The sequence below is a fragment of the Salmo salar genome, chromosome 15 (assembly GCF_965601325.2).
Source record: "Salmo salar chromosome 15, fSalSal1, whole genome shotgun sequence".
NCBI classification, from domain to species: domain Eukaryota; kingdom Metazoa; phylum Chordata; class Actinopteri; order Salmoniformes; family Salmonidae; genus Salmo; species Salmo salar.
The window spans coordinates 104,164,457-104,236,545 of NC_138305.1; the positions used below are offsets into that span (position 1 = coordinate 104,164,457).

Genomic DNA, 72,089 nt, shown 5'->3' on the forward strand with positions numbered 1-72,089 from the left:
ACACATTTAGAGCCAGCCAAACACAACAAGGCATACATTGAAGAAACACAGAAAATCAACGATCAAATCGATTACATAACGTACATGTTATTTTATTTTAATAACTGTACATGTTAAATTTGCCTACTGCTCAAGTAGGCAAATTTGTCCAAATAAGATTCCCTCATTCTAAGCAATTAGCTAGGTCACGTGCAAAAGGGTGCAATTGCTAATTACCTAGGTCACGTGCAAATGGGTGCTAATTAACACTATGCTAACATCGGTGCGGTAGTTGGTTATATAAAAATATACCACTGCACTGGTATAACATGAATATTACAAAGTACATTATGCATAATGACAGTCTCACTTACTTCCATGGTTTATATTTTTTTCTATGTAGGTTAGGTTCGATTAAGATTCGCTTTCGTTGACGTTGATACCTTCGACGTGAACTTCAACTTGGGTGACCTTGAAGGAGACGAGAAGGGTTTGGGTTAAACGCGTTTGACTCTGCACACATTGAGCCCGGCCCTAAACTGCACACTGCAGTCAGGGGCTTCTCAGAAAATCCAATAAGGCTGCCAACGCAATGCCATATATGGACGCGTGTGTGTGTGTGACCGAAATCAGTAGCTCTCTTTGTTTACATGTTTGGCATTTAGCTTGTGACACAGCTGTCAAGACATGGTTGATGAGATCAATGGATCCTCCGAAATGGGTATAGATAGATAGCTGAATAGATATCTACTTAGTCAGTTTGCAACAAATAATATATATTTTTCAATTAAATAAAAAAGCTCATCAAAATGCAATGCTCACTAGTTCTGTTCACATGATGATAAGCTAGCTAACCTGGCTAGCTTGGTTAGCTAATAGCTAGATATATGGGTAATGACACATATTTACATTGTTAAACAGGGGAAATGGTGTTAGAATTGGTTTTATATATATACCTCCTCCACTGTCCATACATTCACACACACACACCAAAGGATTGGGATAACCTGGTTTGGTTTTTTCTTGTTCTATGTGGGTGTAGTCGCTCACCTGTCTGTCATTGTAAAGCGTGAGTGTGTGTTCAGCAGAGAACAACATTGTCGGAAGTTCAGATAGAAATTAATTGTCTAGATATTATCTTGTGTCTCTCTGCCAAGAAGGTCAAGCAATTAATCATATCTGTATTCATTACATTAGGCTTACCACTATCTTCAATGTGTACATTGTCATCCACCTGAACTCAACCCTCTTGATGCAGTCATCTATTGATGTTCTTTATTGAAGCTGGATTGTGTTCATTAGAGCACACACCATAACAAAATGTGTTACAACGGGAAAAAAAAGCGAAACAAGCAATTTATATTGCACAAGTTCAGATAGTATTCTAACTTCTGTTTCACTGTGTTTTCTTACATGTTGTGCCTTCTGAACATTACCCGGTCCTTTATTGACTTCTTCTCTGTCCGTCTCTGTAGTGGCATGTTATTGTTTTATTGACGACATTGTCTTCTGTTATTTCCCCCAGTGGCCTGGCTGCGTTGGGCCGGGCTGTGAGGTGGTGGTGGTGGACTCTGGGTGCTGGGTGCTGGTCTAGGCGGCAAGGCAGAGGCAGGAGTAGCCTGCAGTGGAGGAGTGGCTGTGGGTTTTGAGTTGCTGCCCGTACCAGGCCATGCCTGGGGGGCCGGAGAGGGCCGAGTAGATGGCAGCTGAGCCGCTCTGTTCTGCCCTCCCTAGAGACACTGGTAGAACTAGGAAGCAGCCTCAGCAATGACAATGGACCCAGAAACAGTTGAGGAATGGATGAGGGGAGATGACACACAGAGACACACACACACACACACACACACACACACACACGTGATACTGTACTACAACAAGCAGGCATGTGTTTTTTCTCGCGTTATTTGTAACTTATTTTGTACATAATGTTTCTGCCACCATATCTTATGGCAAAAAAGAGCTTCTGGATATCAGGACAACGACCACTCACCTCGGATTAGACAAAGATTTTTTATTCAACAAGCAGGACGCACAGGATATACTGCTAACACCCGATAAGGCCAACATCCCTGTTATTGGCAAGAGAAAGAGATGCAGGTACAGAGGACACAGAGCGGGGTGCCTCATAAGGATCCGCAGAAGGCGAGTGGGAAAGCTGCCGTTACCGTCAATATTACTCGCCAACGTACAATCATTGGACAATAAATTAGACACGGCACGATCACGAATATCCTACCAACGAGACATCAAAAACTGTTTATTTACTACCACAGACGGATGCTGGCACTAAGACCACACTCCATCAGCTGTATAAGGAAATAAACAAACAGGAAACCGCTCATCCAGAAGTGGCGCTTCTAGTGGCCGGAGGCTTTAATGCAGGGAAACTTAAATCAGTTTTACCTAATCTCTATCAACATGTTAAATGCGCAACCAGAGGGAGAAAAATTCTAGATCATCTATACTCCACAAACAGAGATGCGTACGAAGCTCTCCCTTGCCCTCCATTTGTTAAATCTACCACAATTCTATCCTCCTGATTCCTGCTTACAAGCAAAAATTAAAGCAGGAAGCACCAGTGACTTGGTCTATAAAAAAGTGGTCAGATGAAGCAGATGCTAAACTACAGGACTGTTTTGCTATCACAGACTGGAACATGTTCCGGGATTCTACCGATTGCATTGAGGAGTACACCACATCAGTCACTGGCTTTATCAATAAGTGAATTGAGGACGTCGTCCCCACAGTGACTGTACGTACATACCCCAACCAGAAGCCATGGATTACAGGCAACATTCACACTGAGCTAAAGGGTAGAGCTGCCACTTTCAAGGTGCGGGACTCTAACCCGGAAGCTTATAAGAAATCCTGCTATGCCCTCCGACGAACCATCAAACAGGCAAAGCGCCAATACAGGGCTAAGATTGAATCGTACTACACCGGCTCCGACGCTCGTCATATGTGGCAGGGCTTGCAAACTATTACAGACCACAAAGGAAGCACAGCCGCGAGCTGCCCAGTGACACGAGCCTACCAGATGAGCTAAATCACTTTTATGCTCACTTCGAGGCAAGCAACACTGAGGCATGCATGAGAGCATCAGCTGTTCCGGACGACAGTGTGATCACGCTCTCCGTAGCCGACGTGAGTAAGACCTTTCAAAAGCTCAACATTCACAAGGCCACGGGGCCAGAAGGATTACCAGGACGTGTGCTCTGGGCATGTGCTGACCAACTGGCAGGTGTCTTCACTGACATTACAAATAAAGTACATTACAAAGATGTATTTTACTTTATGGGGACTGAATGCTGAGTTAAGGCTGCCAGGCTTGCTAGGGCAGAACAGATACAACTTCAATTAGTACTGAGGTGTGAAGTGAACGGTGTCAAGGCCTTTGGGCCCAACAAGTTGCATGAGTCTTTGAAACCCCCTCCTGCTGTTCAAAGACCATCCACTGGCATTTTTTTGCATTGTTCTGTGTGCATACCCATTAACAAGAGTTCTGTCCGTGGTGCTGAATGAACAGTGTACTTTTACCTCTGTGTAGTTCATTGCATGTTTAATAATGAAAATACCTACCAAAAGGAGAACATTACAGTTACATTTTAGTCATTTAGCAGACGCTCTTATCCAGAGCGACTTACAGTAGTGAATGCATACATTTCATACATTTGTTTCCCGTACTGGTCCCATGGATGTGGTTTATTTCTGTGCATGTTAAAAAAGTTAAATAAGTAGCATATCTGGATGTGATTTACAGTAGATATATCTGTCAACACAGTCATACACATGATGTATAATCCTGTAATATGATTCTGGCCTGTGATGGAAAAAATATACTGCTAAAAAAAATAAAGGGAACACTTAAACAACACATCCTAGATCTGAATGAAAGAAATAATCTTATTAAATCGTTTTTTCTTTACATAGTTGAATGTGCTGACAACAAAATCACACAAAAATAATCAATGGAAATCCAATTTATCAACCCATGGAGGTCTGGATTTGGAGTCACACTCAAAAGTAAAGTGGAAAACCATACTACAGGCTGATCCAACTTTGATGTAATGTCCTTAAAACAAGTCAAAATGAGGCTCAGTAGCTCCTGATGAGGTGGCGGATGGTCTCCTGAGGGATCTCCTCCCAGACCTGGACTAAAGCATCCGCCAACTCCAGGACAGTCTGTGGTGCAACGTGGCGTTGGTGGATGGAGCGAGACATGATGTCCCAGATGTGCTCAATTGGATTCAGGTCTGGGGAACGGGCAGGCCAGTCCATAGCATCAATGCCTTCCTCTTGCAGGAACTGCTGACACACTCCAGCCACATGAGGTCTAGCATTGTCTTGCATTAGGAGGAACCCAGGGCCAACCGCACCAGCATATGGTCTCACAAGGGGTCTGAGGATCTCATCTCGGTACCTAATGGCAGTCAGGCTACCTCTGGCAAGCACATGGAGGGCTGTGCGGCCCCCCAAAGAATTGCCACCCCACACCATGACTGACCCACCGCCAAACTGGTCATGCTGGAGGATGTTGCAGGCAGCAGAACGTTCTCCACGGCGTCTCCAGACTCTGTCACGTCTGTCACATGTGCTCAGTGTGAACCTGCTTTCATCTGTGAAGAGCACAGGGCGCCAGTGGCGAATTTGCCAATCTTGGTGTTCTCTGGCAAATGCCAAACGTCCTGCACGGTGTTGGGCTGTAAGCACAACCCCCACCTGTGGATGTCGGGCCCTCATACCACCCTCATGGAGTCTGTTTCTGACCGTTTGAGCAGACACATGCACATTTGTGGCCTGCTGGAGGTCATTTTGCAGGGCTCTGGCAGTGCTTCTCCTGCTCCTCCTTGCACAAAGGCGGAGGTAGCGGTCCTGCTGCTGGGTTGTTGCCCTCCTACGGCCTCCTCCACGTCTCCTGATGTACTGGCCTGTCTCCTGGTAGCGCCTCCATGCTCTGGACACTACGCTGACAGACACAGCAAACCTTCTTGCCACAGCTCGCATTGATGTGCCATCCTGGATGAGCTGCACTACCTGAGCCACTTGTGTGGGTTGTAGACTCCTTCTCATGCTACCACTAGAGTGAAAGCACTGCCAGCATTCAAAAGTGACCAAAACATCAGCCAGGAAGCATAGGAACTGAGAAGTGGTCTGTGGTCCCCACCTGCAGAACCACTCCTTTATTGGTGGTGTCTTGCTAATTGTCTATAATTTTCACCTGTTGTCTATTCCATTTGCACAACAGCATGTGAAATGTATTGTCAATCAGTGTTGCTTCCTAAGTGGACAGTTTGATTTCACAGAAGTGTGATTGACTTGGAGTTACATTGTGTTGTTTAAGTGTTCCCTTTATTTTTTTGAGCAGTGTATATTCTAATGTGGCCCTACATGGAAAATAATTGCCCAGGCTTGGCATATAGGGAGGAGGTCAGAGACCTGACCGTGTGGTGCCAGGACAACAACCTCTCCCTCAGCGTGATCAAGACAAAGGAGATGATTGTGCACTACAGGAAAAGGAGGACCGAGCACGCCCCCATTAAATCGATGGGGCTGTAGTGGAGCAGGTTGAGAGCTTCAAGTTCCTTGGTTCCACATCACCAACAAACTATAACTGTTCAAACACACCAAGACAGTCGTGAAGAGGGCACGACAAAGCCTATTCCCCCACAGGAGACAAAATATTTGGCATGGGTCCTCAGATCCTCTAAAGGTTCTACAGCTGCACCATCGAGAGCATCCTGACTGGTTGCATCACTGCCTGGTATGGCAACTGCTCTGCCTCTGACCGCAAGGCACTACAGAGGGTAGCGCGTATGGCCCAGTACATCACTGGGGCCAAGTTGCCTGCCATCCAGGACCTCTTCACCAGGTGGTGTCAGAGGAAGACAGGGCACTTCCTGTATGGAATCTTCTCAGGTTTTGGCCTGCCATATAAGTTCTGTTATACTCACAGACACCATTCAAACAGTTTTAGAAACTTTAGAGTGTTTTCTATCCAAATCTACTAATTATATGCATATTCTCATTTCTGGGCAGGAGTAGTAACCAGATTAAATCGGGTACGTTTTTTATCCTGCCGTGCAAATACTGCCCCCTAGCCCCAACAGGTTGCAGGACAAAACCTGAGAAGATTCTATATGGGAAGTGCCCTGTCTGACCATTTCTTGGCCTTTTGTAGCCTCTTTATCGAAAATACAGGATCTCTGCTGTAACGTGACATTTTCTAAGGCTTTAATTGGCTCTCAGAAGGCGCCAGAACGTGGAATGATAACTCTGCAGTCTCTGGGCGAAAAACAGTAGGGGTTTTGGAGAGTGGTACCTCTGAGAACAATGACACTGTCGCGCGCGTGCATCTGACGACTCCATTTTTCTTCTTTCAGTGTTTGAACGGATACAACATCTCCCGGTTGGAATATTATCGCTATTTTACGAGAAAAATCGCATAAAAATTGATTTTAAACAGCGTTTGACATGCTTCGAAGTACGGTAATGGAATATTTTGAATTTTTTTGTCACGAAACGTGCCGGTGCGTCACCCTTCGGATAGTGATTTGAACGCACGAACAAAACGCAGCTATTTGGATATAACTATGGATTATTTGTAACCAAAACAACATTGGGTGTTGAAGTAGAAGTCCTGGGAGTGCATTCTGATGAAGAACAGCAAAGGTAATCCAATTTCTCTAATAGTAATTCTGAGTTTGGTGAGTGCCAAACTTGGTGGGTGTCAAAATAGCTAGCCATGCTAGCTAGCTATCTACTCAGAATATTGCAAAATGTGCTTTCACCGAAAAGCTATTTTAAAATCAGACACCGCGATTGCATAAAGGAGTTCTGTATCTATAATTCTTAAAATAATTGTTATGTTTTTTGTCAACGTTTATCGTGAGTTATTTAGTAAATTCACCGGAAGTTTTCGGTGGGTATGCTAGTTCTGAACAAAACATGCTAATGTAAAAAGCTGGTTTTTGATATAAATATGAACTTGATTGAACAAAACATGCATGTATTGTATAACATAATGTCCTAGTGGTGTCATCTGATGAAGATCATCAAAGGTTAGTGCTGCATTTAGCTGTGGTTTTGGTTTTTGTGACATATATGCTAGCTTGAAAAATGGGTGTGTGATTATTTCTGTCTGGGTACTCTCCTGACATAATCTAATGTTTTGCTTTCGTTGTAAAGCCTTTTTGAAATCAGACAATGTGGTTAGATAAAGGAGAGTCTTGTCTTTAAAATGGTGTAAAATAGTCATATGTTTGAAAAATAGAAATTTTTGCATTTTTGAGGTATTTGTAATTCGCGCCACTCTATACCATTGGATATTGGTGAGGCGTTCCACTAGCGGAACATCTGTCCCTAACACCTACATGTACATATTACCTCAATTAGCCCGACTAACCGGTGCCCCCGCACATTGACTCTGTACCGGTACCCCTTGTATATAGCCTCGCTATTGTTATTTTACTGCAGCTGTTTAATTATTTGTTACTTTTATTTTCAATTTTTTACTTAACACTTACTTTTCTTAAAACTGCATTGTTGGTTAAAGGTTTGTAAGTAAGCATTTCACTGTAAGGTCTACACCTGTTGTATTCGGCGCAATTAAAAAAATTAAAAAATAATTAGGCGCATGTGACATAAAATTGTATTTTATTTGAAGCATCAACCACAGCTGTTATTACACCCCATGTACATTGGTGGTGGTAATTTTCGTCTTTATTGTTAAGACGTCCTTTCCCTTCATATAAGGTACATAATCACATTATTTTTTAAACTGTGATTTACAAAGCTAATGTAATGGATTTTAAAAAGTGTTTTTACCCTGGGATAGTGCGCTAATATGACCCATAGTAGGGAAGAGTATTTATTGAGTGCAATTTGATCTGAAAATATTTTAAATTTTGCATTAGCATTCCTTTTGGCTTAAATTTCCCGGGAACCATGGCATGGTGTCATCTCCTGTTTTATTTATTTGGCTGCATCTCCTGTCTCGGTCTTAAATCTCCATATTTTTTCCCGAAATGTGCACTAGTACACTTTCTCGCATGGATTTAAACTCTTTCTAGCCATTGCTTACACCATTCATATAACCAGGAACCAATATCCAAAGTGGGTACTTAGACTCATTTCATATGATATGCCTACATTTTAAAATGCATATGAGAGGGTACTTTGGGGGCACTATGGGCAGAGCAAGATGTGATTGGGTTTACAATGATCAAAGAAGGTTGAGAACCACTGGACTACAAGTATTAGATGGTAAATTAAAAACAATTCCAACAATAATCATCCATTAGCCAAGATGCCCAAAATATTCCTGTCCCGTGCTTGTTAAAGCTCAAAGATGTGTCATCACCTGTCTCTGGAGCCATTTCAGATCACTTAATGTCCATGCGAAGCACAACTTCCTACCAATAACTGTTTTTAGATTCCCTATAAGAAAATAATTTAGTGTAACCAAAGTAACTCCACTAGTCATGCATTTTGATACAGTAGATAATTGTGTCCTATGTATCAGATAATTTAAATGTAATTAATATTATATCTTAATTTAGATAAATCAAACTTAGTTGTCATTGTCTTGTTTTTCATTACAGATGCCATCTTTCAGAAGAAAAAGTGCCACGCTGGTTTACAGAGACCTGACTAGAGGCGTGATAGCGCGTACACCACTGCCATCAACTTGGATTGGTGAGAAAGTTGCTTTGTTCAGTTCTGTTCAACTTCATTTAACCAGGATAGTCCACTCAGCAACAATTTTTAGGGAGTACTGGGAGAACAGAGCTGTTTCCCTCTGCAGTCGAAGATGTGCCCAGCTGCAGTGATGCACCACCTCCACCAGCATTAAAAAAAAGTAAGGCAGCGGATGTTGAGGCCTGGAAGGGGTCGAGGGAGTTACTCCACATGCCTGCAGTGGAGCTGGAATGCCTTCCTTCCAACGCCATCTGCAGTGTGTGTAGAGTTTTGGAGGAGGCTGAGCTATGGCGCTGTGGGGATTGTGGCTCAGATAAATATTTCTGTGCCACCTGTGCTATGAGAACACACAGCACTCCCAACATTATCCACCAGTTGGAGTTATGGAAGGTAATGTATTTTATATTATGTCAACAAACCTGTCAACTTCTGGCTTAAAAAAATTGCTTCTCGCTCAAAAATGTTGATCATGTACATACAGTTCAGTTTCTATAAAAGTTACAGTTCCCTGCAGTGGAAAGGTAAATGTGGCAAAATCTGTCATGCCAAGCACAGAGTTGATTTTGTGTTTTCTAACAACTTGTGCAATGAAATATCTCCCTAATAGTTTAGTTTCAAATCTGCAGCTACAGAAGTCTGTTCTACAACAACTTTGTGTCTATCTTAGTCAGGGCAGTTCATCCCATGTGTCATTGGATGGATGCTTCAGATGTGTAGCTGATGTATTTTAGTTATATATATAACATTGGCTACAATGACTGATGTTGAACTGTCATTTCAGGCTTGCAAATGCTGTGTTCCTGCTGGGGGACCTGAAAGCAATGCAGGGGCAAAACATCACAATGTTTCTTCACTATGACATTGCATGCGGGCTGAAGCCTCATTTACAGGTAAAATTGATAAATCAATCTATGTTAGCTATTATAATGTATCTAATATTTAACCATCACCCTGTAGTAAGAGATTCATGAATCGCTTGATACGTTTTTATGAATGGCTTGAAATGGATTGCTCCATACCTGCTTTGTAACCATGAGTAATATTTTACACAAAAATGCACAAAATAACTGCTCCTACACTCGATTATTTTGACATTTAGAAAAACAGTCCCGATCTGATGGTGGACACCACATTTGCAGTGCCAGCCGTTCATGCCTATGCTCACGATGCTGACTGTAAGGTAATGAATAAAACAATTTATTTCTCATTTATTCTGTTAAACACTAATTCTTTGTAGTTGCAGACAGTTTTCCCTAACAGTATTAATAAACAGCTAGTTGTAATTTGTCCTTGAGGCTACAATCCCGCTAATGGGATTGGTTGAACAACAACCAGTGAGATAGCACGGCGCGATATTCAAAACAAAATAATCTCAAAATTAAAATTCAAGTATTATACGGCATTTTAAAGATACTCAACTCGTTAATCCAATCACATTGTCTTATTTCAAAAAGGCTTTACGGTGAAAGAAAAACATTAGATTATTTTAGCATAGCACCTCAGCAAAGAAAAAAAAAGAAGCCATTTTCCAAGCACGATAGCCATCACAAAACCAGATATACAGCTAAAATGAAGCACTAACCTTTGACAATCTTCATCAGACGACACTCCTAGGACATCATGTTAGACAATACATGCATTTTTTGTTCGATCAAGTTTATATTTATATCCAAAAACCCAATTTTTACATTGGCGCGTGGCGTTCAGAAAATGTTTTCTCCCCATATCTTCCGGTGAATAGGCACATTTAATTTACGGAAGAACTCATAAACGTTGAACATTTTTATAACAATTATTTAAAGAATTAGAGATAATCTACTCCTTTATGCAACCACTTTGTCAGATTTCAAAATAATGTTACGGAAAAAGCACATTGTTCAATATTCTGATTACAGAACTTAGCCTTCAATGCTAAGCTATACAGTTAGCCTTCAATGCTAAGCTATACAGTTAGCCTACAACCACGGCGTCGACAAATCTGTAACAATATGTTCTAAATATTTACTTACCTTTGCTGATCTTCGGCGGAATGCACTCGGATGGGCACCCACTTCCACAAGAAATGTTCATTTGTTCTGCAAAGTTCATCATTTATGTCCAAATACGTCCGTTTTGTTGACCCACCCAGAACACCTTACAATGCCATGTGGCGTGGACGCAAATCCATAGACGAAATGTTCAAAAGTTCCATTACCGTTTGTAGAAACACGTCAAACGATGTTTACAATCAATCCTTTAGGGTATTTTTTTACGTAAAATTGCGATAATTTTACAACCGGGCAATAGCTATTCATCCCAGAGGAAAAATAAAAAGATGATGACGTCACGTGTACGCGCATCATAAGACACCTCTCCTCAGACTGGCCTGTGATTGACTGAGCGAAAATGATCTGCCCGGTAACAGATGACGATTGAAACCTGTTCATAAAGATTGTTGACAGCCAATGGAAGAGTTAGGAGGTGTAACGTAAATCCTATGTCACTGTAGTTTTCCAAGGGATTCTAAACAAAAACTACATTTCTAAATTCTCCCACTTCCTGATTCAATTTTTCTCAGTTTTTTTGCCTGCCATATGAGTTTTGTTATACTCACAGACACCATTCAAACAGTTTTAGAAACTTCAGAGTGTTTTCTATTCAAATCTACTAATAATATGCATATGCCATTTTCTGGGCCAGAGTAGTAACCTGTTTAAATTGGGTACGTTTTTCATCCGGCCGTGCAAATACTGCCCCCTAGCCCCTATAGGTTAATTAATAATTAGCCATTGTAATGCTCATTATGTCACACCCTGATCTATTTCACCTGTCCTTGTGATTGTCTTCACCCCCTCCAGGTGTCGCTGATTTTCCCCAGTGTATTTATCCCTTTGTTTACTTATTTTCAAGAACTGCCATGAGGCTTCCATCCATGGAGTCTGTCAGTTTCTTGATCTGTTCACAATCAATTTTCGGTGAAGCAGCAACCACAGCCTCCCAAATGCTGTTCAAAGAGGTGTGGCTCAGTTGGTAGAGCATGGTGTTTGCAACGCCAGGGTTGTGGGTTCGATTCCCACGGGGGACCAGTACGGGAAAAAAAAATATATATACAAATTATGAAATGTATGTATTCACTACTGTAAGTCGCTCTGGATAAGAGTGTTTGCTAAATGACTAAAATGTAAAATGTAAATGTGTATTGTCTTCCCTCACTGTAAATCTCACGTTTGAGAAGGGCCCACAAGTTCTCAATAGGATTTAAGTCAGGTGAGGAAGGGGGCCAGGTTGTTATTCAGGCATCTTTGAGGCCTTTGCTGGCTAGCCAAGCAGTGGAGTACTTGGATGCATATGATGGAGCATTGTCCTGTGTAAAGATCATGGCCTTCTAGAATGCTGAGGACCTCTTCCTGTACCACTGTTTGACAAAAGAATCTTCCAGAAACTGGCAGTAGGTTTGGGAGTTGAGTTTCAGTCCATCTTCAACCCGAAAAGGTCCAACTACCTCATCCTCAATGATAGCAGCCCATACCAGTACCCCTCATTCACCTTGCTGGCACCTGACTCAAAGTGGTGCCCTGTGTCCATTACTGATCCAGCCACGGGCCCATCCATTTGGTCCATCTAGAGTCACTTTCATTTAATCTGTCCATAAAACCTTTGAGAAATCTGTCTTCAGGTATTTCTTTGCCCAATCTTGACGCTTCAACTTGTGAATCTTAATCAGTGGTGGTCTTGTTTCAGTCTTCTTGACCTTGGCCATGTCACTGAGCACTTGACACCTTGTACTTTTGAACACTCCAGGTAGGTTGCAGTTCTGGAATACGGTGGCACTGAAGGATAATGGGTTCCTAGTAGTTTGACGTTTAATTATTCTCAAGTCTTTTGCAGTTAATTTGCGCCTTTTCTTCCCCATGCGTTTTTTTGCGCCCCAGTTGACTATTCGCAACAAAACGTTTGATTGTCCGGTGGTCACGCCTCAATAGTTTAGCTATTTAAAGAGCGTCGCATCCGTCTGAAAGGCATTTTACATTTTTGGCTTTTCAGTGTCAGTTAAATCTCTTTTTTGGCCCATTTTACCAGAGGTAATGAGGCTGCCTAATAATTATGCACACCTTATAGTAATTCACTTTCGCCACACCCTCCCTCATTACACAAATACATATCACCTGAAAATGATTAAATCCAATAAGCATTCAAGTTTATATGGTTTGGAGTTCGAAAATGTGAATAGAAATAATGATAAGATCAGAATACTCACTTGCCTAATAATTGTGCATGCAGTGTATATTCGAGTTTGCTTTAGCGCGATATGGAAAATCAAGAATCAAGGTTCTGTTATGTTGTAACGTTTTACAAATGCAGCATCTCACTGTCTCTTCTCTGTCAGCCCAATGTCGAATCATGTCCCAGTTGCGTGACAACACGTGCACAGAGGTTATCTACCAATTACAACCCTAGACAGCCTTCAGGTAGTTTACCCCCGGTGATGGGTTTGGCAGATCGCACCACCCTTTGGAGAGACCTGCGGTTGCGGGTGGTGCAGTTGCCGTACCAGGTGGTGATACAGCCCGACAGGATGCTCTCAATGGTGCATCTGTAAAAGTTTGTGAGGGACTTGGGGGCCAAGACAAATTTCTTCAGCCTCCTGAGGTTGAAGAGGCGATATTGTGCCTTCTTCACCACACTGTTTATGAGGGTGGGTCATTTCAGATTGTCAGTGATGTGTACCCCGAGGAACTTCTCCACTGCGATCCCGTCGATGTGGATGGGGGCGTGCTCCCTCTACTGTCTCCTAAAGTCCACGATCAGCCCTTTCGTTTTGTTGACGTTGAGGGAGAGGTTATTTTCCTGGCACAGCTGTATAATTCTCTTGGAATTCAAGAGTCAATGCAATTCACACTGTGCATTAAAATGTTCTACTTGTCTACAAATACATTCAAACTAAAACCTTGTGAGAGTTCTTGCCTATCATGTTGTACCAAAAGCAATTACCACCAACTCTGATTGTGTGGCAATAAAGAGTCTTGCTGCGACCAGTGTAACAGACCAATCTAAAGACACTACACACAGATGAAATGGGAGACTACGACCAGTACATCATTCCTTTTGATCTTTCCTGTGAGCAGTGGCAGTCTTTCTTAATTAATAAAGTAGAATCTGGGTCGGCCAATGCGTGAGACTTCTCTCTACACAAAAACAAAACTGAAACTATTGAAGTGCAAACAAGCCGTCGTGGGGCAGTGTGCCCACAAAAGCCTGGGACTTGTTTGGAGGCAGTGCAGGGTCGTATTCAATAGGCACCAAACAGAATGAATATTACCTATAAGAAACGCATGTTTTTAGTTTTCCATTGAGAAAGGGAAGTCTGTTACGGTCCGCAACAATAAATACGACCTAATACTTACATAGATTACAACAGATCTACCTAAATCTCTTCCTGGAGATCTACCATCCTGTGGGTATTCAGTCGAACCTTAACCGAACATACCTGAGTCAGCTAGTTGAGAGTCATGTTCCAGGCCCTGACCAAATTGCAGATAATGCATTGCATCAACCAATAGTTGCATAGCATGTAATTAGCATGCCACGTCATCGACTGCGTAGTCGGGCATTAGATTGCTATACCGCTCCGCTATATCATGTGGGTGGCATTCCTGCCTGACTACATTGCAGACACCTACCAGATCTCAAATCAGATCAAATCAAATGTTATTGGTCACATACACATGGTTAGCAGATGTTATTGCGAGTGTAGTGAAATGCTTGTGCTTCTATTTCCAACAGTGCAGTAATATCTAACAAGTAATGTAACATTTCCACAACAACTACCTAATACACACAAATCTAAGTAAAGGGAAGGAATAAGAATATGTACATATAAATATACTGCTCAAAAAATAAAGGGAACACTTAAACAACATATCCTAGAGCTGAATGAAAGAAATAATCGTGTTAAATACTTTTTTCTTTACATAGTTGAATGTGCTGACAACAAAATCACACAAAAATAATCAATGGAAATCCAATATATCAACCCATGGAGGTCTGGATTTGGAGTCACACTCAAAATTAAAGTGGAAAACCACACTACAGGCTGATCCAACTTTGATGTAATGTCCATAAAACAAGTCAAAATGACGCTCAGTAGTGTGTGTGGCCTCCACGTGCCTGTATGACCTCCCTACAATGCCTGGGCATGCTCCTGATGGGGTGGCGGATGGTCTCCTGAGGGATCTCCTCCCAGACCTGGACTAAAGCATCCGCCAACTCCTGGACAGTCTGTGGTGCAACGTGGCGTTGGTGGATGGAGCGAGACATGATGTCCCAGATGTGCTCAATTGGATTCAGGTCTGGGGAACGGGCCAGTCCATAGCATCAATGTCTTCCTCTTGCAGGAACTGCTGACTCACTCCAGCCACATGAGGTCTAGCATTGTCTTGCATTAGGAGGAACCCAGGGCCAACCGCACCAGCAATTGGTCTCACAAGGGGTCTGAGGATCTCATCTCGGTACCTAATGGCAGTCAGGCTACCTCTGGCGAGCACATGGCGGGCTGTGCGGCCCCCCAAAGAAATGCCACCCCACACCATGACTGACCCACCGCCAAACCGGTCATGCTGGAGGATGTTGCAGGCAGCAGAACATTCTCCACGGCATCTCCAGACTCTGTCACGTCTGTCACATGCTCAGTGTGAACCTGCTTTCATCTGTGAAGAGCACAGAGTGCCAGTGGCGAATTTGCCAATCTTGGTGTTCTCTGGCAAATGCCAAACGTCCTGCACGGTGTTGGGCTGTAAGCACAACCCCCACCTGTGGACGTCGGGCCCTCATACCACCCTCATGGAGTCTGTTTCTGACCGTTTGAGCAGACACATGCACATTTGTGGCCTGCTGGAGGTCATTTTGCAGGGCTCTGGCAGTGCTTCTCCTGCTCCTCCTTGCACAAAGGCGGAGGTAGCGGTCCTGCTGCTGGGTTGTTGCCCTCCTATGGCCTCCTCCACGTCTCCTGATGTACTGGCCTGTCTCCTGGTAGCGCTTCCATGCTCTGGACACTACGCAGACAGACACAGCAAACCTTCTTGCCACAGCTCGCATTGATGTGCCATCCTGGATGAGCTGCACTACCTCAGCCACTTGTGTGGGCTGTAGACTCCGTCTCATGCTACCACTAGAGTGAAAGCACCGCCAGCATTCAAAAGTGACCAAAACATCAGCCAGGAAGCATAGGAACTGAGAAGTGGTCTGTGGTCCCCACCTGCAGAACCACTCCTTTATTGGGGGTGTCTTGCTAACTGCCTATAATTTCCACCTGTTGTCTATTCCATTTGCACAACAGCATGTGAAATGTATTGTCAATCAGTGTTGCTTCCTAAGTGGACAGTTTGATTTCACAGAAGTGTGATTGACTTAGAGTTACATTGTGTTGTTTAAGTGTTGCCTTTATTTTTTTGATCAGTGTATATGGATGAGCAATGACCAAATTGAAACATGTATGGAAACGTGAATTAACACTCCTCAGCTAGCAGGCTCAAGCAAGCTAAAACCCACATTGCAGCAAAAACTAACCAGCAGAAATTGTTAACAAGTTAAAAATGATTTAAACACACTTTGCTGTAGGCTACTATTTACTAGTTAACAAAAAATAATGTATGTCATATAAAATATATTCACCCCACCCAGTATTGTAATTAAAACTTACCAGAAAGCATGTAGTCCTTGGCTCAGACAGCGTAGTAGTGTGGGCTCAATAGCATCTCATTAGTGTGCAAGATCTTAAGAATCAGCTGTACATGTGATGGAAGAATGCACTGTGCATGCAGAGGGTTGCAATTCCATTGAATTTGGGAAAGTTTAACCAAAATATGACCTAGAATTGCCTTATGAGTATCCCACAAAAAAGGTTCACTGTTATAAGCTAACTTTTTTGATGAATTAAAGCAAAATTCCCCAAATTCCAGGGCTTAATTTCCCATGGACAATTTTCAGGAAAATTCCGGAAATTTACCAGAAAGTTTCCGACCCTTTGCAACCCTAGTGGCCAATGATTTCAAGTTTGTATGTAGGCAGCAGCCTCTCTGTGTTAGTGATGGCTGTTTAACAGTCTGATGGCCTTGAGATAGAAGCTATTTTTAGTCTCTCGGCCCTAGCTTTGATGCACCTGTACTGACCTCACCTTCTGGATGGTAGCGGGGTGAATAGGCAGTGGCTCGGGTGGTTGTTGTCCTTGATGATCTTTTTGGACTTCAAGTGACATCGGCTGCTGTAGGTGTCCTGGAGGGCAAGTAGTTTGCCCCCGGTGATGCGTTGTGCAGACCGCACCACCCTCTGGAGAGCCCTGCGGTTGTGGGTGGTCCAGTTGCCGTACCAGGCGGTGATACAGCCCGACAGGATGCTCTCAATTGTGCATCTGTAAAAGTTTGTGAGAGTTTTAGGTGACAAGTCAAACGTCTTCAGCCTCCTGAGGTTGAAAGCTTGGATAGGTGTTTAACATATCAGCTAACCACCTCATATGATATAGGAATGTAATGACCGACAGTCGATAATGTGACGCACAGCCATTGGTTGATGCAATGCAACGTCTTCAACGTAATCAGGCAGGAACACAACCAGTATGTGGCAAGGTGATATGTTCAACACTTCCCTCGCGGACCATCCTTCCAAATCTCATCTTGGAAGTCTGGAGAAATTCTGGGTTTGAATGGGAGTGGAGGTTTTTGTTCAAACTCTTATCTAGCGCACCTAACTAACTCGTTGATAAGTTGAATCACGTTAGTTACTACTGGGTTTGGAGCGAAAACCTACAGGATGATAGCTCTCCAGGAACAGGAACAGAGTTTGTCAGCCCTGCAATAGTGATTTGGGATTTGTAAAAAATAAAAGTAGAGGCCAATAAATCATCAAATAATCTGAATCAATTATGGTAATCTGTTATGTTAAGTATCCGTTGTAATACACCCAGAAATTATGAAGCAATGAAGACCACCTGGAACACACCTGTGTAGACCTGCGACGCTCCTGGAACGCGACCACGGGGTATCAGTGTCAAATACACTAGATAGCGGTAAATTGCCGTGTGTTGCTTAGTTGTGACTCACTTGTGGGTGTGCTGGCAGCATATATCAGCATGTTTGATTGTGCGTCAAGAATTCAGCATAGCAAGTTTGTATGGTCAGGTTATTAAATGGGTACATAGTTCAATAGTAATATACTCTAAAACGCTCTGGTGACAAACAAACTTTGCTGCCCTGTTTCCAATTGTCCACATGGCTGGGAGAACCTATTCAAGTAAGTAAATACATTTCGAAAATGTAAAAAAAAAGTATTATTAGCTAACTAGATACAGTGCAGGCTAACTCAAATGAGCTTCTAAATGAGCTAGCTAGTTGGCTAGCTAGCTATCAAGCCAACTTCACATACTGTATAGATAGCTAGCTAAGTGAATTGAATATCACCAGCTACCTAACTTCATATTAGCTAGCTATCTGTCAATCTCCAAGATGGCGTAGCAGTCAGACGTCTTTGTCTTGTCGTGTCCCGTGTATATATCTTTTTTTTGTCTTCGTATATAGTTCGTATATATTTTTCATATTTTTAACCTCAATTTCAACATACTCTCCTGCAACCCGCCTCACCCAATTTGGTATGGATCTGCTATTTTCTATACTTTAGAACCGGAACCCCCAACAGAAGCTAGCCAGCTAACTAGCTATTAGCTAGTAGTAAGTTAGCCACTGCTAGCGGTCATCAGCTAACCTCAGCCCGGTCAACTCCTGCCAGTCTGCACAGTGCGATTCAACCCAGAGCATATCGGACTGCTTCCTCTCTACCACATCTCCACATCTCCAGATTCCTACCTCAGATCTGAACCTTTTCACCTGGATCATCGCAGCTAGCTAGCTGCTATCCGAATGGCTACTCCTGGCTAACGTCTCTGTCCCGAAGCAAGCACCAGTTAGCCTTGAGCTAGCCTCGTGCTAGACCCATCCCCCGGCTAGCTGAAGAGGTCCATCAGCCACTCCTTGGGCAACAATACCTATTTAGCCAATTGGCCTGGACCCCTTTTACTGCTGACACGGAGCCCCGCCGATCCATCACGACTGGTCTACCGTCATAATCCGCCCGAGTGGGTTTCAACAGGCTCCTCTGTCGTGACGTCCCCTGAAGGCCCATCTGCTAGCTGCGGCCCGCTACTGGATCATCGCAGCTAGCTAGCTGCTATCTGAGTGGCTACTCCTGGCTAACATCCCTGTCCCGAAGCAAACACCAGTTAGCCTGGAGCTAGCCCAGAGCTCCCGGCTAGCTGAAGAGGTCCATCAGCCAATTTCTTGGGCTACAATACCTATTTTGCCAATTGGCCTGGACCCTTTTACTGCCTACACGGAGCCCTGCCGATCCATCACGACTGGTCTGCCGGCGTAACCGTCCGAGGGGGCTACAACAAACTCTTACGTCGCGACGTCCCCCTAAGGCCCTTCTGCTAGCCTGCTAGCCCCGGCCCGCTAGCTGTCTGAATCACCGTGTCTCCAGCTCGCCTAGCTACTCACTGGACCCTATGATAACTCGGCTACGCATGCCACCCCCTAATGTCAATATGCCTTGTCCATTGCTGTTTTTGTTAGTGATTATTGTCTTATTTCACTGTAGAGCCTTCAGCCCTGCTCAATGTGCCTTAGCTAGCCCTTTTGTTCCATCTCCCACACATGCGGTGACCTCAGCTGGTTTAAATGGTGTCTCTAGAGACAAAGCCTCTCTCATCGTCACTCAATGCCTAGGTTTACCTCCACTGTATTCACATCCTACCATACCCTTGTCTGTACATTATGCCTTGAATTTATTCTTCCGCGCCCAGAAACCTGCTCCTTTTATTCTCTGTTCCGAACGCACTAGACAACCAGTTCTTATAGCCTTTAGCCGTACCCTTATCCTACTCCTCCTCTGTTCCTTTGGTGATGTATAGGTTAATCCAGGCCCTGCAGCGCCTAGCTCCACTCCCATTCCCCACCCCAGGCTCTCTCATTTGTTGACTTCTGTAACCGTAAAATCCTTTGGTTTCATGCATGCTAACATTAGAAGCCTCCTCCCTAAGTTTGTTTTATTCACTGCTTTAGCACACTCTGCCAACCCGAATGTCCTAGCCGTGTCTGAATCCTGGTTTAGGAAGGCCACCAAAAATCCTGAAATTTCCATCCCTAACTATAACATTTTCTGACAAGATAGAACTGCCAAAGGGGGCAGAGTTGCAATCTACTGCAGAGACAGCCTGCAGAGTTCTGTCATACTATCCAGGTCTGTGCCCAAACAATTCGAGCTTCTACTTTTAAAAATCCACCTTTACAAAAACAAGTCTCTCACCGTTGCCGCTTGTTATAGACCACCTTCAGCCCCCAGCTGTGCCCTGGACACCATATGTGTGGACACCATATGTGAATTGATTGCCCCCCCATCTATGTTCAGAGCTCGTACTGTTAGGTGACCTAAACTGGGACATGCTTAACACCCCGGCCGTCCTACAATCTACGCTAGATGCCCTCAATCTCACACAAATTATCAATGAACCTACCAGGTACAACCCCAAATCCGTAAACACGGGCATCCTCATAGATATCATCCTGATCAACCTTCCCTCTAAATACACCTCTGCTGTCTTCAACCAGAATCTCAGCGATCACTGCCTCATTGCCTGTGTCCGTAACGGGTCTGCGGTCAAACGACCACCCCTCATCACTGTTAAATGCTCCCTAAAACACTTCAACGAGCAGGACTTTCTAATCGACCTGGCCCGGGTACCCTGGAAGGATATTGACCTCATTCCATCAGTAGAGGATGCCAGGTTATTCTTTAAAAGTGCTTTCCTCACCATCTTAAATAAGCATGCCCCTTTCAAAAAATGTTGAACCAGGAACAGATATAGCTCTTGGTTCACTTCAGACCTGACTGCCCTTGACCAGCACAAAAACATCCTGTGGTGTACTGCATTAGCATCGAATAGCCCCCGCGATATGCAACTTTTCAGGGAAGTTAGGAACCAATATACACAGGCAGTTAGGAAAGCTAAGGCTAGCTTTTTCAAACAGAAATCTGCATCCTGTAGCACAAACTCCAAAACGTTCTGGGACACTGTAAAGTCCAGGGAGAATAAGAGCAGCTCCTCCCAGCTGCCCACTGCACTGAGGCTAGGAAACACTGTCACCACTGATAAATCAACGATAATTGATCATTTCAATAAGCATTTTTCTACAGCTGGCCATGCTTTCCACCTGGCTACCCCTACCCCGGTCAACAGCTCTGCACACCCCACAGCAACTTGCCCAAGCCTCCCCCATTTCTCCTTCACCCAAATCCAGATAGCTGATGTTCTGAAAGAGCTGCAAAATCTGGACCACTACAAATCAGCTGGGCTAGACAATCTGGACCCTCTCTTTCTAAAATTATCTGCAGCAATTGTTGCAACCCCTATTACTAGCCTGTTCAACCTCTCTTTCGTATCATCTGAGATCCCCAAAGATTGGAAAGCTGCCGCAGTCATCCCCCTCTTCCAAGGGGGAGACACTCTAGACCCAAACTGTTACAGACCTATATCTATCCTACCGTGCCTTTCTAAGGTCTTCGATAGCCAAGTTAACAAACAGATCACCGACCATTTTGAATCCCACCGTACCTTCTCCGCTATGCAATCTGGTTTCCGAGCTGGTTATGGGTGCACCTCAGCCACGCTCAAGGTCCTAAACGATATCATAACCGCCATCGATAAAAGACAATACTGTGCAGCCGTATTCATCGACCTGGCCAAGCCTTTCGACTCTGTCAATCACCACATTCTTATCGGCAGACTCAACAGCCATGGTTTCTCAAATGACTGCCTCGCCTGGTTCACCAACTACTTCTCAGACAGAGTTCAGTGTGTCAAATCGGAGGGCCTTTTGTCTGGACCTCTGGCAGTCTTTATGGGGGTGCCACAGGGTTCAATTCTCGGGCCGACTCTTTTCTCTGTATACATCAATGATGTCGCTCTTGCTGCTGGTGATTCTCTGAGCCACCTCTACGCAGACGACACCATTCTGTATACTTCTGGCCCTTCTTTGGACACTGTGTTAACTAACCTCCAAACGAGCTTCAATGCCATACAACTCTCCTTCCATGGCTTCCCAACTGCTCTTATATGCAAGTACAACTAAATGCATGCTCTTCAACCCGCACCTGCCCACCCGTCTAGCATCACTACTCTGGACGGTTCTGACTTAGAATATGTGGTGTACCTAGGTGTCTGGTTAGACTGTAAACTCTCCTTCCAGACTTACATTAAGCATCTCCAATCCAAAATGACATCTAGAATCGGCTTCCTATTTCGCAACAAAGCATCCTTCACTCATGCTGCCAAACATACTCTCGTAAAACTGACCATCCTACCGATCCTTGACTTTGGCGATGTCATTTACAAAATAGCCTCCAACACTCTACTCAGCAAATTGGATGCAGTCTATCACAGTGCCATCTGTTTTGTCACCAAAGCCCCATATACTACCCACCACTGCGACCTGTATGCTCTTGTTGGCTGGCCCTCTCTTCATATTCTTCGCCAAACCCACTGGCTCCAGGTCATCTATATGTCTTTGCTAGGTAAAGCCCCGCCTAATCTCAGCTCACTGGTCAGCATAGCAGCACCCACCCGTAGCACTCGCTCCAGCAGGTATATTTCACTGGTCACCCCCAAAGCCAATTCCTCCTTTGGCCACCTTTCCTTCCAGTTCTCTGTTGCCAGTGACTGGAACGAATTGCAAAAATCAGTGAAGCTGGTGACTCATATCTCCCTCACTAACTTTAAGCATCAGCTGTCATAGCAGTTTACAGATCATTGCACCTGTACATAGCCCATCTGTAAATAGCCCATCCAACTACCTCATCCCCATATTGTTTTTTTTTTTTTTGCTCCTTTGCACCCCAGTATCTCTCCTTGCACATTCATCTTCTGCACATCTATCACTCCAGTGTTTAATTGCTAAATTGTAATTACTTCGCCACTATGGACTATTTATTGCCTTCCTCCCTAATCTTACCTCATTTGCACACACTGTATATAGACTTTTCTATTGTGTTATTGACTGTATGTTTGTTTATTCCATGTGCAACTCTGTGTTGTTGTTTTTGTCGCCCTGCTTTGCTTTATCTTGGCCAGGTTGCAGTTGTAAATGAGAACTTGTTCTCAACTGGCCTACGTGGTTAAATAAAGGTGAAATAAAATAAAATCTTGATGTATTTATCACTGTAAAAAACAAGCTCCAAATGCATTTGTAGTTAGCTAGCTAACAGCCATGGAGGAGGGTGAAAGGAAAACAGCCCCAACTGTCAAAGTGAGAGAGTAGACTGTTCTGGATAGGGCAGGTACTTTTGTGTAGTTACTGTCTCTAGTAGTGAGGACAGACATAATAGTAACATAATATTCTGTGCGGTGTAATTTGAATATAATGAAGTCTGTTTCTTGTGATGTTTTCTGTCCTCAGATAAAGAGAGCTATGAAAGCCTGTCTACATATGAAGAGCAGTGATTCTCAGTCCTGGGGACTCAAAGGGGTGCACATTTTTGTTTTTGCCTTAGCACTGCACATCTGATTCAAATGATCAACTCATCATCAAGCTTCAAGTGGTATTTATGTATTCATTTGTGTTGCTATCCTTGATATGATACTGTTATTGTCACATGCTACACATGCACATATGTGTGTACATGCATCTATCAATAAAATGTTATCATTATTTCTTATCAGGGATATTATACTTTAGTAATACACAATGACCTGGTGATGTAAAAGTCTAATTACATTGTCTTCCATATTCCTACAGATACCTTCTAACTGGAGATTTCTTCAAAATGATTGCCTACAGATAACGTGTAGGGCACTGCAAGGTTGGGTGATCAGGGCCATCTGGGACTGCCTCCTGGAGGAATTCAGGTGTGTGAAGGCTACCTGTGTCCTGTATAACTTCATGAGGATGGACACGAGGACCAGGAGGGGATCTGCAGCTCGCCGCAGTCTGCCAAAGGAGAAGCCTGCTACTCTGCAGGATGTTTCAAGGATGGGGTCCAACAACGCAGCAAGAGAGGCAATCCGTGTGCGGGAGATCTTCACCTCCTACTTCTTCGAAGAGGGTGCTGTTCCCTGGCAACACCATAGACTACACTATGCACAACCAAAGGCTCTTTTAAGAGCCATCCACATTGCAATAAAAGTAGTCTTCCATTTACTTAGCTATGTCAACTGCAGTTATTCAATTCCCAGTTTGTCTCCCTTTGATTTCTAGCTAGATAGCTAGCTGCACATCCATAGGCATACAGGTATTGTTATCCTTCACTGCACAATAAGCAAGAACATAGCTAGCTACGTTATTTCATCTATCTGCATTGCATGGCAAATATCTGCAAGGCAAGCATACAAAATTGTACATTCAATTTGCAGTAAATGATTTAGCCAGCTAGATTCTTTACATCCACTGTTTCACAAGATGACTGCCTGGTTTGCTGGTTGTTTCAGGAGTCACTAAAACATTAAACAACCAGAATTACAATGTAATACTCATGTCACAACACCCATCAAGCTAGCCAGCTATCTTGCAAAATCCCGATTTTGTAAATTAACTTTATGATAAAAAAATATGCATAACCATTTGTCTCTACATAAACTAACATATTCCTGTCAACTGTACATTTGCATGAGTAGTTATGACATTATATTCACTTTTGCTTCCATCCTAGTATTTTTGTTAGCCATCTTTGCTGAAGAACGTCTCCAGCCTTAGGTGGCATAGTATAATTTCGTTATGGGAACCACTCGATATGATTGGTCATCGCCCAGCGATCGCCTGGTCATTTGCATAAAGTTTGGAAAAGTTGATATTTTTCACCGCCTCCCACCCCACCTTCGCACCGCCCAAAGGTCCCCCGCTTCCCTTCCATCGAAATGAATGTCAAGCGTTGTTTCACCGCGCAGCATCCTGCGCTAGTGTATCATGCCTGTCAGTTTCCGGAGCTCGTTCAGAGGTGACCTTTAAAACTATGTTTTAAATGTTTTTATTAATTTAGGAGTTGCAAATGCAATGCTCACTTATTAATGATTAATTACCATTTTGCGTCCTATGGCGGGCAATGGAGTTCTGGTTGTCGGACATGCTGGAAATGTGATCTCGCGTTATTGTGTCATTCTCAATACAGTACCAAGATATGAACCGTCTGATTCATATCGCTTGATATCTGATGATAGTTGACGATTATGTCGACTGATTGCAATATGAAACGTCTGATTCATATCGCTTGATTTCTGATGATAGTTGACGATTATGTCGACTGATTGCAATGGTATGGGGTGATCTGACAACGCCCTGAATTTACGAACGTGCAGAGCGCACCCTCGTAAACGTTTTGTCTCTCGGGTGTGACTCGTGACTGGTCTGAAGAATATGGGCGGAAGGAGTTTGAAATAGTAGCCATGCGTTTGCCTGAGCAGTGAACACCTTGTTTTATAGATTTGACAAGACACTAGTCTAAACGTGGACGGCAAATATTCTGTCGTTATATAAATGTATATATATAAAAAAGTTCAAACATAAGGAAACAATCTATGCGCTCATTAAACATATTTGCTATTAGGCATACACGAAAGGCACATACTAATTAATACACGTATCTATCTAACGTTAGCTTGTAGCTACTCAGTACGTGATAGTTTCAGACTTGTGTTAAATATTTATAAAGTGTCTAACGGCACGCAAGAGAGCGACGACTAGTCCGATTACGTGAACAATGTCAATATCACGTGTATGGCTTTTGTACTGTGCTGTACTGCTCCAACTCGGTAAGTGAAAGTAATAGCATCTAGACTGGATACGTCTTGCTAGGCTGTATCTGAAAACTTCAATCACATCACATGATTTCGTCAGTCGTTATACAACTATGACACCTTAGAGTTGGCTATTCTCGTCCACCTACCGGATGACCGGTTGAGGTTACTACAGGTTAGCTGTCATGCAGAGCTACACCCAATGATGCATGGTAAAAACAAAAATACGTCCGAAGATGTCACAGTTTCCTCAAATGCCAAGCAGTGGACCCGTTACAAAGTGAAACCACTGAAAAGAGCTCGCTGTAGATCTTAAATGTATTCAAAGTCATCTTTTTTTTTTTTAAACCACTTTACACATTGCTGTTTTCCCATCAAGATAAATGTTCTGTAGCCTATTATGTATTTAATTTGTTCTAATATATGTTTGCCATGTGTTATATATTCTAAGTGTTTCCCCCTGCTATTTTGTATACAATGTTTGATTATGCTAATTCTGCTGTTGCTGTTCTGTCTGTTGTGGGCATGGGCTCAGGGAAGGAGGGGTCAGAGAATGACATCATTTGACAGGGTGACAATGAAGAGGTAGAGAGCAGGGTGAAACATTCAGATTAAGAGCGAAAGTCCTGAGGCTACAGAGACCAAATGACAGGCCAGGCCACCACTTAGACACCTACAATTTAGGAAAGATCTACTGTAGGCCTGTATTCAAAGTGTCTCAGAGTAGCATTGATGGATTTACGATTACTGATCAGGTACCCCTTGTCCCATGTAATCAGCAGATGCAGCTGCTATTTCAGCACTGAGGACCAGTGATTGAGTTATTATTATAGGAAAAGGGCCATTTGGTAAATTATTGCGGAGATTATTTATCTTTATATTAAATTGCTGTGTCCATTAAATGTTATTATTGGGAACAGCATGGAACGATATAAGGAACTATACAGTGCCTTCGGAAAGTATTCAGACCCCTTGACATTTCCCACATTTTGTGACATTACTGCCTTATTCTAAAATTGATTAAATAAAACAATTACGTCAGCAATCTACACACAACCTCTTTTCATTTTTGTCATGATGGCTTTTAGACATTTTAGCAAATGTATTAAAAACAGATACCTTATTTACATAAGTATTCAGACCCTTTGCTATGAGACTTGAAATTGAGCTCCGGTGCATCCTGTTTCTATTGATCATCCTTGAGATGTTTTTACAACTTGATTGGAGTCCACCTGGGGTAAATTCAATTGATTGGACATGATTTGGAAAGGCACACACCTGTCTATATAAGGTCTCACAGCTGACCGGGCATGTCATAGAAAAACCAAGCCATGAGGTTGAAGGAATTGGCAGTAGAGCTCCGAGACAGGATTTTGTCGATGCACAGACCTAAGGAAGGGTACCAAAACATTTGTGCAACATTGAAGTTCCCTAAGAAGACAGTGTCCTCCATCATTCTTAAATGGAAGCAGTTTGGAACCACCAAAACTCTTCCTAGAGCTGGCCGCCCGGCCAAACGGAGCAATCGGGGGAGAAGGGCCTTGGTCAGGAAGGTGACCAAGAACCTGATGGTCACTCTGAAAGAGCTCTAGAGTTCCTCTGTGGAGATGGGAGAACCTTCCAGAAGGACAACCATCTCTGCAGCACTCTACCAATCAGGCTTTTATTGTAGACAGAAGCCACTCCTCAGTCAAAGGCAAAGGACAGCCTGCTTGGAGTTTGCCAAAAGGCACATAAAGACTTTCAGACCATGAGAAACAAGATTCTCTGGTCTGATTAAACCAAGATTGAACTCTTTGGCCTGAATGCCAAGCGTTACGTCTGGAGGAAACCTGGCAGCATGTTGCTGCCACCACCATGCTTTACCATAGGGGTGGCAGCAACATGCTGTGGGGGTGTTTTTCAGCGGCAGGGACTGGGAGACTTGTCAGGATCGACGGTTCACTTTCCAACAGGACAACAACCCTAAGCACACAGCCAAGACAGCGCAGGAGTGGGTTTGGGACAAGTCTCTGAATGTCCTTGAGTGGCTCAGCCAGAGCCTGGACTTGAACCCGATCGAACAATTAAAATCAAACTATTTGTCACATGCGCTGAATACAACAAGTGTAGACCTTACCGTGAAATGCTTACTCACAAGCCCTTAACCAACAGTGCAGTTCAAGAAGAGTTAAGAAAATATTTACCAAATAAACTAAAGTTAAAAAGTAAGAAAATAACAATAACGAGGCTATATACAGAGGGTACCAGTACTGAGTCAGTGTGCTGGGGAACAGGTTAGTTGAGGTAATTTGTACATGTAGGTAGCAGCAGTGTACAAAACAAATGGAGGGGGTGTCCAATGTAAATAGTCCGGTGGCCATTGGATGAATTGTTCAGCAGTCTTATGGCTTGGGGTTAGAAGCTGTTAAGGAGCCTTTTGGTCCTAGACTTGGCGCTCCAGTACCGCTTGCCGTGCGGTAGCAGAGAAAACAGTCTATGACTTGGGTGACTGGAGTCTCCGACAATTTTATGGGCTTTCCTCTGACACCGCCTATTATATAGGTCCTGGATGGCAGGAAGTTTGGCCCCAGTGATGCGTTGGGCCGTACGCACTACCCTCTGTAGCGCCTTACGGTCGGATGCTGAGCAGTTGCCATACCAGGCGGTGATGCAACCGGTCAGGATGCTCTCAATGGTGCAGCTGTAGAGCTTTTTGAGGATCTGGGGACCCATGCCAAATATTTTGTCTCCTGAGGGGGAAAAGGTTTTGATGTGCTCTCTTTACGCCTGTCTTGGTGTGTTTGGACCATGCTAGTTCGTTGGGGATGTGGACACCAAGGAACTTGAAACTCTCGATCCGCTCCACTGCAGCCCCATCAATGTTAGTTGGGGCCTGTTCGACCTGCCTTTTCCTGTAGTCCACGATCAGCTCCTTTTGTCTTGCTCACATTGAGGGAAAGGTTGTTTTCCTGGCATCGCGTCTAGTGTATCCTGGAGGATGCGTTTGACGTGAGACATGATCAGCCTTTCAAAGCATTTCATGGCTACCGATGTGAGTGCTACGTGGCGGCAATCATTTAGGTAGGTTACCTTCGCCTCCTTGGGCACAGGGACTATGGTGGTGTGCTTGAAACATGTAGGTATTACAGACTCGGTCAGGAAGAGGTTGAAAATATCAGTGAAGACACTTGCCAATTGAGCCGCGCATGCTTTGAGTACACATCCTGGTAATCCGTCTGGTGCCGCGGCTTTGTGAATGTTGACCTGTTTAAAGGTCTTACTCACATCAGCTACCGAGAGCGTTATCACACAATCATCCAGAACAGCTGGTGCTCTCGTGTATGCTTTAGTGTTGCTTGCCTCGACGCGAGCATAAAAGGCATTTAGCTTGTCTGGTAGGCTCGCATCACTGGGCAGCTCACGTCTGGGTTTCCCTTTGTAGTCTGTAATAGTTTTCAAGCCCTGCCACATCCTTCAAGCGTCAGAACCGGTGTTGTAGGATTCAATCTTAATCCTGTATTGACGCTTTGCTTGTTTGATGGGTCGTCTGAGGGCATAGTGGGATTTCTTATACGCTTTCCGGGCTAGAGTCCCGCTCCTTGAAAGCGGCAGCTCTACCCTTTAGTTCAGTGTGAATGTTGCCTCTAATCCATGGCTTCTGGTTGGGGTATGTGCTGTACGTACAGTCACTGTGGGGACCACGTCCTCAATGCACTTATTGATAAAGCCAGTGACTTATGTGGTGTACTCCTCAATGCCATCGGAGGAATCCCAGAACATATTTCAGTCTGTGCTAGCAAAGCAGTCCTGTAGTGTAGCATCTGCTTCATCTGACCACATTTTTTTATAGACCGAGTCACTGGTGCTTCCTGCTAATTTTTGCTTGTAAGCAGGAATCAGGAGGATAGAATTATGGTCAGATTTGCCAAATGGAGTGCGAGGGAGAGCTTTGTATGTGTCTCTGTGTGTGGAGTAAAGGTGGTCTAGAATATTTTTTTCCTTTGGTTACACATTTAACGTGTTGATAGAAATTCGGTATAACTGATTTAAGTTTCCCTGCATTCAAGTCCCCAGCCACTAGTAGCACCGCCTCTGGATGAGTGTTTTCCTGTTTGCTTATTTCCTTATACATTGAGTGCGGTTTTAGTGCCAGCATCGGTTTGTGGTGGTATGTAGACAGCTACGAAAAATACAGAACTCTCTAGGTAGATAGAGTATCTCATGATAAGATGTTGACCACACTACCTCAGGCGAGCAAAACCTCGAGACTTCCTTAGATATCGTGCACCAGCTGTTTCTCACATAAACTCAGCAAAAAAAGAAACGTCCTCTCACTGTCAACTGAGTTTATTTTCAGCAAACTTAACATGTGTAAATATTTGTATGACCATAACAAGATTCAACAACTGAGACATAAACTGAACAAGTTCCACAGACATGCTACCTGTACCAGACCTGCTGTTTTCAACTCTCTAGAGACAGCAGGAGCGGTAGAGATACTCTCAATGATCGGCTATGAAAAGCCAACTGACATTTACTCCTGACGTGCTGACCTGTTGCACCCCTGACAACCACTGTGATCATTATTATTTGACCCTGCTGGTCATCTATGAACATTTGAACACCTTGGCCATGTTCTGTTATAATCTCCACCCGGCACAGCCAGAAGAGGACTGGCCACCCCTCATAGCCTGGTTCCTCTCTAGGTTTCTTCCTAGGTTCTGGCCTTTCTAGGAAGTTTTTCCTAGCCACCGTGTTTATACACCTGCATTGCTTGCTGTTTGGGGTTTTAGGCTGGGTTTCTGTACAGCACTTTGCGATATCAGCTGATGTAAGAAGGGCTTTATAAATGCATTTGATTTGATGTGACTAACAGAAATTTTATAATGTGTCCCTGAACAAAGAGGGGGTGAACATCAAAAGTAACAGTCAGTATCTGGTGTGTCCACCAGCTGCATTAAGTACTGCAGTGCATCTCCTCCTCATGGACTGCACCAGATTTGCCAGTTCTTGCTGTGAGATGTTACCGCATTCTTCCACCAAGCCATCTGCAAGTTGCCGGACATTTCTGTGAGGAATGGCCCTAGCCCTCACCCTCCAATCCAACAGGTCCCAGATGTGCTCAATGGGATTGAGATCTGGGCTGTTCGCTGGCCATGGCAGAACACTGACATTCCTGTCTTGCAGGAAATCACGCACAGAACGAGCAGTATGGCTGGTGGCATTGTCATACTGGAGGGTCATGTCAGGATGAGCCTGCAAGAAGGGTACCACATGAGGGAGGAGGATGTCTTCCGCACAGCGTTGAGATTGCATGTAATGACAACAAGCTCAATCCGATGATGCTGTGACACACCGCCCCAGACCATGACGGACCCTCCACCTCCAAATCGATCCCGCTCCTGAGTACAGGCCTCGGTGTAACGCTTATTCCTTCGACGATAAACGCGAATCCAACCATCACCCCTGGTGAGACAAAACCACGACTCATCAGTGAAGAGCACTTTTTGCCAGTCCTATCAGGTCCAGCGACAGTGGGTTTGTGCCCATAGGCGGCGTTGTTGTCGGTGATGTCTGATGAGGACCTGCCTTACAACAGGCCTACAAGCCCTCAGTCCAGCCTCTCTCAGCCTATTGCGGACAGTCTGAGCACTGATGGAGGGATTGTGCGTTCCTGGCGTAACTCAGGCAGTTGTTGTTGCCCTCCTGTACCTGTCTCGCAGGTATGATGTTCGGATGTACCGATGCTGTGCAGGTGTTACATGTGGTCTGCCACTGAGAGGTTGATCAGCTGTCCGTCCTGTCTCCCTGTAGCACTGTCTTAGGCGTCTCACGTTACGGACATTGCAATTTATTGCCCTGGCCACATCTGCAGTCCTCATGCCTCCTTGCAGCATGCCTAAGGCATGTTCACGCAGATGAGCAGGGACCCTGGGCATCTTTCTTTTGGTGTTTTTCAGAGGCAATAGAAAGGCCTCTTTAGTGTCCTAAGTTTTCATAACTGTGACCTTAATTGCCTACCGCCTGAAGAGCTGTTAGTGTCTTAACGACCGTTCCACAGGTGCATGTTCATTAATTGTTTACGGTTCATTGAACAAGCATGGGAAACAGTGTTTAAACCCTTTACAATGAAGATCTGTGAAGTTATTTGGATTTTACGAATTATCTTTGAAAGACAGGGTCCTGAAAAAGGGACATTTCTTTTTTTTGTTGAGTTTATATGCACAGGCCCCCGCCCCGTGTCTTACCAGAGGCTGCTGTTTTCTCCTCTTGCATGTATAACCTGCCAGCTGTATGTTCTTAATGTCGTCGTTCAGCCACGACTCGGTAAAACATAAGATATTACTTTCTCGTTAAAGGAAAAAGTTTCTTCCAGTTTGTTGTGAGTAATCGTTGTTCTGATGTCCAGAAGTTTTTTTTTTTTGGTCATAAGAGTCGGTAGCAGCAACATTATGTACAAAATAAGTTACGAACAACGTGAAAACGAATGAAATAGCACAGTTGGTTAGGAGCATGTAAAACGTCAGCCACCCTCTTCGGCGTCATCTTATCATCTTGGAGAGACCTGAAAATAGCTGTGCAGCAACGCTCCCCATCCAACCTGACAGAGCTTGAGAGGATCTACAGATAATAATGGGAGAAACTCTCCAAATACAGGTGTGCCACGCTTGTAACGTCATACCCAAGAAGATTCAAGGCTGTAATCGCTGCCAAAGGTGATTCAACAAAGTACTGAGTAAAGGGTCTGAATACTTATGTAAATGTGATATTTCAGTTTTATATATTTAAAAAATAAAAAAAACGTTTTTGCTTTGTCATTATGGGGTATTGTGTGTAGTTTGAGGGAACATGTTTTATAATCCATTTTAGAATAAGGCTGTAACCTAACAAAATGTGGAAAAAGTCAAGGGGTCTGAAAACTTTCCGAATTCACTATATATAGTAAATAACCAAACAATTTATACTTCTCTGTCCAAATGCTTGAAGGGTACTGCATTTACAATGAAGGATACCTGGAGAAAGTCACATCTCCCTGAAATTAAAATGGATGGCCCCCCCTTCAGTAAAATATATTTTTACCTGACCCTCCCTGAGCACTTGAAAAAAGTGACACTCCCTTATACCCAAAATTATAATAACATAAAGTGGATAGCAGAGGACATGCCTACTGTTTACCCTCACTCCTAGGACAGACCAGAGCCTTAGATATGCAGTTTTAGAAACTGTCCTTTGTGCAAAGCTGTCATCAAGGCAAAATGTCGCTATTTGAAGAATCTCAAATATAAAATATATTTTGATTTATTTAACATTTCTTTGATCATCATTCTATATGTGTTATTTCATAGTTTTGATGTCTTCACTATTATTCTACAATGTATAAAATAGTAAAAATAAATTAAAACCCTTGAATGAGTAGGTGTTCTAAAACTTTTGACCGGTAGTGTAGCTCACCACATGATCTACAAACCAAAGACTGACTAATTTCGTGTTTCTAAAAGTGAATTCAAAGGCACTGTAGAATGACTGTACAGCCTACTAAGGCATTTTTTCGTTTCATTATTTCATTCTAAGTAATTTTTTATGTATACAGCCTAAATGCTACATTTTTTTATAGGCATGTTGTTGAAGTGCGGTTGTTGTGTGGCACAAAATGCTTCACAATTGATTTCTTAAATAGCATTGAAATAATAATAGTATAGGCTACCTGGCTGATTTAGAGTTACTATGTTGTTTAATCAGCCAGGTCACACGTGATTACAAGTCAGTATTCGACATCCAGCCATTTCTGAGGACGTCGGCAGATGACGTGGAAACTGGCCACTAGGGGCAACAGTGAGTGCTGTTACCTTCAATTGGGTTTCGGTTTTGCTAGGGTGTTGTGGTTTGATTCCGAAGGTTAGAATCCAGCGACTAAAGTTGTTTTTCACAAATGCAGAGGCTTAGTCTCGCGTCAGAATTAGACATTCATTAATGTTTGTCAAACAGAATTTTTAAGTTGCTCCAAACGTCTAATTCCGAAAAACAACTTTCTATCGCTGGATTCAAATTTGCAACCTCCGGAATCAGAGGCAGATGCTTACAGTGCATTCGGAAAGTATTCAGATCCCTTGACTTTTTCCACATTTTGTTACATTACAGCCTTATTCTAAAATTGATTCCAATTGTTTTTTTTCCTTCATCAATTTACACACAATACCCCATAATGACAAAACAAAAACAGTTTTTTAGAAATCTTTGCAAATGTATAAAAAATACAAAACATCACATTTACATATGTATTCAGAATCTTTACACCCAGTCCCTGCCACTGAAAAACATCCCCACAGCATATGCTGCCACCGCCATTCTTCACCGTAGGGATGGTGTCAGGTTTCTTCCAGATGTGATTCTTGGCATTCAGGGCTGTCATGTGCCTTTTACTGAGGAGTGGCTTCTGTTTGGCCACTCTACCATAAAGGCCTGATTGGTGGAGTGCTGCAGAGATGGTTGTCCTTCTGGAAGGTTCTTCAATCTCCACAGAGGAACTCTGGAGCTCTGTCAGAGACCATTGGGTTCTTGGTCACCTCCCGAACAAGGCCCTTCTCCCCCGATTGCTCAGTTTGGCCGGGCTGTCAGCTCTTGGAAGAGTCTTGGTGGTTCCATTTAAGAATGATGGAGGCCACTGTGTTCTTGGGGACCTTCAATGGTGCAGACATGTTTTGGTACCCTTCCCCAGGTACCCTTCCCGTTACATTAGCCACGGAGAAGGAGAGCCCACAGTCCTTGGTAGCGGGCCCCGTCGGTGGCACTGTGTTATCCTCAAAGCGGGCGAAGAAGGTGTTTAGCTTGTCCGGAAGCAAGAAGTCGGTGTCTGCGATGTGGCTGGTTTTCCCTTTGTAGTTTGTGATTGTCTGTAGACCCTGCCACATACATATCGTGTCTGAGCTGTTGAATTGTAACTCCACTTTGTCTCTATACTGACATTTTGCCTGTTTGATTGCCTTACGGAATAACTAAACTGTTTGTATTCGGCCATATTCCCAGTTACCTTGCCATGGTTAAATGCGGTCTGCACTTTCAGTTTTGCGTGAATGCTGCCATCTATCTACGGTTTCTGGTTAGGGTAGGTTTTAATATAGTGAGTACAACATCTCCTATACACTTCCTGATAAACTCAGTCACCGTATCGGTGTATTCGTCGATATTATTCTTGGAAGCTACCCGGAACATATCCCAGTCTGTGTGATCAAAACAATCTTCAGATTTGTCAGACCAGCATTGAATAGTCCTTAGCACGGGTACTTCCTGTTTGAGTTTCTGCCTATAGGAAGGGAGGAGCAAAATTGAGTCATGATCAGATTTGCCGAACAGAGGGCGGGGGAGGGCCTTGTAGGCATCCCGGAACAACCTCTCCCTCAATGTGAGCAAGACAAAGGTTCAAATCCAACGATAGAAAGTTGCTTTTCAAAATTTGACATTTGGAACAACTTCGAAATTTGACGTTTGAGAAACATGGATGAATGTCTAGTTCTGAACCTCTGATTCCGAAGGTTGTTCGAAACCATCGATAGAAAGTTGAAACTGATCTACCGCATCAACCTTATCATCACACCAACGAGATCTAGGATCCAAATTCACCGCATGTCTGCCATGATGTTCATAAAACTCCTTGTGCAGTGAAACCCAGAACAATACTTGACCATTCCTGTCCTTTCAGCACCACGATTCAAAGGGCACTCAAATTGCTCAAAATAACCCTCATCAATTTGTTGCCTACATCTAATAGTCCTATTCATCACATTATTATTATTATTATTATTACAAATAGAAGATAATCACTTCTCACAATGGTGCTTGTTTAGTGAAGTTAGATCAAAGCTGAATCAATGTCTGACAAGAACACAATGACTAATTAGTATTTTACATAGCAGATCTGACTAGCATATAAACCTACTGTAGCATGGTACACCTATAATACGTTACACCAAACACACCTCCCCAGTCATTTCTTATCTGAAGCTGAATAATCAAATATTTTCCTCATGCGGCCAAAACTCAACAGCGTGATCCATGCAAGCTTTGGTTGAAACAAAATAGGCCTACAAGAAATGCTAATAGTTTAACACCATCTGCTTTAATTTGCTCGTAAAGTTATTCAAGAAGATCAAAATGCATATTCAAATGAAACTGATTTGAGATCAAATGATTGGCATGCAGTTTGGACATTTCACCAGTAAAACGTGAAGAATTGAATTCACGATTGACAGTGATAATGGCCTACTTTGAAATTAGGTATGTCTAACTTTGTTATTGAGAGTATTAAAAATATAACATCTTGACAAGATGTGTGGGCATACAGTATAGCAGATGTTGCAATTGGAAGAGGCATTTTATACACCTATTATGATATTCAATCTGTCGGTATAAACATATTTTTTTGGGTGCTCCCTCACCTAAAAAGAAATTGCACTACACCACTGCTCCTCGGGTATATCAAGTTGTAGTGCAGCCTCTGAATGTCAGAGACAAACTAAACATATCCCATATGCATCAGTGTCACGTCTTTCCGTCATTTTACAGCTTGTTTCTAGCACAAAGCATTGCGGACTAAAGCGTCATTATAGATTGTTTTATATAATCAAGTCCATTTAATTTGTATTAAAATCCATTACATCAGTAGTAAGCTTTGGACCCCAGGAAGAGTAGCTTGGCAGCTGAACATGAGGGGCCCCAGTATTGACCCTTGGGGCACGCCCACATCATAGCTAAGAGTGGGCGACAGCTCATTGCTCACTCTGACACACTGAGTTCTGCCTTCAAGGTATGATTTCATCCATCTCAAGGCATCGGGGGAAAAGTTGAACTTGGACAATTTTGTGATGAGAACCTCATGGTTAACAGTAACAACGCCCCCTTTGGGATTGGGATTGGGAATAACATTTTTAAAAGCTACCTCCGATCCTGTGCTGTCGAAGGTTGTTGAAAAGTGTGTAGCAGAGCAACTGATTGCCCACCTCAACAACAGCCCCTTCACATTACACTCCATGCAGTTTGGCTTCAGAGCAAAACGCTCCACAGAAAGGGCCAACTGCTTTCTTCTGCAAAATGTGAAGTCCAAGATGGACAAAGGGGGCGTTGTTGGGGCTGTGTTTCTGGACCTAAGGAAGGCTTTTGAGGACCTTGTGAAGATGCTGGAGGAAACGGGTACAAAAGTATCTATATCCACAGTAAAATGAGTCCTATATCGACATAACCTGAAAGGCCGCTCAGCAAGGAAGAAGCCACTGCTCCAAAACCGCCATAAAAAAGCCAGACAATGGTTTGCAACTGCACACGGGGACAAAGATTGTGCTTTTTGGAGAAATGTCTGCTGATCTGATGAAACAAAAATAGAACTGTTTGGCCATAATGACCATCATTATGTTTGGAGGAAAAAGGGGGATGCTTGCAAGCTGAAGAACACCATCCCAACCGTGAAACACGGGGGTAGCAGCATCATGTTGTGGGGGTGCTTTGCTGCAGGAGGGACTGGTGCACTTCAAAATAGATGGCATCATGAGGCGGGAAAATTATGTGGATATACTGAAGCAACATCTCAAGACATCAGTCAAGAATTTAAAGCTTGGTCGCAAATGGGTCTTCAAAATGGACATTGACCTCAAGCATATTTTCAAAGTTGTGGCAAAATGGCTTAAGGACAAAGTCAAGGTATTGGAGTGGCCATCACAAAGCCCTGACCTCAATCCCATGGAAAATTTGTGTGCAGAACTGGAAAAGTGTGTGCGAGCAAGGAGGCCTACAAACCTGACTCAGTTACACCAGCTCTGTCAGGAGGAATGGGTCAGAATTCACCCAAATTATTGTGGGAAGCTTGTGGAAGGCTACCTGAAATGTTTGACCCAAGTTAAACAATTTAAAGGCAATTCTACCAAACACTTAATTAGTATATGTAAACTTCTGACCACTGGGAATGTGATGAAAGAAATAAAAGCTGAAATAAATCATTCTCTCTCCTGTTATTCTGACATTTCACATTCTTAAAATAAAGTGGTGATCCTAACTGACCTAATTTTTACTAGGATTAAATGTCAGGAATTGTGAAAACTGAGTTTAAATGTATTTGGCTAAGGTGTATGTAAACTTCCGACTTCAACTGTAACTGCACCACTTATCACACTTTCACAAAAACATGAAGACATGGCTAAAGCTCAATCAGATTTGTGAACATAATCCCTAGCTGTGTATTGCTGCAGACACTGTTGCTTTTATGGATTTTGTCTTGTTGCTTTTTGTGCTATGTTGCTCTGTCTGCATGCTACGTCTTGCTTGTCCTATGTTGCTCTGCGTGTGCTCACTGCTCAATGATTGTCTGTATTGTAATTGTTTTTAATAACCTGCCCAGGGACTGCGGTTGAGAATTAGCCGGCTGGCTAAAACCGGCACTTTTACTGAAACATTAATGTGCACTGTCCCTGTAAAAATAAACTCAAATCCTCCTTGTCATCTTCACGCTCTGTCTCAAACTGAGCGGGACATCTGTCGTCTAGTCTGCGCACACAGATGTTGACTCGCCTCCTGAAGTTCCACTGTACACAGCACAGTCATTGGTTAGGCATCAGAAAAAGGTTTACATCAGCAAGAGCAGGGCAGGCCAGGGAACTCCTATCCATTGCAGTGTGTAATGCAGTGTAGCCTAGTTTTATATACACCATCCCAGCAGTGCAAAAACTCAGGAAGGAAGTACATTTTCTTGGAAATATCACTTTGCCCTGTGCTTCACCGAGCAAGCTCTTTCTATAGCCTAGGTATATAGCCTATAGTATAGGCTATGGAACATTTGATTGAGACCACACTAGGCACACTTGATATTGCCCAGCAGAGAATCAGGGAAGATGGGCATCATGAGGCACACATGAGAGACTATAATAATAAACTAATTCTCAAACCCTGAGCAATATGACATTTCATCGATTTACAAATTACATGACCCTCCCCTATTCAATTTTTTAATAAATTCTAAATATATGGAAGTAATGGTAGATAATTGCTTAAACAAAGCTAAGATATGATTTTTCTTTAATTTTTCTACTTTCTAACCCAGACATGATCATACCTGCATCTGGAAACAAGTGTGGCCCTGCAGAGTACAAATCTAACACTGGTCAGTGCTGTCCAATGTGTGGAAAAGGTAAGGGCATCAAGGACTTGTTTACACTACTGTACATAATATACATTTATTTTAGTTCTATTGTATGCAAATTAAACTTCACACAATTATATTACATTGTTAAGGAATTAAACATAGTTTGTTATCAAACTATAAACAATACACTAAATTGTAAATGCATGTAGAATGTACTGGCATGTTTTGTTTTATTTTATTAGGTTTAGTTGTCCGCAAGGACTGTACATTGGAGTCCAGCACGTCCTGCATACCCTGTACAGGACAGACCTACATGAATGCAGCTAACGGCTTGGCCAAGTGCTTTCCCTGCAGTCCTTGTGATCCAGGTATTATGAGGGACCCTAACATTTTTGGGGCCCATAATATTTCAGGTATTTTGGGGGCCCTAAGTGAGATTTGGTTGCCATGAAATTCTATTCATTTTGCTATTGGACAAAAATTGCAGTTTAAAGCTAATTTCCTACAATTCTACACATTTTGCCATGGCCTGTGTCATGTTAATGATGTCATTATGATATGAAGAAAATGTATTTTGGAAGAACAGAATATTAGCTGGCCTATTGTACAGTGCATTCGGAAAGTTTTCACAACCCTTGACTTTTTCCACATTTTGTTACGGTACAGCCTTATTCTAAAATGGATTCAATCGTTTTCCCCCCTCATCAATCTACACACAATACCCCATTATGACAAAGCAAAAATAGGTTTTTAGAAATTGTTGCAAAAAAACATTTACATACAGTGGGGGAAAAAAGTATTTGATCCCCTGCTGATTTTGTACGTTTGCCCACTTACAAAGAAATGATCAGTCTATAATTTTAATGGTAGGTTTATTTGAAAAGTGAGAGACAGAATAACAACAACAAAAAATCCAGAAAAAACGCATGTCAAAAATGTTATAAATTGATTTGCATTTTAATGAGGGAAATAAGTATTTGACCCCTCTGCAAAACATGACTTAGTACTTGGTGGCAAAACCCTTGTTGGCAATCACAGAGGTCAGACGTTTCTTGTAGTTGGCCACCAGGTTTGCACACATCTCAGGAGGGATTTTGTCCCACTCCTCTTTGCAGATCTTCTCCAAGTCATTAAGGTTTCGAGGCTGACGTTTGGCAACTCGAACCTTCAACTCCCTCCCCAGATTTTCTATGGGATTAAGGTCTGGAGACTGGCTAGGCCACTCCAGAACCTTAATGTGCTTCTTCTTGAGCCACTCCTTTGTTGCCTTGGCCGTATGTTTTGGGTCATTGTCATGCTGGAATACCCATCCACGACCCATTTTCAATGCCCTGGCTGAGGGAAGGAGGTTCTCACCCAAGATTTGACGGTACATGGCCCCGTCAAATGATGCGATGAAGTTGTCCTGTCCCCTTAGCAGAAAAACACCCCCAAAGCATAATGTTTCCACCTCCATGTTTGACGGTGGAGATGGTGTTCTTGGGGTCATAGGCAGCATTCCTCCAAATACGGCGAGTTGAGTTGATGTCAAAGAGCTCCATTTTGGTCTCATCTGACCACAACACTTTCACCAGTTGTCCTCTGAGTCATTCAGATGTTCATTGGCAAACTTCAGACGGGCATGTATATGTATTCTTGAGCAGGGGGACCTTGCGGGCACTGCAGGATTTAAGTCCTTCACGGCGTAGTGTGTTACCAATTGTTTTCTTGGTGACTATGGTCCCAGCTGCCTTGAGATCATTGACAAGCTCCTCCCGTGTAATTCTGGGCTGATTCCTCACCGTTCTCATGATCATTGCAACTCCACAAGGTGAGATCTTGCATGGAGCCCCAGGCCGAGGGATATTGACAGTTCTTTTGTGTTTCTTCCATTTGCGAATAATCACACCAAATGTTGTCACCTTCTCACCAAGCTGCTTGGCAATGGTCTTGTAGCCCAGTCCAGCCTTGTGTAGGTCTACAATCTTGTCCCTGACATCCTTGGAAAGCTCTTTGGTCTTGGCCATGGTGGAGAGTTTGGAATCTGATTGATTGATTGCTTCTGTGGACAGGTGTATTTTTTTATAGATAACAAGCTGCGGTTAGGAGCACTCCCTTTAAAAGTGTGCTCCTAATCTCAGCTCGTTACCTGTATAAAAGACACCTGGGAGCCAGAAATCTTTCTGATTGAGAGGGGGTCAAATACTTATTTCCCTCATTAAAATGCAAATCAATTTATAACATTTCACATGCGTTTTTCTGGAGATTTTTGTTGTTATTCTGTCTCTCACTGTTCAAATAAACCTACTATTAAAATTATAGACTGATCCTTTCTTTGTCCGTGGGCAAACGTACAAAATCAGCAGGGGATCAAATACTTTTTTCCCCCACTGTAAGCATTCAGACTCTTCACTCAGTACTTTGTTGAAGCACCTTTGGCGGCGATTACAGCCTTGAGTCTTCTTGGGTATGACGCTACAAGCTTAGCACACCTGTATTTGGGGAGTTTCTCCCATTCTTCACTGCAGATCCTCTCAAGCTCTGTCAGGTTGGATGGTAAGTGTCGCTGCACAGCTATTTTCAGCCATTCCTGTGTTGTTTTGGCTGTGTGCTTAGGGTTGTTGTCCTAATGGAAGGTGAACCTTCGCCCCAGTCTGAGGTCATGAGAACACTGGAGCAGGTTTTCATCAAGGACCTCTCTGTACTTTGCTCCGTTCATCTTTCCCTCGATCCTGACTTGTCTCCAGTCCCTGCCGCTGAAAAGCATCCCCACAGCATGATGCTGCGACCACCATGCTTCACCATAGGGATTGTGCCAGGTTTCCTCCAGACGTGACGCTTGGCATTCAGACCAGAGAGTTCAATCTTGATTTCATCAGACCAGATAATCTTGTTTCTCATGGTCTGAGAGTCCTTTAGGTGCCTTTTGGCAATCTCCAAGCTGGCTGTCATGTACCTTTTACTGAGGAATGGCTTCCGACTGGCCACTCTACCATAAAGGCCTGATTGGTGGAGTCCTGCAGAGATGGTTGTCCTTCTGGAAGGTTCTCCCATCTCCACAAAGGAACTCTGGAGCTCTGTCAGTGACCATTGGATTATTGATCACCTCCCTGACCAAGGCCCTTCTCCCCTGATTGCTCAGTTTGGCTGGGCGGCCAGCTCTAGGAAGAGTCTTGGGGGTTCCAAACTTCTTCAATTTAAGAATGATGGAGGCCACTGTGTTCTTTGGACCTTCAATGGTGCAGAAATGTTTTGGGACCCTTCCCCAGATCTGTGCCTCGACACAATCCTGTCTCGGAGCTCTACGAACAATTCCTTCGACCTCATGGCTTGGTTTTTGCTCTGACATGCACTGCCAACTGTGGGACCTTATATAATCATGTACAATCAATTGAATTTACCACAAGTGGACTCCAAACAAGTTGTAGAAACATCTCAAGGGTGTCTAGAAACCTGTTATTATGCGGTATTGTGTGTAGATTGAGGATTTTTTAAATTTATTTAATCCATTTTAGAATAAGGCTGTAATGTAACAAAATGTGGAAAAATGGAAGGGGTCTGAATACTTTCCAAAGGCACTGTACGTTATCTGGCTGGCTATGCTCCATACCATAGGCTTTAGGCTTGTTCATTTAGCTGACAAGATATGCTTATACGTCCCATGCCATTGTTTTAGATTATATTATTTTATAGTAAGAAGAATATAATTGAACTTAGCTGAATAAAATGGAATGAATCATTTTCCCATTCCGGAGAGAGTGTGCGTATGAAGTGGCTATGTTGAGCGTAAAAGTGATCATTTGAAACAGGTCCTATATGCTAGATTTAGAGTTATTTGGCAACTTTAGTTGTGAATGATACAAACCTTAAAACATATGGACTGGATGATGCGACTATAGGCTATTGATGATTTGAGAAAGTAGCAAATAAAAAGCTTGTGCTGTTTCTTGCCTCAGGCTGCACAGCCGTTCTCTCATCAAGTGATCATATTTTCACCCATCAGACTATTCTCAATTTAATCTTGTCTTTACTAATATGTCAAATTAGTTGTGCTATGTAATGGCCCATTATCAAATGGGAAGGAACAGGGGCAGTGGAAAAAAATCTATGCACTCCAATAGTGAATGGAGGCCGTGCGCTTTCCCGCTGGTCTGTTTTTCAGTGATGCCTGGTAGGCTACTTTGGTTTTATAGCGGAGCTGTGTTTAATATGAGCAGCTGAGAAATATATATATATATATATATATATATATATAGTCTGTTACGCTACACAGTACTGCAGTCTGTTACGCTACACAGTACTGCAGTCTGTTACACTACACAGTACTGCAGTCTGTTACACTACACAGACCTGCAGTCTGTTACACTACACAGTACTACAGTCGGTTACACTACACAGTACTGCAGTCGGTTACACTACACAGTACTGCAGTCTGTTACACTACACAGTACTGCAGTCTGTTACACTACACAGTACTGCAGTCTGTTACACTACACAGTACTGCAGTCTGTTACACTACACAGTACTACAGTCTGTTACACTACACAGTACTGCAGTCTGTTACACTACACAGTACTGCAGTAACTACACAGTACTGCAGTCGGTTACACTACACAGTACTGCAGTCAGCTATATTTTGTACATTTTTTGGTGGGTTGGGGGCCCCCTAGCGGCTTAGGACCCTAAGTGACCGCTTATGCCTCGAACCGGCCCTGTGTCGAAGCCTCTTTGTGATGATTCTTTAGACAAAAAAAATGTAATGTCACCAGTGAACTTGCATGTAATTTTCTCTTCCATGCTAAACAACCAGAATGTATCACAGAAATGTTGCAAAACATGGTATGCAAATTCAAAACCATGACCAAACCACATCTCAGGATGTCATTAACCACATTTCCATCCACAGAATAAATTTAAAAAAATCACAAGCTGTGATGGAAACAGGAAGTTTCAGTACAATTTTATAAATACTGACAGATAATTTGTTTGTTTGACATGGTGTGATCTTTTTGTGTCTGTAAAATTAATTGTTTTTATAATCATATTGAAGTAAACTTGGAGTCACGTGATGACATGGTGTGTGGTCCTCCCACTACGACTTGGGAAAGCATGCAGTTTATACAGATTAAATAAGTTCTGATGAACTTCACAGGGTGGTGAAAGTGCATAGTGATCTTGATGCACCTTTCCAATAAATAATGAGGGTCTGATTCTGGTGACATGATGATCAATGCTTGACTGCTGTTTGATAAATACACCTATTCTCGCTCTTATCCATAATAATCTCATTATGTAGACTAGCCTACCTGCACAGCCTTCCTGCACTGTATCTACATGCTGTAGCTAGAGCGCAAGTGTGAAGACCAGAGAAAGCACATTTGCTATTTAACGCAACAGCTTTTGTGACGAAAATATTGGTAGAGTTGAAAATGCAATGGAAACCCATTCAACTTTATATTTTTATTCAGTACATTAAAACAAAAAAAAGAAACATTTTATGTGCACTACGGCATCAAGCACTGATATTTATCTGCAACAAGTCCGTTTTTGGTGGAAACACCACTGGTGGGAAAATGCGCATATTTGCTTTATGCAGATTTTACAATATTCACATGAAAATCTGTCTCCAATTCAATGGAAACCTTGCTAATGAGGCTTGTACACAATATCTGCATGTTTCTTTGTTTATTCATTAGGATCTTTTTCAGGCTAGTTTCCCAAGACTCCTTTCATGCACCACATAAGGCAAATCCTTGCAATAAAAAGAGTCCCTTGTAAACTTCCTTACTTTTATGTTTTCCAGGACAAGGTCTGTTCATTTTGATGACGTGTACTTCTACAAGTAACTCCATTTGTCATGTTCAAAATGGATATTATTGTACCAGCTCCTCAGCTGGCAACGAGTGCACCTTTGCACTAAGACATACACTTTGCTCACCTGGACAGAGAGTTAAAGTACCGGGTATGTGTGTGTGTATATATAGTATGAAGTAAAGTTAATAAAATACCCTTATTTTTCATAACTGTTATTGTCAATAGGAATTACTCACAGCATATTACATGTTAATCTATGTTATTCCTGTGCAGGAACAAAGACAACAGATACCATGTGTGAAGAGTGTCAGCATGGTTCTTACTCACAACATGGTGTGAACTGCACTGCTTGGACTGAGTAGGTTTTGGCTGGTTTCATTCCTATTTGTTAGAGACATTGACAATGGCTGGTTTCATCTGGATGACTATGCAAAAATATGGGGTTTTAAGCCTTGTTCACACTGCAGGCCTTAATGCTTAAATCAGTTTTGTTTTTCAAATCTGTTTTGGAATACTGACTGTCCAAACTAAGTTACAAGTGACCAAATCGGATGTGTGTGTGTTCAGACATGGCTAGCTAGTTGTCATCGTAATGACGGGTGTATGCACACTGCGCAGTGGTGCAGTCTGATTGGTGGTGCTCCTGCTTCCCATCACTCAGAAGTTATGTAACAACCTAAGGTGACAACAATGCGTCACCATGGGCGTTTCCCAGTTGCTTTGAATATTCAAAATCATAGTGTAAAAACACTTAAAGCCTCAAAGGACAAGATGATCAAACTTTCAAAATTAGTCCTTTTTGGTTAGTCACAGCAGTCAACTAGCTAGGTAGCTGTTTAACTTTCTAGAACATTTGTTTGTAAACAATTAACTATTTAGCTACCACATATTCATGTCAAACTGTCAACAGAGTATCTAAGCAACAAAATATGTCAAATAAGTCTAAAAACTACTTGAGGGCATTAACTCATATTTGACCATTCAGACATGTCGCATGGACAGAAATCAGATTTGGATCTGACTTCAAACCACCTACAATCAAGCCGATTGTGGCTTGAAATATCCAATTCCATGTGCTTTCTGGTTGTTCAGACTGCATAATAACCAACAACAACAAAAAGATTCGGATATGCAAAAAATTAGATTTGAGTCATTTCAAACTGCCAATGTGAACAAGGCTTTATAATTAATAACAATAATTTATTGCTCCATTTACTTCAAGAATACATTAGATTGACTTGTCAATACTGGTTCAGTTGGCTCAATTGGTAGAGCATGGCGCTTGCAACGCCAGGGTTGTGGGTTCGATTCCCATGGAGGAACAGTATGAAAAATGTATGAACTCACTACTGTAAGTCACTCTGGATAAGAGTGTCTGATAAATGACGTAAATGTAATGTATTAGGGAAAACAGTGCATTCAACAATTGTTATGAGGATGATCAATAATACCATTGTTACCCCATCATTTAAATCACTGAGTTTTACATGCCCAAATTAAGGAATAGTGACACATTTTTATTTGAGAAACATTTGTAATGTATAGTATTGAAATGAAATACCTCTAGCCTTTACACTCACCGATATTATCGTTTGGCCTTCGTAGATTTGTCTGTAATTTTTATATACACATTTGAAACAATGTTTGATGATCGCTAATATGATAATGGTTCAACTGCCTTAAACAACTTTTATTTGTTCACCTTTTTAGTTGTGAATCCATTGGACAATACAAGATTGAAGATGGAAGTCAAACAAGAGATGTTGTCTGCAGAAAATCACTAAGGAATAGAGTCATTGTCTTAGTTCCATCTTCAGTTTTCCTTTTTGTAGTCATTATTTTTGTTTTGTCTGTAACTAAAGGTTAGTCTTTCATTATTTATTACCATGTTCGGTTCCTTCTGCATTTCTGTGTACTAGAATAATTAAGTTAATGAGTGGGTTTTGCTTCGCTCCTAACAAACGGATAACTTTTGATTTGTTTTCAGGTAAAGAAACTAAAGATTAGTTTAACATGTTCTACCCTTCTCCCCACATTCTGTACATTACTGGCCCTCTCACACTTTTCTAACATAATTTATTACTTACAGATCTCTAGGCTATTAACTGTGCATTACTTTGTTAACCCAATTCCTTTTGCTATGTTTTCAGAAAATCAACCATCTCCTAAGGTAAATTTCTATATATTTGAGTTCCTTTCAAATGTAGGCTATTCTTTAATCTTAGATTTGACTTATGAACCATGTACAGCACTGTAGCAAATGTAGGTTTATTTGGTGGAATATCATTTAATTATAGTAGTACTGTAGTAGTTTTCCATATTATGCACATTGCAGTAACTATACTGAATAATGAATGACTGAAATCATTTGAATGTCATAGTAAAGGCATGATTAGTGATTGTACTTAATCAGAGCTGCCCAACCCTCTTCCTGGAGATCTACGGTCCTGTGGGTTTTCAGTACAACCTATTCCTGGAGATCTACGATCCTGTGGGTTTTCAGTCTAACCCTAATTTAACACAACTGATTCTACTAATTAGCTGCTCAACAAGACCTTAACTAGCTGAATCAGATATGCTAAATTAGGGTTGAACCGAAAACCTACAGGACAGTACAGTCGTGGCCAGAAGATTTGAGAATGACACAAATATTAATTTCCATAAAGGTTTGCTGCTTCATTGTCTTTAGATATTTTTGTCAGATGTTACTATGGAATACTGAAGTATAATTACAAGCATTTCATAAGTGTCAAAGGCTTTTATTGACAATTACATGAAGTTGATGCAAAGAGTCAATATTTGCAGTGTTGACCCTTCTTTTTCAAGACCTCTGCAATCCGCCCTGGCATGCTGTCAATTAACTTCTGGGCCACATCCTGATTGATGGCAGCCCATTCTTGCATATTCAATGCTTGGAGTTTGTCAGAATTTGTGGGTTTTTGTTTGTCCACCCGCCTCTTGAGGATTGACCACAAGTTCTCAATGGGATTAAGGTCTGGGGAGTTTCCTGGCCATGGACCCAAAATATCGATGTTTTGTTCCCAAAGCCACTTAGTTATCACTTTTGCCTTATGGCAAGGTGCTCCATCATGCTGCAAAAGGCATTGTTCGTCACCAAACTGTTCCTGGATGGTTGGGAGAAGTTGCTCTTTGAGGATATGTTGATACCATTCTTTATTCATGGCTGTGTTCTTAGGCAAAATTGTGAGTGAGCCCACTCCCTTGGCTGAGAAGCAACCCCACACATGAATGGTCTCAGGATGCTTTACTGTTGGCATGACACAGGACTGATGGTAGCGCTCACCTGGTCTTCTCCGGACAAGCTTTTTTCCGGATGCCCCAAACAATCGGAAAGGGGATTCATCAGAGAAAATGACTTTACCCCAGTCCTCAGCAGTCCTGTACCTTTTGCAGAATATCAGTCTGTCCCTGATATTTTTCCTGGAGAGAAGTGGCTTCTTTGCTGCCCTTCTTGACACCAGGCCATCCTCCAAAAGTCTTCGCCTCACTGTGCATGCAGATGTACTCACACCTGCCTGCTGCCATTCCTGAGCAAGCTCTGTACTGGTGGTGCCCTGATCCCGCAGCTGAATCAACTTTAGGAGACGGTCCTGGCGCTTGCTGGACTTTCTTGGGCGCCCTGAAGCCTTCTTCACAACAATTGAACCGCTCTCCTTGAAGTTCTTGATGATGCGATAAATGGTTGATTTAGGTGCAATCTTACTGGCAGTAATATCCTTGCCTGTGAAGCCCTTTTTGTGCAAAGCAATGATGACGGCACGTGTTTCCTTGCAGGTAACCATGGTTGACAGAGGAAGAACAATGATTCCAAGCACCACCCTCCTTTTGAAGCTTCCAGTCTGTTATTCGAACTCAATCAGCATGGCAGAGTGATCTCCAGCCTTGTCCTCATCAACACTCCCACCTGTGTTAACGAGAGAATCACTGACATGTCAGCTGGTCCTTTTGTGGCAGGGCTGAAATGCAGTGGAAATGTTTTTTGGGGATTCAGTTAATTTGCATGGCAAAGAGGGACTTTGCAATTAATTGCAATTCATCTGATCACTCTTCATAACATTCTGGAGTATATGCAAATTGCCATCATACAAACTGAGGCAGCAGACTTTGTGACAATTTAATATTTGTGTCATTCTCAAAACTTTTGGCCACGACTGTAGATCTCCAGGAAGAGGGTTGGGGAGCCCTGTACTAAATCTTTAATTGGCATAGTGCAGCGATTCTCAACTGGTGGGTCGCGACCCAAATAGGTTTTGAATGTTGTTAGGGTTTGACCCAACAATGTGTATAAGAAAATCGAGCAACATCTACATACATACATACATACCATACATACATACATACATACATACATACATACATACATACATACATACATACATACATACATACATACATACATACATAGTGCATTTGGAAAGTATTCAGACCCCTTGACTTTTTCCACTTTTTTATGTTACAGCCTTATTCTAAAATTGAAGAGGAAAATAATAATTGAATCAATCTACACACAATACCCCATAATCAAAGCGAAAACAGGTTTAGATTTTTTTGCAAAACTGAAATACCTTATTTACATAAGTATTCAGACCCTTTACTATGAGACTCGAAATTGAGCTCTGGTGGATCCTGTTTCCAATGATCATCCTTGAGATGTTTCTACAACTTGGAGTCCACCTGTGGTAAATGCAATTGATTGGACATGGTTTAGAAAGGCACACACCTCTTTTTTTATAAGGTCACACAGTTGACAGTGCATGTCAGAGCAAAAACCAAGACATGAGGTCAAAGGAATTGTCCGTAGAGCTCCGAGACAGGATTGTGTCGAGGCACAGATCTGGGATTAGGGTACCAAAAAATGTCTGCAGCATTGAAATTTGCCAAGTTCACAGTGGCCTCCTTCATTCTTAAATGGAAGAAGTTTGGAACCGCCTGACACTTCTTAGAGCTGGCCGCCCGGCCAAACTGAGCAATCGGAGGAAAAGGGCCTTGTTCAGGGAGGTTTATCACAGGTGGACTCATTGAAGTTGTAGAAACATCAAGGATGGTCAATGGAAACAGGATGCCCATTTGCTCAATTTCGAGTCTCATAGAAAAGGGTCTGAATACTTACAGTTGAAGTCGAAAGTTTACATACACTTAGACTACGGTTTGCAACTGCACATGGTGTCAATTCGAATCTGGTATCAGAACAAAATAGTTAGCACAGAGTAACTTCTGATTTCTTTGTACTTTAATTAATGCAAACACTTGAATGGTAAATATGATGTTCGTATATACGGTCTCACTGTAACACCACGCAGGGCAAAACAGAGAAGAGAACGACACATCCTTTGTTCTCCCTTATATACTCTGACAGAGATAGTTCCCGCTCACTGCTGGCCTATCAGAGGGAGGATGAGCATGGTTTAACCTTACTCATCCTATCGTTAGCATGCAGGTTGGTCCCAACCTCGTGACGCACTTCCTGTTGCCGGGTGTAGTTATTGTCTTTAGCAGTTGACTTATCTTGTGACTGCACAATTCTGCACAGTTCTCTAAAACCCCTACACCCCCTTGTATGTACATTTAAAATATTGTAGCATAGCTTCTGTTATATTTTATATAGGTTATGCAAACAAATAGCCAGTTCAATCCTAACAATGGGGACAAAGATTGTACTTTTTGGAGAAATGTGCTCTGGTCTGATGAAACAAAAATAGAACTGTTTGACCATAATGACCATCGTTATGCTTGGAGGAGAAAGGGGGAGGCTTGCAAGCCGAAGAACACCATTCCAACCGTGAAGCACAGAGGTGGCAGCATCATGTTGTGGGGGTGCTTTGCTGCAGGAGGGACAATTGCACTTCACAAAATAGATGGCATCATGAGGAAAGAAAATGACGTGGATATATTGAAGCAACATCTCAAGACATCAGTCATGAAGTTAAAGCTTGGTCCCAAATGGGTCTTCCAAAGGGACAATTACCCAAAGCATACTTCCAAAGTTGTGGCAAAATGGCTTAAGGACAACAAAGTCAAGGTATTAGAGTGGCCATCACAAAGCACTGACCTCAATCCTATAGAAAATTTGTGTGCAGAACTGGAAAAGTGTGTGCAAGCAAGGAGGCCTACAAACCAGACTCCGTTACACCAGCTCTGTCAGGAGGAATGGGCCAAAATTCACCCAATTTATTGTGGGAAGCTTGTGGAAGGCTACCCAACACGTTTGACCCAAGTTAAACAATTTAAAGGCAATACTAGCAAATACTAATTGAGTGTATGTAAACTTCTGACCCACTGGGAATGTGATGAAAGAAATAAAAGCTGAAATAAATCATTCTCTCTACTATTATTCTGACATTTCACATTCTTAAATTAAAGTGGTGATCCTAACTGACCTAAGACAGGGAATTTTTACTAGGATTAAATGTCAGGAATTGTGAAAAACTGGGTTTAAATGTGTTTGGCTAAGGTGTATGTAAACTTCCGACTTCGTGTGTATGTATACACACACACTCCAGTCTGAATGTACACAACTTAAACAAGGTAGAAAGTGTGTAGATATAAAATATAATTGAATCTCTGAAATGTTTATTCAAACACAGTATTTTCAATTTAGAGCTATTAGCAGTGCTATGTTGGTTGATTTTGTGTCTCAAACCAGTGAGTTTATTAACAGTTCTTCATCAAGAATATGGCCAAAATGAAAGAGGTGGGACTTTTGTTCCCTCGTAATGTAATTTCTACATTTACTATCAATATAGCATCACAAATAGTTTTCCAGATTGTATTTTGGCGATGTGAATATTGGGTTGTGTCTCACACAACCTGGTTCAATATGGGTCCCGAGGCAAAACCAGTTGAAAATCACTGCCATAGTGCACCTTGTACCAAATGTATTTTATAGCAGTGGTTAATGAATTATATTTATATTGTAGCTTCCTGTAGAGGAAACAGGTTTTCAAACATTCACTGTAAGTTAAACATTTGCCTTTCTTTTTCCAAATGATAATGTTAATGCTGACATAGTATGCATAAAAAGTAACATCATTAATATTTTGAAATTAACAGAGTGGCGGTCGAAGAGCTTCATAGTGAAACTATACCTCAACTGGTCAAGGACGACAAAGCAAGGAGTCTGACGAAGAATATTGACCAGATCATTTAAAAACATAATTAGCTACAGTTTCTTCGGATAGTATTCCGACCCCGCCAACTTTTTCCACATTTTGTTACGTTACAGCCTTATTATATAATGTATTAAATTGTTTTTACCCCACACCAATACCCCACAATTACAAAGCAAAAATACATTTTTAGAAATGTTTGCAAATGTATGAAATAAAAGCCCAGAAATAATCACATTTTCACAAGTATTCAGACCCTTTACTCAGTACTTTGTTGAAGCACCTTTTGCAGCGATTACAGCCTCAAGTCTTCTTGGGTATGACACTACAAGCTTGGCACAACTGTATTTGGGGAGTTTCTCCCATTCTTCTCTGCAGATCCTCTCAAGCTCTGGATGGGGAGCGTTTTCTTAACAGCTCCGTTCATCTTTCCCTTGATCCTGACTAGTCTCCCAGTCCCTGCCACTGAAAAACACCCCCACAGCTTGATGCTGCCACCACCATGCTTCACTGTAGGGATGGTGGCAGGTTTCCTCCAGACGTGACGCTTGGCATTCAGGCCAAATAGTTCAATCTTGGTTTCATCAGACCAGAGAATCTTGTTTCTCATGGTCTGAGAGTCCTTTAGTTCTACTTTTTCTTAAATTGTTTTATTGGTAAACAGTCTTTTGCATGTACACTCTACCACAGCGTTTTCCAAAGTAGCCTTTATGAAGATGTTTTGTTGCACTGCCATGGGTAAGCTAGAGTCATCGCAGAAAGTTCTTGGAGCTTGCTCATGCACAAAGTAATTTACCACCCCTCAGCCTGTAAGATTCTCACACAAAGCTGGATAGAGAGCGTGTGCCATAAATCTTGACCCTTTGTCAATCCAAGTAATTGGTTTCTGTCTCTCTCTCTCCACAAAGTGAATGTTTAAGTTTGTTTATATTGATGTGTTTATAGCCCTTTATAGTGTCATGACGTTGGTAAGGTTTATGACCCCCCCATAAATACCTTTCTCCCTTCCCCTCTCTTTCTGACCCTACTGAAGGACTGTTGAATAGCCTGTGTTAAATATAGAGAGTCTGGGAACATCAAACAAATGGGGAAAAGGAACCATATTTTGGTAATAAAACCAGTTGGAAATATGCTTTGGAACGTAATGAGTATGGATGTCAGTTCGGTTGTCATCTGAGACATTATGACTGATGACAGGATGACATAATCTGTACCTGGGAAAGTATACACCTAGTTATCAGAGTCACATGGAATTGTTATGCAATTGAAATGTTTGATATTGAAATTGTTTGTTAGGAGATTAAATGTAATTTTAGCTTCCAAATAAGAGAATTGGGTTTTCATAAGGAAAGTGCCCTGCATGATCAGTGGCCCGCCCCTGTGAAGAGACAGGGGTTATAAACGATGAAACACATCCTTCCCCCTCTCCACTATATAAGCCTTTGACGAAAAGATAACCACATGTTCCAGTACGTGAGGTCTGCAGCCTCTACGTTAGAAGGACACACATGTCAAGTACAGAACTAAGCCAACCTCGGCATGAGCTTTGGTGGCGAGTGGTATGAACTTTGAGCTTATTCACTACAGAAGTGATACTTCCTAGCCGTTGAGTTAGCAGCGGCCGCTGTAGACGTGGGCTAGGAAAGGACGGACGGCGGATCACGTATCCAATTTACCACCAGAGACATTCTTCCGAGGACAGGAAGATCTGTTGGCCAACCCGGCCAGCATCTACAACCAATATACCGAAGCGCAGCTCAGAGTAAATATTTATTGCATTTTCCTTTTCCAAATGGGCGGTAATTTAGTAATGCATAAGATAATGTATTTACGATAGCATAGCTGCTGTTTCTTTGTTCCTAAGTCTTCCCGCTCTTTCATTCAAGCCCAACCCCCTTTCCTTTGTGTAACCAGCCATCATACAGGTTCCGTCCACCAGGGACGTTTTCTGTATGACATCATTTGTATTCTGTGTATTTGTAATTCTGTGTGATTAGTTTAGGTATTTAGTAAATAAATAATTAAACCCAATTTTGTATTGCTGATTCAACTTGTTAGCCAGGGTTCGTGAAGATAGCCAACAATTTACAACGTTCATTATGAGACTGAAAATAAGATAAGGGTTAATATTGACTGCTATCGATGTAAAATATAAATAGGTCTTTAAGAGTTTATTCGGAAGATAACGGCTCTATAAACACTCTTCCGTGGTGTCCCGACTTTCTAGTTAATTACATTTACATGATTAGCTTAATCAGGTAATATTAATTACAGAGAAAGAATTTTATAGGTTAGCATGTCATATCACTTAATCCGGCATAGCCAAAGACACGACATTTGGAGCCCCCGTGCGAGGAATCTAAAATAGGATGACGCTTTCATTTTGATTCAGCCTATATAAAATTGAAAAGCAGATTACATAATATACCAAGTTTATTATATACATTATGGGAATTGTAGACCGGAATTATTGGTGCGTGTGTGCTCTGGAGAATCGCCTCCGTGTTGTGCTCTGACGTAGTCAGTGGGTAGCATAAGCTATACAGTTCTGTATGAGGGCTGATAAAGCTATCTGAGAAATAGCGTGTTTGGCCAAACGCTGGGCTATTTCTGCCTCGCACGTTTCAGACGCGTGTTGGCTAGGTTATTATTAATTTCTCGAGCGAGGACAAAAAGCCAGCCGATTGAAATTTAGGAGAGATTTGCTTGACCAGTGATAAGTATCTCTCTGTCTCTCTCGTGTTTCCACGCGAGTAGACCACGGTGCATTTCGTTGTTTGCCGCGAGTTCCGGTTAAAACATCGTCAAATATCGCCGAAAAGGGTTTGAACATAATTCGTTATGCGTAAAACCTTTCCCTTGCCAAGGGAATCCTATGTTGTGCATTTTTCAGGCATAAAGTAGGATTAGTTTACACGAGATGCTAAACTAACAAAAGGGAAAACAGCCATTTTGTTTTGTGCCACATGGTAAGTCCTCCGCCTTGCGGAACCTTCCGCTTGATTTCAGCGTGTGCCAGGAGTGTCCTCTGAAGTGTCACCAGTACTTTACTTCAAGAAGAATTAGTCAGGTGACACTCAAGTCGTTACTCATGATATCCAGACGGATATCGATGTCTTATTCAATTGAACTAATAAGTGAAATTGCCAGATTTACATTCTCAAGTGGATCTTTTAAATAATATCCAAATTGATGAGTTTTCTAAATGAGACATTGTAATCTTTTTCCCACATTAACCTAGATGAATAAACCTCTCAGGTTAATTAAAGTTTAAATCCCAAATAGCCTATACAGGTTTGATTTATAATTAAAATTGATCAATCAGTAAAATTTGGTTTTTGCAAAACCCATTCAGTAATCCAGTACTGACAGAAGTCCCGCCCCAGCGGGAATCCCATGTGGCTTGGGCCCAAGGAAGAAGTGTACCGTAGTGGGGAGTGTTCCCAACATTTGATCGACTGTTTACACTTATGAAATCCAATCAATGGAGATTGTATGGATTATCGTCTCATTTAATTGAATAAGTTAAATTGTTGAACATACCTTAATGTTCTTCCAATCAAATGAGACACTTTTAAAACTTCTCATATTAACCTGGATGAAGCAACCTCTCAGGTTAATTCAAGTTTAATACCCAGATAGCCTACCCAGGTAGGATTAATCATTGGCATTGATTAATTAATTCAATTTGCTTTTGCAAATTCATTCACGTCCAACTTCCACATTACTGGTACAGTACTGATGGTTCGTCAACATCTATAAATAGATTAAACTTGTCTTTGCAGCTTCCAATGAATTCCAAACCCAAACATTGAAAAAAAAATAGGAACATTTTTCCAATAATGTGCAAGCTACCAAAGGAGGTGGTCACCACTCCTCCGTTAATTAGTGAACCTCCACCCATAAAAGGATTGATCTCTGACCTCAGCAGGGATACCAACCCTAATTATGACATTAGCGAAAACACAGCCGAAATTGCGAACGCTCTCCAAAATCAACCATCAAACACAGGCTTTGTGACGGTTCTCTCCACTTTAGCACTTATGTATCGCCATCAAAGGTTGGCATCGATCCAATACCACAGTGCAGAGCTGAAGCACGTGCAAGACATGGCTAACATGAGGGCAAAGGTGGAGAGAACTGAGCAACTATTGACAAAAGCAGGAAATGAAAACATTCTGCTAGCCGAGGAACTGCGTTTGAAATCGGAAGAATTAAAAGTAATTGCAAATACTTATGACGATGAACGAGCACAAACTCTCCACCAAAATCGTCATCTGCAGGAACAACTCGATTTAGCCAAAACTAAATACGATGTAGTCCACTCCAAACTAGATAAATCTGTCGAGTTATCTACAAACAGGAGCGCGCAATTTGATAACATGCAGGCAGTTTTGTTGAACATTACTCAAGGTAACAATGTTCTACTCCAAATTCTGCAGACCAAAGACGATCAGTTGATGAACACAATGACTAAGTTGGATGACAAATCAGCAGAACTTATTGAAGTCGCTGACCAAATGAATGATGAGAGAACTCAGGTGATGAGGATGGAAATATTGATTTCTAAGCAAGCAGAGGAAATCTCATCACTGAATCTCTCGCTCCGTACTCGAGACCTCTATCTGCAAACCATGACAGATAAGTTTGAGACCGAAAGGAGCAGGTGTGCCACTCACGTGTCCAAAATCGGTACTCTAAGTGCTCAAGTGGACTCTGCAATGCAGCAGAATACCACCCTTAGGTACCATCTGGAGGAAGTCCAGAATGGTCACGCTCTACAGTATGACAATCCATCCAAGCAACCGGAGTCCGGTACTCAAAGGAGTGAAGACGATAGGTTTCAGACATTGCCTCCATCATGTGTCCCTCAGTCTTCTCCTCTTGGCCATTCGGCACTGAGTAATATGGAGCCTCTTGGCCAACAAAGCCAAAGCTTGGCTTCTCCTCTTGGCCTTTCAGCCCCAATCTCTCCACAGGATGAAGCCAACCCTCTCCGCCCGCTTGACGCGGAATACCTTGACAAACTAGTCAAGAATTTCCCCACCTTTGACCCCGTTCCAGGTCAGCCAAACGATACTGAGACGTTCCTAGCTGACATGGAGGACGCGTTGGGTGGCTACCCGAATGCTACGGGTTCTGACAGGGTTTACCTGTTGAAGCGAACGTCGAATAGACACGTGACGAGGTTCATTCGCCTACAACAGCAACACGTACTAAATGACTACGCTAAACTTGCCACAGCTTTGAAATTAGAATTCAGTGGTTCTGCGACTCGCAAACACGATAGCTCACTGGCTAACACGGTCAAACAAGCTCGGAACGAACACCCACAAACTTTCTATCATAGATTTCTTTCAGCTTACTTTGGCCTACTCACGGAAACAGGAATGGAAGAGCTGTTACCATTAAAACATATGTTTCTGTCGAACATGTACCCCACCTTCATTACCTACTTGGGCCCTGCAGCCCACGTTGGCTTGCCTATCTTACAACTCAGAGAGCTTGCAAGCACAGCTTTTGAGGCATCAAAAGCTCGCAACACTAAGAGCCCTGACCACTTGGTTTTGAAGTTTGACCAGGAGCACTCACTCCAGTTAGAGGGTGCATTATCAGGTATTGGAGCGTCGAGAGATGACGCACAACAACAGTTTCTACCACGAAACCATGATTCCAATAACCGCCGCGGTCGAAATAACTGTAAAGTATTCAAAACGCCTTCAAAACGCCTTCAAAACGACTACCGCTACAATCGACCTGTTCGCTACGTTCCTGCACCTAACCCACACAAAGTGTCAGAGCACAAGGGTAACAAAGGGTTGAAGGACGATCAAAACGTAGACCAATGTTCTCCAGAAGTCCCACTACGGGAAGAACTAAAGCGAGAACAATTTGAGAAAAGGGTAAAAGATAAGTCACAAGGACTAGACGGGGAATTACCGGACACCAGGTCCGCAGAAATTAACACCCATAGCAAGGACGTTAAAGTTCAAATTTCTCCCGCTCTCATTCAAGACCCTATCCAGGGCCCACTTGATCAAGAAACAAGCCCCCGGGCTTTGTCTGTAGACTCTGATACAAAAGTTGCGAAGAAAAAAGTAAAACGCTTCGTTAAAGCCAAGCCCACTCAAAATCGGAAAAGTCAATCTGCTTCCACCTTGAACAGAAATGGCACATCACGTCGTTGCGAACGACCACTCCACTTTGTGGGGAATATGTCCACTAACCACGAATCTAAACGGCCATACCTGGAAACAGTCCTGGAGGACTGCTTAACTTGTCATGCGCTAATAGATTCGGGTGCGACAATATCACTCATCTCTCAAACATTGTTTGATGATCTCAAAAGGGCTTTGAAGCCAACTAAACGTTGGTTAAAAGTGGAACGATGCGAAACTACACTTCGGGGGGGTCACTCAGACTACCTCGCCTCTCACATTGAGAGTCATGCTGAAACTACAGTTTAAGGACGTATCGCTCGTTCACCCTGTGTATGTTACCAGCCTTGAAACTGTACCCCTGCTTCTTGGAGCAGACTTGATGGATCGATTACTCCCATTGATGGATTGGAAAACCAACCAGGTATGGTCACAGGCCACAGTGCCTTCTCCACTGACCACACTGTCTTCCCCTAACGCTAGCTGCAACGCAGTCATTCACGAAGGGTATCTGTCGAAAGCACCCTTTGGGAAAAAGACGTTTAGAAACCTCTTGGTGCAGAATCCGATCCAAGGAGATATTACGATATCTCGACACATTCCATCAGCCAATCTGATTGACCATTCTTTTCATGATTTCGAGCCAGCTGTCTCTGTGAATGAGCAACTTCACTCCTCCTTGCAGTCGTGCAATACGGTAGTTGAGATGAACTTCTCTTGCCCTTCGGACACTTCCGCAAGCACTGCGGCCGTCTCAGCAAGAAAAACATTGATGCGCAGAGTATACTCTGCTTCCGATGATACACCTTCCGCTTTGTGGGGGACTGTCAACCCTTACAATGACACTAATGGCGTCAGTCCAGCAACTGACCCGATGACTCCCACTGGTGAAACACTTTGCGATATCACAGACCGATATCCTCGTCTCAGTTTGCAGGTACTGAAGAGGTTGCCACACGCGGACGCGGTGGTGACTGACATGCCTCGACAGCCACTGAGTGCTTTGAAGCACAAACACCAGGAGATTTGGTTGAAAGGTTACAGCCATTCTCATAATAACACGGTCACTGACAACTCGTACATAGGGTCTGAACTTTTTGTTTGCGCCTCGGACACCAACACCACCCGCTGGTGGGGGGGTCCCGAGACGCAAAGGGGGGGAATAGTAGCCCAGACCCATGATGAGCCTCATCGAGGCCGGTGGGGGGGTCGAGACTACGGACAACACCGTACGAGGCCGCCAGAGCATAAATCAAATCTAGTTGTAAACTCCCCAATGAGAACAGTGAGGACCAGACAGGCCCCTAGACAGGGATTATCTTAGAACACATCTAAGATAGTACTGAGGTGTACCACACTGGTCGTAAAGGAAGTCCAGTGGACTTGTCCACCTCCAAAACAAATGGCAACGATAATCATTCCTTGCCATGTGTAGGTTCAACTACAATACAACTAGTAAAATGCTCCAATCATGTGTTCCATTAGATAATATTTCAGAATAAATCAGTAAGATAACTGATCCCCTTGAGTACCAGTACCAATACCAGCAACAGTCAGTCCAGCAACAATCAATAAGAAGGTTAGAGACCTAACCAATCAAATTACCCTTGACAACAGCGACATAGGAGTCACTCAGAGTGCAACACGTGGAGGGGAATCTCCAGTGCACTCTTCCAATGGTTAACACATGTCACTAATAAATAGGACCCTCCATTCAGGAGGAAAATTATTAGAAGTCATGAACCATGATCACACCACGTATGACTCTTCCAATACTTAAAGACTACTTCCGTCATGAGGTTAGCTCCTCCGTGGATAACATAGACTTCATACTTATCGCCACTACAATAGTGGAAGACAGAGTGACTTGTAGAAAAACTACTACAGACTCCCTTGACATCAATTCTGACTGACCTCCAGGCATTGACCTGAAAATTACCTGACTATGTCAGACTCATTCTGAACAAATTGTAATCTGCCAGGATACTTGGTTTTCTTCCCTTGACATGCGCGATTGTGTAAGCATAAACGCACATGCACAACGGAACATCCAATTAGGATTTATGCTAGGACCACTTAAGGGCCCAAGCAATATACCAGCCTTAGTAAAGTTGAACATTTACTTCTAGGCCTTTGACTCTACAGCACTCACCAGTTTTATTCCCAGAAGTACATAGGTCATCCCTGTAGACTGCCCAAAACTAGTGGATTACAGCTGTAGACTTATCATATAGTTATCAACTTAGGATAGTGGCTAAGCAACACACCAAGTAGGAAAACCCTAGATATGGCATTAGAGACAATGCCATGATAATCATTTTGTCAGAACATTGGACGTATATAGAATACAGTCCAATTAGATGATTTTTGTGTGAGAACTATATTTTGTATATCTTTTGTTTATGCTTTCATTCCTTTTCGGTTCAGTTCCTTTGACACTTAGGAAGTGATAGAGCCATAAACAAAGTCCCCATACAACCATCACTTAGTGCCACAACGCCGCTCATTGGGGAATGAATTTAATTATATATATTTCATGAGTGTGTGTGCGTTGTTAACATCTGCCTAAGTTACTGCCCAGATCTTCCAGTCTGGACGACGGGTCCGGAACGGCGACCCCAAATCCGGACACCCACGGCCTATCCTTGTGGCGGCATGCCCGCTGTCAGAGAGCCTACCAAGGTAAACCACCAGAGGGGGGGACCGCACCGGCGATCACATTTCCATTTACGTCATTTAGCAGACGCTCTTATCCAGAGCAACTTACAAATTGGTGCATTCACCTTAAGATATCCAGTGGAACAACCACTTTACAATAGTACATCTATATCTTTTTTTTGGGGGGGGGGGGGGGGGGGGGGTTAGAAGGATTACTATATCCTATCCCAGGTATTCCTTAAAGAGGTGGGGTTTCAGGTGTCTACAGAAGGTGGTGATTGACTCCGCTGTCCTGGCGTCGTGAGGGAGCTTGTTCCACCATTGGGGTGCCAGAGCAGCGAACAGTTTTGACTGGGCTGAGCAGGAACTGTGCTTCCGCAGAGGTAGGGGGGCCAGCAGGCCAGAGGTGGATGAACGCAGTGCCCTTGTTTGGGTGTAGGGCCTGATCAGAGCCTGAAGGTACGGAGGTGCCGTTCCACTCACAGCTCCATAGGCAAGCACCATGGTCTTGTAGCAGATGCGAGCTTCAACTGGAAGCCAGTGGAGTGTGCGGAGGAGCGGGGTGACATGATCACCAACCAGGACATCCCCTGGCCCTTCCTGGGGTACTTTGCAGCTTCCAGGGAACCTACCAAGGTACACCACTAGAGGGGACCGCAACAGCGACCACCAACCGGACATCACTGCCCATCCTTGTGGTCCATCCTTGTGGTGGACTACTCCGCTTTCAGAGAGCCTACCAAGTTCAACCACCAGAGGGGACTGCAACGATGATCTACAAACAGGACATCACGTGGTCATGATTTTATGGTGATTTGTAACTTGCAGGACAAACAAGATCCAAACCACCAGGGGGGGTATGTCATGACGTTGCCCTCTGGATTTTCTATGTACCATCCCCCTACCTCCCCCTACTCAGGCCCTGTTTGATCGGTCGTAAATTCCTAAGAAAATGTCCCGCCTCATGGCCACAGTATGTTTTCATAGAGAGACAAAGGAATTCTTCCACCTCACAGGACTGGGGAACCGAACGACATTTATGTTCTGGAGAAGGTATAAAAGATCGGTGAAGAATCCAGCTACGAACTGGTCCGTTTGGTACAATTTTGTGAAACTCATGAGAGACAATACGGCCACATTACCATGGCTCTGTTTATATAAAAGCCTCAGTTGTGAGACTTACATCTAATGGTTGTATAAAATTAATGAATAAGGATAAAGCTATTTGGAATATGTTGGGATGAGAGAGAACGCGAGGACAAAACTCTCCAACAGAACAGAACTTTTCAACAAAGATCCCGACGACACACTGAGCGTAAATATATATATATTGATTGCAATTGTTCCCGAATGAGTGAGCGTTCATGTGCAAAGGGTTAGCATTTCAATTGTTAATATTTATCAACTCTGTAGTGCCTTCTCACCTGACCCCCACTCCCCTTTTGTCTAACAAGCTGCCATGCCGGTTTAGCCCACTAGGGCACATTCTCCTATCATTTCCTTGTAACCATATCTGTTTGTTTATGCATTTCTGTGAATTACTTAGATTAGTAAATACATGATTTTAAGACAATTGATGTATGGATGACTCATAGTGAAGACTGGGTTCATGCAAATAACCAACAAATGTAAGATGTTTGGAATGAGATTGACGTGAGGTAAATCAGAAGACTCAGAGATCAGATATTATGATATCTGAAAGTTATTTTAGGAAAATTTTAACTTTGTAATCTGAATATTTTCCTTGGTGCCCCGACCTCCTAGTTAATTACAGTTACACGATGAATCAGTTTAATCGCATAATAATAATTACAGAGAGTTATTTGATAAACATGTCTAACGTTTTAATGATGCCAAAGACACGACACAGCTGATTCAAATAATTAACATCAAGCTTTGATAATTCTAGTCAGCTATGTATTGCTAGGGCGACAACCAAAATGTGCACCCCTTGGGGTCCCCAGGACCGAGTCAGGGAATCGCTGACCTAGATTATCTAGAGTATGGTGTCACACCTTTAAAGACAGACTAAAAACACACCAGGGGGCGCCACCTTACTCACAAAATGGTCCCACATAATTACTATAATTTTATTTGAAATGTGAATATTTGGGTTATAATTTTGTTAACTACTTCTGTAGGTTTTATGAATACACAGCATAGGTTTTCATTTTTGATTTTATTAGTTTAAAATGCTATCTTCCAGATACCTTTTATATTTATGCTTGTAAGCACTGGATCCTGTATTGCATGTGGTAGAGCAGAGTACAGAACAGGTGATGAATGCTGTCCTATGTGTTCTCCAGGTAAGGACCAGCTCTGTATACTATATGGATTATTATGAAGAAAATACATTTCAATACCAATCAATCCATGACACTCACCTTCTATCCCACAGGAAACCGGGTACAGAATTTATAAATACTTCCTGTGTCCCCTGTACCGACTCCACTTTCCTTGATGAACCCAATGGTCTTACGGCATGCATACCGTGTACAAACTGTGACCCAGGCTTTGGTATGACGGTAATGCAGCCATGTACACCTTCATCAGACACTGTCTGTGAAACACTGGATGGGTTCTACTGTCTAGACCCAACTAAGGATGGTTGTAGAGCAGCCCAGAGACACAGCAGCTGTAAACCTGCTCAATACATCAGCCACACAGGTATGTCTTCATGCAAATCTTCCATTGACATCAGTACATGATTTATGCAATCGTGAGTTAAGCACATCTCAAGTTAGGATCCTTAATGAGTTTCACCCTGTGTTGGTGCAGGAACAACATCTACAGATAGTGTGTGTTCTGACTGTACTGGTGATACCTATTCAGATGGATCATTTACATCCTGCCAGACACACACACAGTAAGTATGGCTCATGTATAATGGTTATTTCCCTCAAAATATAAGCTAAATACTACAATATTAACATAGAAATGTGAAACTGAAAGTTGGATGACCAAATTTTTGATTATCAGTGGTCTATTTCTCTTATTATAGATGTGATACCTTGAAGCGTCAGCAAATTAAACCTGGTAGGAGGGAATATTTTTAATTAATTGCCTAGATCAGGGATGGGCAACACCCCCGCCACTCACATACAGACACATTGTGAGCAACATATTTTATCCTCCTCTTGACACCGGAGAGACATTTAAGTTTTAGGGCGTAGAGAAAATGTTGCAGTTTTAAAGCAAGTTTGCTGTAATTCTGCACATTTTGCCATGGGTCAGAGGGAAATGTTTGCAGTTTTTAATATGATATCTGAGTGAGACTAACAAATTCAATGAGGTTCCCCTGGCCGGTAATTCGACCATGTTAAGTTTAGATAGCTGGTCACTAAACTAACTTAGATATCTGAAAATGTTTTGCTGACACAAGAGGAACTGAGAGAAACTGCTGATGCACAACCAAATGTTGAAATTGCATCTTGTGTGTTCTACTATTCTAACTTACAACAGTAAGTGACTGAGTTTAAAAAATAAATAAAAAGCATGCGGGCCGCCTGTTGGCCATCCCTGGCCTAGATGAACAGTGAGAAATACCCCGTTTTTGTCAATTCTGACAATATCACTGCCTACTGGTCATATGACGATATTGATTATTTTGTCTCAACGCTAATGCTTGGATTTCTACAGAGACATAAAGGCCTACAAATGCCTATAGAGGTATGTTAATGTGCACCCCCCTGTATTTTATATCATACTCACTGTGGCAAGGAGATAGATGACAGAAATTGTTCTGTTATTTCTATTGACTCGAGGGTTCCACTTTTTATGTTTTATTGAGTTGAGGTTTAATTTGAAGGAATCAGACACCGAGGGACCGAATGCTGTTTCTGGGAACAAGAACAGGTAAATGTTTTGTTAACAAATGTACAGAATGGTATGCATGAGTTCTCATGAACTTCAGCCAGAATATGTATGATTTAGTACTTTTCATCTTTTTCATGTAAACTTGGCATGTTATTAATATTATCCTTACCAGATTCATGCCCCTAGGACATTCTTTACAACAATCCAGTCTGAGGTTCATTGGCCTGAGATGTAGTGGACAGAAACTATGACCTTGATACATGGCCTGAAACCCTAAAACACAATTTTTGGAAGATGGTGCAGGATACAATTGCATTTTGGAGCAATTGTCCTTAAACTGAGGAAATCTACAGATGATCCCACAACATCCCCATGGAACTTGTTCTTCTGGTGATGGTGTACTGTAGATTCTGTTGATACAAACTGTGTGTAACAGTACTCTTCTTGCGTTGTGTACAATAAATCATCGACACGAACTCCAATTTGTAGCACCAGTCATGGAGATTTATTCTGATAGGGAACAGCATAAAATTGCACGGCTCACCATTCAACTCTGCACTCACGCACTGTACAAAATATACAACCCCCCCACCAGACACAGTAAGTTGCTAGCTAGTATTAGCTGGAATTCTCTACAACAAAATGCACAACAAATATTCACCAAAAAACGCTACATCGTATGTGTGGTGTTCTAATAACATTTACAAACAAATGTATTAAATCATCACTTGGGAGTATAAAAATCACTTTTGACGTACAGTGCTTTGCAACCAACAACTTACCGCTGGTTTGGTGCTTGTTCACTGGGATGATTCTTACTGAAACATCCTCCCTCGTAAGCAAGACCCGCAAACCAGCCAATAAATTGCCATGTTGAGTAGGTGAAGGCAAGACAAAACCAAAACCAAAAACCCATTGGCTTAACAATAAAGTAGCAAGGGGAAATCACCAATATAACCCTGTTACATGTGCAAAGGACCTTTGAATAACATGTCCTTGACACTGGTTTGGGAAAAATGGATTTGTTGTGTGACCATGGATTTGTATAATCCCATTCCCCACAGAGGCAATGGTGCAAAGTGGGGGCCATGTCCTGTGTGTGACCCTGATGCATCACAATGGGACTCCAATTAATAATACACACTTCATGACTTTTCTTACAGTCCATGATTGTATAGTTCCATTGCTTTTGACGCACATTTTGTACACATTGTATTATAGTGTTTAGCCGATTATTCACGTAATACAGATTTTGCATTGGTCATGGGTTGTGCTTGTTTCACCAGCCATCAGTGCTCAGTCTCTCTGATGTATGTTTTTTTCTGTGTAAATATAGTGGCAAATCCATTGTCCCCTCTTGGGATTAATAGAGGAGCTGCAGTAAAATGTTATGTTCAAGTGTTCCAATGACCTTATATTGTAAACATGTATTAAAGCAAAATGTGAACTGCAAGAATGTGAGTGGGCCAGTTAAATTTATTTGTATAATGTACCTCCTAATATTTCAGACCTATTATAGACTAAATTCAATGGTTTTCAGTTATACTTCAGGGAATATATGCGTTTTCTAAGAATTTGAACGGGCCAATACGTCATATCCGGTTACATATGTGAACGCATCCCGCTTGCTAAACAAGAGGCACAGATATTTGACTAATAATAGTGTTTTAAAAGCATATGTGACATATAATTGTTGGCTAGTATCAGTATTAATGTATCGTCACAACGTTCTGACGTCTTTATCAAGTGAAAATGATATGCCTTGCGTCTGCACAGTATTTCCTTATTGGTAAGTTAGCTGGTTTACCTAACTAGCTACATTTAGGTTTTACAGAATTGTGATAAAAATGGGCGTCCTGCTATATCAAATAGTCCAACTATCACATTTCAGATTGAATCAGCAAACTTGAGTTGACGATGCTAGCTAGGTAGCTAGCAACTTAATTTACATCCACCACACCCATGTGCATGTTGCCAAAGTAATAAGACGTATGCTAGCTATGTTGAAACCAACGCAAATGCTTTCATCTGAGTTTAATGAATCCTTCCTTGCCAAACAGTTGCACCACATAACAATTTATATTTGGTAGCACTAACCCTTAGAATAGTCTGCATGTATAGTTAGCTACAACAATCTGTTTTACGACATTAGCTAGACAATGAGAAGAAAAACATCAAGGTTGGGGGAGCAGCGGAAGTGATGCACACATTGAGTTTCAATCTGATGACGGACATAAAATCCCCAATGATGATTAAATTAACGTTTTATGGATTTAGATTATTATTATTTTTTTAATCAGACTTACTTTGGTTAGTCTAGCGTACTCATCTGACGTGGTTACAGTATTTCGGAGCCGAAATGAATTGCGCATCCTGCTACGGTAGGCTACATGGTCAAGGTTTGTGGAGCTTGGATTTTTTACTTTTTTATTTTTAAAAACCACTCCCCTGACTCGAAGTCCATAGAGGGATGTTGTCTTAAGTCAGTCTGACAGTCGTTGGCATCCGGCCACTATCTTGTAGATATCCACTTAGGGGAAGACACAAAGTTATAATTTGTTTTCATTACAAGTTCCTGACTGTTATTTTCAACTCCAATGTCATTGTTAAGGGCATGGCAATTAAGGAGTTGTCAAGAGAGAACCTAGCCTATGCATCTTTTTTGTCTGTTTCAGGTTTGAATTTTATGCATGTATTTGGAAGCGATTGTGGTCCAGCAGAATACAAAAAGGTTGATGGGCAGTGCTGCCCAATGTGTGGTAAAGGTAATGTTAATTTATGCATTAACTTTTTCAATGTTGTTGAATTGCACATTACCAGTAAACAAGGGGCAGGCACATTTCTACAGGTAGCCTACAATATCTCACACACTACAGTGTTTTCGGAGGCCTTATGCAGTAAATGGGAGGCATTGTCTGTGTCCGAAGACCCATACTAGCGTACTACATGCTTAAACTGCATACTATGTACTCATCGTCACATACTATTTAGCACGTATCGTTTAGTAAAAAGTATGCCACAGCACAGTAGCGGCTCCTGACTGCGTTCCAGTTCCATTCATTTCTCTAAACTCTGACTACAATGTAGTGATAGTCTGCCTATAACCAGCCTGAGTAGGCCTATCACACTGAGCCTATACCGTAGCCAATAAAGTCTATCCTATTTAAAGAGGACAGAAACAGATAGTTTGGTTCCATTTCAACATATTTATTAATGAAATCAAAGTGCTGTAACATATATAAATTAAATGAAATAGCCTAGTACACACATCAAAACTTTTCAAATGTTCAAATAAAAAGGTATTGCACAGAAAAACGTGGACAGTCGGGTGCATCGCAAATTCAGAACCGCTGGACAGCAACATAATAAACTAAAGTACTGATATTTGGGAACGAGATAAGAATGACCGCTATGGCTTGATCCATAACTTAAATAATTCAAAAGGTAGCCTAGATTACAAAACTAAAACAATCCGTTCAAATCAAAAGGCCTGATTAACATGACATCAATAACGCAGCCACATCCCGAGTCCCCGGTGCTGACACACTCAGAAATCAAAAGTTGATTTAGTATTTAGTTTAAAAGGGCTGACTTTTAAATGAGAGAACAGAAATCTACTTTGGGTAAAAAACTAAAAAAGACCAGGATGTAATACTCATGATCATTTTAAGGAGAACAAAAACTACTTAGGCTACATTCAAACACCACGGCAGAAGTTTCTCTATTCGGCATTTTCCCATTTAAAGGGTCACTTATCCAAATTTTAACATTATATTTACTATCTCCAGAACCATGCCAGTATGTAGTGAAAAAGATAGAAGATCAGGTCCTAAGAAAACAACCCCCTTGGATGTCACCGGGCCCCCCCCCCAAATTTTTTTTTTTTAATGATGCAGAGAGCTGTGTTCTATGAAACACTGGTTCTGTCCGAATACCCATACTTGCGTCTTAAATAGTCGGCCATCTGAGTATGCGAAAAAGGAACGTTTTATAGTATGTGATATTTTAAAAAATCAAGTATAGTTTAAATGGACATATGTCACTCATTTCGGCTTTGACAACATCTGATCAATTAAATATGGGGATACCCTACTGAAATCAACAAAGTGCAGTTAACATGTTTTTATAGGAGATTAATTTTAGAAAATCGAGTATGGTTTAAATGCCAGGATGTTATACTCTTCTAGTAGAATTCGATGCACACTTTTCCATAGTGCATTGGAAGAGGTGGGCTGTGAGTTCTCTTCAAATAGCCAAACAACAAGACTAGGCTACTTAAAGAAAATGTGTAACGTCTTAATAAGTTAAGACATGTTATTTTCTATGATTAGGCTTGGTGGTCCGCAGAGATTGTACAATAGACTCCAGCACATCTTGCATACCCTGTATCAGAGGGACCTTCATGAACGAGGCCAATGGTCTAACCAAGTGCTTTCCCTGCACTCCCTGTGACCCAGGTACATTTACATTTCTTCCAAACCTTCCCATCTTTCCTTTTAGCAGTACACATCATCCCCTTTTCACTGCTGAGCTGAGTTGTATGGCACTGGCTTGGTTCTGCATCCACCAACTGGAAAGTAAAATAGAAAATATCTGAGCCAGTGTCTTACGTTTCAGGTCACCACAATAGTGTGAAAAGGGTATGAGGTGCCTTCTCATAAGTAGTCCTCTGACTGAAATGAATCAACCCTGATATTTTCCAGGACAGGGCCTGTTCACTCAGACAGAGTGCAAACCAACAAGTAACACAGTCTGCGACGTTCTAGATGGATACTACTGTAGAAGCTACTCATCCAACTCTGAGTGTAACTTTGTAGTAGAACATACACACTGTTCACCGGGCCAGAGTACTAAATCACCTGGTAAGTATGAAGTAGAGGATAAATATCGTACAGGACATTATAATTCTGATAAATGAATATAACATGGGCTCTAGATAGCTTAGTGTTTTTCTCCTCTGGTTTCTTTTTGAAGTGAGTCATACCTCAGGTGATTTTTACTTCTCCAGCACCACAATTGTTCACTTTTGAACATGATAACAGTGTTTGTTCTCACCTTATAGGAACAAAGACAACAGATACCATGTGTGAGGAGTGTCAGCATGGATTTTACTCACAACATGGTGTGAACTGCACTGCCTGGACTGAGTAGGTCTTCGTTTGTGTTCTAGAGTTTCTTGAATTGCTTTTTTCTTTAAAAGTAATGGTGACATTGATGATATTATATTTCACTAAACAGTATCAATGCTCAGATGGCCATCTATAAATTATGTTCTGGCAACCAGATAATGGTTGACAATATAATTACAGGCTGGATTAATGGTAAATCCATTTGAATTCATTCACTTTTTGACAGCACACATTTTGATTTAAACAAAACCTTCCATACATATTTGCCCATTGTAGAATTGCTCAGAAAGTTACTTTTTGGACCTGAATGCCAAAACATTCAGGAGATAAAGGTGCTCAAAGTTGACCTGTTTTGCATACCCCACCATACCATGAGACATCTATGTCTTCATCACTGGAAAATATAAACGGTTGAGATTTGATATAAAGCTTAAACTATTTTATAATTGTTGGAAGGGAAAAAAAGTATTCTAAGAATGTTTTTTTTTATTTATTTTTTTACCTTAAATGTCCATCTAAAATCTCCTATTTTAGGTCATGAGGTTTTTGTGTTGTGCCACCATCAGTTGAGATAACATGCTCTTGAAAACAGGGTGAGTAATGTTTTGGATAATAAATGTACTAAAATAGGAATACAATTGAAATGTAAACTTTCAAATTTACATTTACATTTAAGTCATTTAGCAGACGCTCTTATCCAGAGCGACTTACAAATTGGTGCATTCACCTTATGATATCCAGTGGAACAACCACTTTACAATAGTGCATCTAAATCTTTTAAGGGGGGGGGGGGGGGGTTAGAAGGATTACTTTATCCTATCCTAGGTATTCCTTAAAGAGGTGGGGTTTCAGGTGTCTCCGGAAGGTGGTGATTGACTCCGCTGTCCTGGCGTCGTGAGGGAGCTTGTTCCACCATTGGGGTGCCAGAGCAGCGAACAGTTTTGACTGGGCTGAGCGGGAACTGTGCTTCCTCAGAGGTAGGGGGGCCAGCAGGCCAGAGGTGGATGAACGCAGTGCCCTTGTTTGGGTGTAGGGCCTGATCAGAGCCTGAAGGTATGGAGGTGCCGTTCCCTTCACAGCTCCGTAGGCAATCACCATGGTCTTGTAGCGGATGCGAGCTTCAACTGGAAGCCAGTGGAGAGAGCGGAGGAGCGGGGTGACGTGAGAGAACTTGGGAAGATAATGGTACCACAAAGATGGTTGGAGGTCCACACATCAGTGAATTTTGATTTAAATGGGAATATCTGTTTTAAATTACATAGTCAATCCTCCATAGGAAACCAATTGAATTCATAGAAATATAGATGATAGAATAAATATGACCATTTAAGTTGACATTTAACTGTGGGTGGACCGGCGGTCATCTTTGTGGTAGTAATTAGTACTCATCACTGCATTCTCTCTCATAAAGTTGGTTGGCTCTCTGATGTCACATAGGTTGATATCTTTTCCAGTGATGAAGCCATGGAGGTCTCATGGTATGGTGGGGTTTTCAAAATGGATCAAATTTGAGCACCTTTATCTCCTGAATGTTTTGTCATTCAGGTCCAAAAAGTAACTTTATAACCACTTCTTCTATAGGCAAATATGTATGGAAAGTTTATGATTAAATCAAATGGGATGCTGTCAAAACGTGATTGAATTGAAATGGATTTACCATTAATCCATATAAAACCTGACATTACAATATGCTGTAGTTGACCTGCATAATAAAATAAGTGTTTGTGTTTCTTACTCTGCAGTTGTGCAGCAATGGGACGCGTCAAGACAGAAGATGGAAATTCTAGACAAGATGTTATTTGTAACAAAGTGCCACCAAGGAGCCATACCACTCTAATAGCTCCAATATTATTATTATTATTATTATTAGTAGCTGTACTGTTTTGTTTCTACCTGGCAAGAGGTTGGTCCTTTGTTTATTTAACTTTATTTCTCTTTTAAATGAGTCATTTCTTTAAAGGCATGTAATTGTCATGTAACTTGCTACTCTAATACATACACATGCAATTCATGGTGAGTTGTCTTTACCCTACTAATCTGATTACTCTTGTGTTTTCAGCTAAACGTAAGAAAGGTCAGTCTCTATTTATTTGCATTAATACCTTCCTCACTACGTTAAATAGTTTGTTTTGCCTCTTAATATAACTCTTTTTACTAAAGTTTCAGAGATTGATGAGATCTGTAAGGTAAGACATTTTAAACTTTTCTAGTAATTTGACGTTTTAATATAAACCCTCTTAACATTGTTATCAAATCCATTGTCAAAGTTAGTTTTTCCTTAAAAATGGTTTCTAGTGAGGGAAATTCTGTTAATTTTATGGATAAAGAATTCAATGTTGTTGTTTAGTTCGTTTTAGTTGCTATAGCGATCCTAACTTGTGTAATACATCATAGGTTCCTCAGCAAGAAACGGGACCTCAGCAAGAAACGGGACCTCTACAAGAAACGGGACCTCTACAAGAAACGGGACCTCTACAAGAAACGGGACCTCTACAAGTCACCAGTAACTCCCTGTACGTCATCCATTTAGATACAATATTTCAGACTATTATAGTAATAACTGAGTAATGCAGATGACTTTATACTAGGGATGGGACTATAACAGTATTGTGATGCTCGTTAGTATTGTGACAAGGAAACAAAACACGAAGCTGATTTAACTTTGTTAGGAAAACAGCCCTAATGTTGGAAACAAACATCATTATGTTGTCATGCAGTCACATGTATTTATATTACAAGTATAGCAGACAATATTTTACATACAGGAGGTTTTTAAAGGACCAAAGAGTTTGGTTTGCTTTTTGTTTTAATTTCTGCCCT

The 72,089-nt window shown here is 42.1% G+C and overlaps 2 protein-coding genes and 1 long non-coding RNA gene across 14 annotated transcripts in view; all 3 read left to right on the forward strand.

Moving 5' to 3' along the window:
• The first annotated feature begins 5,151 nt into the window (after nt 1–5,151).
• tnr14 (Tumor necrosis factor receptor superfamily member 14) lies at nt 5,152–53,539 on the forward strand. 10 transcript variants are annotated; one of them, XM_082961456.1, is made up of 13 exons: nt 5,152–8,673; nt 8,783–9,066; nt 9,458–9,566; nt 9,776–9,856; nt 23,154–23,295; nt 23,493–24,687; nt 38,547–38,633; nt 38,831–39,001; nt 44,371–44,529; nt 44,655–44,739; nt 46,092–46,243; nt 46,532–46,551; nt 50,142–51,313. In XM_082961456.1, exons 6-13 carry the CDS (start codon nt 24,657–24,659, stop codon nt 50,280–50,282), a joined length of 846 nt encoding a protein of 281 aa, XP_082817582.1. In that variant the 5' UTR covers nt 5,152–8,673; nt 8,783–9,066; nt 9,458–9,566; nt 9,776–9,856; nt 23,154–23,295; nt 23,493–24,656; the 3' UTR covers nt 50,283–51,313.
• Nucleotides 53,540–63,043: 9,504 nt separating this feature from the next.
• LOC123727363 (uncharacterized) lies at nt 63,044–65,596 on the forward strand. Its single transcript, XR_006759342.2, has 2 exons — nt 63,044–64,179; nt 64,313–65,596. It is a non-coding gene; the product is annotated as an uncharacterized LOC123727363 (long non-coding RNA).
• A 118-nt stretch (nt 65,597–65,714) lies between these two features.
• Nucleotides 65,715–72,089, forward strand: part of LOC106572816 (tumor necrosis factor receptor superfamily member 5) — a 10,176-nt gene continuing 3,801 nt past the window's right edge. For 2 of the 3 annotated variants that reach the window (XR_014380724.1, XM_014147319.3), the window contains exons 1-9: nt 65,991–66,539; nt 66,816–66,905; nt 68,472–68,597; nt 68,844–69,002; nt 69,203–69,287; nt 71,012–71,172; nt 71,329–71,343; nt 71,430–71,455; nt 71,664–71,782. Coding sequence is in view for 2 of the 3 variants with exons in the window: in XM_014147319.3 (XP_014002794.3) it covers nt 66,500–66,539; nt 66,816–66,905; nt 68,472–68,597; nt 68,844–69,002; nt 69,203–69,287; nt 71,012–71,172; nt 71,329–71,343; nt 71,430–71,455; nt 71,664–71,782 (821 nt within the window). In the remaining variant the exon portion in view is untranslated. Of the gene's footprint in view, nt 65,930–65,990; nt 66,540–66,815; nt 66,906–68,471; nt 68,598–68,843; nt 69,003–69,202; nt 69,288–71,011; nt 71,173–71,328; nt 71,344–71,429; nt 71,456–71,663; nt 71,783–72,089 lie in introns of those variants that run through there. The other variant, XM_014147320.3, reaches the window with a different exon arrangement.

Excerpts from the sequence above, each read along its gene's own strand:
- tnr14 (XM_082961454.1), top strand. The coding sequence starts at position 25,447 with ATGTCAATATCACGTGTATGGCTTTTGTACTGTGCTGTACTGCTCCAA. Across the intron at positions 39,002-44,370 it reads TGGGGCCCATAATATTTCAG|GACAAGGTCTGTTCATTTTG; the intron begins GTATTTTGGGGG and ends TATGTTTTCCAG. Across the intron at positions 46,552-50,141 it reads AAAATCAACCATCTCCTAAG|AAAGGGGGAGGCTTGCAAGC; the intron begins GTAAATTTCTAT and ends TGCTTGGAGGAG.